This window comes from Phaseolus vulgaris, chromosome 2 (genome assembly GCF_000499845.2).
Source record: "Phaseolus vulgaris cultivar G19833 chromosome 2, P. vulgaris v2.0, whole genome shotgun sequence".
NCBI classification, from domain to species: Eukaryota; Viridiplantae; Streptophyta; class Magnoliopsida; order Fabales; family Fabaceae; genus Phaseolus; species Phaseolus vulgaris.
The window spans coordinates 11,157,104-11,229,192 of NC_023758.2; the positions used below are offsets into that span (position 1 = coordinate 11,157,104).

The 72,089-nt window shown below is 35.6% G+C and overlaps 6 protein-coding genes and 1 long non-coding RNA gene across 7 annotated transcripts; 4 read left to right on the forward strand and 3 right to left on the reverse strand.

Annotated features, from left to right (window-relative positions):
- Positions 1-1,201: 1,201 nt before the first annotated feature.
- LOC137810659 (uncharacterized) lies at positions 1,202-3,064 on the forward strand. The gene is made up of 3 exons (XM_068612046.1): positions 1,202-1,804; positions 1,945-2,087; positions 2,604-3,064. The coding sequence occupies exons 1-3, from the start codon at positions 1,540-1,542 to the stop codon at positions 2,712-2,714; spliced, it is 519 nt and encodes a 172-aa protein (XP_068468147.1). The 5' UTR covers positions 1,202-1,539; the 3' UTR covers positions 2,715-3,064.
- Positions 3,065-8,555: 5,491 nt separating this feature from the next.
- LOC137810660 (disease resistance RPP13-like protein 4) lies at positions 8,556-10,686 on the reverse strand. Its single transcript, XM_068612048.1, has one exon. The coding sequence runs from the start codon at positions 10,338-10,340 to the stop codon at positions 8,616-8,618; it is 1,725 nt and encodes a 574-aa protein (XP_068468149.1). The 5' UTR covers positions 10,341-10,686; the 3' UTR covers positions 8,556-8,615.
- A 3,438-nt stretch (positions 10,687-14,124) lies between these two features.
- Positions 14,125-16,429, reverse strand: LOC137810663 (large ribosomal subunit protein uL10-like). Its single transcript, XM_068612050.1, has 5 exons — positions 16,010-16,429; positions 15,810-15,878; positions 15,254-15,352; positions 14,598-14,990; positions 14,125-14,518 (listed from the first exon to the last, which is right to left on the reverse strand). The coding sequence occupies exons 1-5, from the start codon at positions 16,265-16,267 to the stop codon at positions 14,372-14,374; spliced, it is 966 nt and encodes a 321-aa protein (XP_068468151.1). The 5' UTR covers positions 16,268-16,429; the 3' UTR covers positions 14,125-14,371.
- Positions 16,430-17,426: 997 nt separating this feature from the next.
- LOC137809039 (uncharacterized) lies at positions 17,427-19,835 on the forward strand. The gene is made up of 6 exons (XM_068610181.1): positions 17,427-17,499; positions 17,609-17,995; positions 18,210-18,402; positions 18,750-19,299; positions 19,525-19,713; positions 19,794-19,835. Exons 1-6 carry the CDS (start codon positions 17,427-17,429, stop codon positions 19,833-19,835), a joined length of 1,434 nt encoding a protein of 477 aa, XP_068466282.1.
- Positions 19,836-28,949: 9,114 nt separating this feature from the next.
- Positions 28,950-32,447, forward strand: LOC137809041 (uncharacterized). Its single transcript, XM_068610182.1, has 6 exons — positions 28,950-29,299; positions 30,121-30,338; positions 30,488-30,903; positions 30,996-31,844; positions 31,955-32,193; positions 32,366-32,447. The coding sequence occupies exons 1-6, from the start codon at positions 28,950-28,952 to the stop codon at positions 32,445-32,447; spliced, it is 2,154 nt and encodes a 717-aa protein (XP_068466283.1).
- Positions 32,448-60,809: 28,362 nt separating this feature from the next.
- On the forward strand, positions 60,810-64,374 carry LOC137809614 (uncharacterized). The gene is made up of 3 exons (XR_011080788.1): positions 60,810-61,166; positions 63,969-64,018; positions 64,191-64,374. It is a non-coding gene; the product is annotated as an uncharacterized lncRNA (long non-coding RNA).
- Positions 64,375-64,652: 278 nt separating this feature from the next.
- On the reverse strand, positions 64,653-65,111 carry LOC137809042 (uncharacterized). Its single transcript, XM_068610183.1, has one exon. It carries the CDS (start codon positions 65,109-65,111, stop codon positions 64,653-64,655), a length of 459 nt encoding a protein of 152 aa, XP_068466284.1.
- Positions 65,112-72,089: the final 6,978 nt, after the last annotated feature.

Sequence of the window (72,089 nt, forward strand, 5' to 3'; positions counted from 1 at the left end):
TCCCCGTATATGATATGGAGATATATAGAAGCAGACAACCTATGGAGGCCCTTCCTAGGCGTGGTCCCATAGGTCATACTTACTTGCTTGCTTAAGTTGGCAAAGCAAGGTTAATGTGTCGTAAAAGTTCAAGAATATATTTAAATATTAAATCAGTATGAAGCAAATATGACTTCTAGTAATTTCAAAATTAATGAGTTTTGTTTATTAGCTAAAAATCAATGAGTATTATTCATCGCCATGTAGCTACTGGGATCATGCGGAGAAATTATGATTGTAAAGCATCTTTGGTGTCTTGTTGTAAAAGCACTCAAAGATCCGCACAAATTTTGCTCCATGAATCAAAGAGGATTCTCAAATCTATCATTTATGGTTCATAAAATAGTTTGGGCGAGTCGTGTTTCAAATCTTGAATTAAAGTTTCTCCACATTGAAGATGGAAGACTCTTGCAGCCGTCTGAAAAGAAATATTATATCTCAATCTAAAACTTTCAAAATTACAAAATGGTTTACAATGATTTGGTCCAACCCACTTTCAACAGCACTCAAGGATAAAGCTGCAAGTTCGCTTGAACACAAATATTTTTTATGCAATCATGAATCAACTAATATCAATTATTTGCCACGGAATAGGTCACTTTGAAGCTACACTTTGCATTGGACTCCGAAGCATTCGAGAAAAGTTGTGCAATGTGACAATATCCATCTAATATGAAGGTGCCATGTTATGTTTGCAATGACAGTAGCAAGTGAGTGAAAATTTGGCAACATGTTAATTCCTAGAAGTTTCTACCTTCACTTCTTTGTCTCACATTTTCAAGGAAACCAAACAAACAAGGTATGCGAGTTTGTGTAACCCGGATAAGATGGTGGTGTGTCCTTTATCCAACGTCCACTCAAAAGAATCTTGTTCAAAGGCACGCTTTGAGTCCGAATTCTTATTTTATTGTCCTTATTGTTATAATTATTGGTATTTTCTGATTTTTGGTTATATAGTAGTAGCATAGATAATACGTATGAAGCATTTGTCTTACCTTAAATCTAAATGCTTGACCGCGTCGACATCGCCGAACATATCCGTCCAAATTTCTTCATCTTTCTCATCTCTCCACGTGGCATTTGCACCATTTCTAGAGGCTAGTGCCGGTGCCAATCACTTGTTGCCCAATACTAAAATAATTAACCACTATGTCGAAACATTATCTTACTAGATTCACAATTATTAACGAAAACGTTCACAATATTTTTGTCATGCCCCCCTATGCAATTTAAGGCCAAATATCTTGGGCTTAAATTGACCACCCTATCATAATAATAATAATAATAATAAAACATGTTAGTTGGGAAGAGGCTGGTTAAAGAGCTAAGAGTCTTAGAACCTGTTTTTACTATATTTGTGGGGTGCTAGAAGGAGCTGTATAGATAGAGACCTTTGCTTACTTCACTTCCTTCTCTTCATTCATTCATTCATTCATTCATCCATTCTTCCTTATCTCTACCATTTTCTTCAATCTCTCTTGCCACAAGCTAATCTGAGACATGGGGAATTGCCAAGCTGTGGATGCTGCTGTGCTTGTGATCCAACACCCTTGTGGGAAGATAGAGAGGTTGTATTGGCCAGTCACAGCAAGTGAGGTTATGAGAACCAACCCAGGTCACTATGTGTCTTTGATAATACCATTGCCTGTGCCACCACAGGACCAGAATCAAGACCAGAAAACGGTGCGTTTCACCCGCGTTAAGCTCCTCCGGCCTAATGAGACTCTCAACCTTGGCCATGCCTACAGGCTCATCACCACTCAAGGTATGGTGCTATCAGATCTCTGTCATGAATAAATTCTACTTTTTGTGTTCAAGGGTCAATTGCTGTTTTCGAAGGGTCTGTGTTTGTTTGGTTTCATCATTTCATGTGATTCTAAGAACTTCTTCTGTTTCTGGTTTTAGAGGTTATGAAGGTTTTGAAAGCAAAGAAGCATGCAAAGACAAGGAAGCCACAGGCTGAGACAGTTGAGAAGGCACACACAATACAACCGGAGAAGCAGAGTTCAGCCAGTGAGCCACACACAGGAGGGGAGTCTACACACCAGGTATGTCTCATGTCAACACTCCTTTTCCACTTTTCCCTTTAAATTTAACTATTATTCTATGAATAATATTCTAGTAGGTTGTGTTTTTAGTACACCCCAATAGTGAATCCACTCAAGACTTTGATCTATATACCATGGCACATGTTCTATAGATGCTGAATCTCTCTACTGTATATCTATAGTATATATATATATATATATATATATATATATATATATATATATATATATATATATATTAAACAAGATATACATATATTTATACCATTATTTCATGCAATCCTTAACAAAACATGCCCTGGATGTTATAACTATGAAAGTGTGAAACTCTAGCCGTTATGTTTCTTTTGAAACAATGCAAATGAGTGATCAAAGCCAAATGAAATATAATCCAATAATTTGACAGCCATAATTTTGCTAGAAATTAAGTTTCAGACAACTTTTATCTTTCAATTTTTGAAGTTTTTATCCTCATCATTGATTAGTATCGATGCTAAAAAGTCTAATGAATTCCAGGGAACGAGGGCAGAGAGACACAGGCCAAGGGCGAATTCAGCAAATCCTGCTGTTGTGAGGTCAAAATCCTGGCGCCCTTCATTGCAGAGTATTTCAGAATCCGCAAGTTGATTGGTGCAAACTGCAAAGTTGTGACATGTACAGTGGCTCATAGAGTATTATATGATAGCCACTAGAATGTTCAGATGTTCCTACTGGAGGATTCATTACATGGGCATGGAAATTCATCAGACGTTTCAACCAAGATTTCTCTTTCATCGCCAATCATACCCTTAACTGCAGAACCATGCTCCAGTGGTAGCATGTTTGTATAGCCCCCCCACCAACAAGAAGAAAAAGAATAGAAGAGTAATGAATGTAAAAAAATTTTAGAAGTGAGTTTTCTGATTGATATAGTTACAGCATCCACATCTTCCTTTTAGTAATTATATATTTAGCAAATAAGCAATTCTTACGTACAACTTGAAGGGATCTTATTTATAACAAGAAAAAAAAACCATGAGGTGGAAATTATATCAGTGGAGTTCCCAACTTCCAACATTCAAGTCTTTATGACGCTCTTGGTAACCAGCATATCCGTGAAATGTTTCACCAGTAATGTGCCAGGATCTCTCCATAATCCTCAAATATCTGTTTTCCAATTAAGACCGGTTAAAATTTATCTTGGAATTTAGCTATTCCATCATTTGTTTCTAGGCACAAGCATAAAGGACAAGTAGCACGTCAAAACATTGTCAGCTTTGGACTAAACATGACAGAAAATTTGAAATACTTTAATAGAGGTTTTCCAAAATTTTATGCTGTCTTTCAAGTATTTTTTTTGTTGGGGTTCAATAATTGTAACATTCATATCAGCTCCCGCTTTCTAATTGAAATGTAAATGAAAATTCTTTATTGCAAAAGAAAATAAATACAGTAACATATTATTACAGACATCTGAATTTAAGGAAAGGTTTGCTCTAACTCTGAAGTGTTATGAACCACGGAATCCTGACCATGGCTTGGCTCAGATTCTCCGTTTTGTTAAAAGAAATCAATCACATATACAAGAGAATTTAACTTTTCACTATGTGTGCAAAATATAACAGCAGAAGTCACAAAACCACCAGCCTTTTATTGTTTGTGCAATAGGAATTTGAAACAAGCAATGTTTTAATCAACAACTCAGTCTCTAATATACTGTAACTACATCAAGAAAGTCTCTAATATAATATCAATTCAAATTAATTATAAGAAATTCTTGACCCTTAAGCTATTAGTACATTAGCATGTAGGGAAGAAGCCAAAAATCTATCCATCAAGTTAGGATGGGTCCATAATCATAACTGCATATATGTAGCAACTAATTACTAGTATGGACCTGCTATATCAAGAACCAACAAAGAAGCACTTCTTATTATGAACCAACATGCAAGATGAACTCCTATGAGATTCATGATAACAGTAATAGTTATTACCATTGTAATATTCTTTTATAATGTACCTACTGTATTTGTGATGTTTTTGTCTTTAAATAAGGCCATATAACTCATTTACTAGATTTCCATAGATCAGAAAGTCTAATATTCGGCTACTATTTCCATCATTTCAACCATCCAAAGAATTGCATATAACTTCATGTGTCATGATTAGACCCAAATCAGACAGTCTATCTCTACTGATTGAGACCAGAAATAGACAACCAGGTAAACCTACCTTGGGATTTTTTTGGCCATCATTAAGGAAAATTAAGTAATTATAACATACTGTCCACCAAGGACCACAAATCAAATCTGCAATAAATTTTCAATTACTCTGAAAGGCAAAAGAAATGGGTCATATAAAATAAAGGCACATGCAAATGGGGCCTGTGTTGTGACTCATCAGTAAACAATTGCGATATTCTTATTAATGTTACACTGTTTCTTCTAGGAAAAGAATGTTGGCCACAAACATTAATGAACAAATTCCTTTAGTTGTACCAATATTGGCCACAGAATCATGAAATGAGAATGTCCTTAATGTGGGCATGGTAATCAATAAGCTTATTATCAGTGAATTAAACACTGGTCTTTCAAATTCAATTTAGGATTGCTCATGATAATTATAGTGATTGAATTCTCTGTCCCCATTTCCAGCCTTCTTTGACGGTTCCAAACTGAAACTCAAGTTTATGAATAGAATATTATGATTTAGAAGAAACAAGAAGAGATGAACAAAACCCTTTATGATCAGCATTCTTTTTCTAAACACATTGCTTGAAAAGATTAACACAGAGTAGCATATGATAATTGACCTTTGTTCTTTCAAGAAAGATGTTGGAGATCAGATCATAATTCACAGGGAAACTAGTCAAAAGCAGATTTTCCTCTTTATATGCAATCAATGAAGTTCACTAACTGCATAAACACCTCTTACCAGCATAGCCCTTGTTCTAGTACTTAAACTATGAGAAGTAGAATTTTTAAACACCAGTATCAAAACTAAAGTAGCATAAAGATGTATAAGAACAAAGAACTGTTTAACAACAGAAACAGTCACGTTCTCCTTCTCTGCTGTTGATGGATGAAAGGATGAGTTATTATCGTGCAAGCAAAAGCTGTTTTCATCTCTAAACTACAAGTTCTGGGATAGGATAACATTAACATTAAAGATAATCAAAGAAAGAATTAAAAGATTGAAATATCGATTAATAAGCTGCTTGATTCAGTTTTTTCACATGGAAAATACTTTCACTTTTTTTATGACTTCTTTACAGAACAATATTCTATTATTATAATAGATTATTTTGAGTAGTTTCTGGAAAGAAAAAGCTGTAATTATAATTATCTTTTATCAAATAAAATGTTTTTATGATTAAAACCAGATAAAAAAATCCTTATATATATATATATATATATATATATTCTGTAATTTTTGAAATTACCTTGCTTGAGAGCTTATATATGCATCCCATGGTGGAAGTCATTCTGAGAAATTTTGGTCTGTTATATGTTCCTTCACAGCAAGGTAAACTATAACAGAACATTGAAAACAATAAGATAATGACAAAGAGTTTGTTTGTTTGGATTATAGTTAGGAAATTAAGCAATGTTAGGTTAGACTTACTTAGATTGAAAAAAATTACATTTTACATTATTATAGCTTTTCAAGTAACTGAAAATTTTGGTGTACTTTGTTTTTGAATAAATTAAAAAAAATAAAGTTTTCAAATATATCAGCATAATGTTTAATGAAAACTAATTAAAGTTTCAAATAAAACCCAGCAAACACAAACACGATTATACCAACAACACGAACACACATGTTACCAAAAACATAAAATAGAATGTGAATTCAGTTACCAAATAAAATGTAGTTAACAAAACCTTAATATCCTTGTTCAATTTACATCGAACTGTTTTTTATTCAGTCAATTTTTTTGGTAAAATTTAGCGTCTCCAAGTTATCATTTAATATATGTATTCTCTTTGTTCACAAGAAACTTGGAGAATTTTGTTTAGTTCAAATTGTTTTTTGTATTTATTATTAAATCTTACAGTTAAAACATAAAAAATAATGACAAAAGTGTGTAATTTAGTAGGATAATAGGTTGTTAGTTTATATTTAATCATTTATTTTAGATAAAATATGTAATAAACCTTTAAAAATCAATTTAACAGATTTTCTCTTATTTTTGGCTCAGAGTACAATTAGTAATTTTAGGGTAACAAAGTTTGGGATAGGGTAAAAATGTTAACATGGATTATCATGGCCGAAAGAGTCCTTAGTCAAATTCTCCCTACACCTGGCCAATTATGAGCTATACCTAGACTTCTTATAAAATTTTCAAAATTACCTTTCATTCTCGAATTAAAAATATACATTTTGGAAAAATAAATTTAGAATAGATTATTGTATTTTGGAAATAAAATTTTATAATAGAATTTGAAAATCAAAATCTCATCTGAAATTTATGGAAAAACAATTCCAAAATAAAAAAATACGTTATGGAACAAAAATCACAAAAAAGAAAAGCTGATAGGTAGTTCAAAAAAGGATTTTCATAATTTAGAAAAATATTCTAAAAATCTAAATCCAAAACCGTGTGTTCTGAAAAAGGATTTCTAGAAGTATATTTTTATTCACACCCTTTTATTTAAGGGCTCTTTTATAATTCACATAAAAAAAATGGGTGAAGATTCAAATTGAGGGAGTGTAGAAAGTAATTGTTTAGTCCTTATTTATTTGGGCACAAATTTCAATTCATGGACAACTTTAGTGAAAAGATTTATTGGACCAAAAGCATGGGAAGTTGGCAACAAATGCGTCAGCATCCAAATAGATAAGTGATATAATATAGGCAAATTTTTCCAACACCTCCATATCTTGCATCTTTATATATATATTTTTAATTTTAACAATATCATTTTGAGTAAGGTGGAGAATATGGTGTCTTCTTCTTCATTTTCAAGTGGAGGTAATTTTTTGTGGTGATTGGTGATAAACATTGATGGTTGAGATAAGTTTTGTAGTGTTTTTACTGATGGTGGTTGTGTTTTCGTTTGCTTTTTCTTTTCATTCTTTTGGAACCCACAAAACCCAGAATAAAAAACTCAACAAAGTGCAAAAAATGAAGTAGAAAACTAAAACAAAAAATATTCTCGTCAATTCTTTAAAACATACTCAAATGATAAAACTGTTCTCTCAAATGTTGTGGTTGGAGAAGAATGGAAGGTTGCAATAGGAATGGAGGTGCAGTGTACAACTGAGATTATTTGAAAATGTGAGGTTATGTTTTCATTTAGGATTATTTAAATTTTTTTAAAAGGTTAAAACTGACTTTTCACAATTAATACAAAGGTGTAGAGGGAAGGTATGAAGGTGGATGGAGAATTTGATATATATATATATATATATATATATATATCACTACAATTTTAGAAACCAAAATAATTAGTTACTATATTAACTAAATTAGAGACTATTTTATAAATTATAAAAAATGTTGGTATATAAAGCAGATTCTATTATTAATAAAAATTTATAAATTAGTTTATAAATTGGTATCTAACTATTAATAAAGTTTTAGTTACTAACTACTTTATATTCTAAATTAGTCACTATTAGTCTTTTAAAGACTAATTTACAATATAAAATATTAGTAATTAAAACCTTGTTAGCTAATTTAGATATGAATTTAGAAATTCTCTTATAAATTTTTATTAATAATAAAAACTACTTTAGATATCAATTCAATGCCTATACTTGTACCAAGCCAATGCGGAGATTCTCCATCAACATCGAGACTAGTTTGGACAATACTCCTAGGACGAGTTCATTTGTTATCCATATAGTTCAGTGGGTGAGCAATTCTTGTTAGGCAAACTTTTTAATTAAGACTTCTAACGGTTTAACTAAGACTCCCAACCGATCTATTTGTTGGGCAATAAAGCATGTTTATTAAAGTTTTAAAATAATGTTTTAAATGATTTTGTGTCACAAATGTTGTTATCTTTTGTTTTTCGTTGTATGATTTGATTGTATTCGATGATGAAATGTATGGTTGATTATTATTATTATTAAATTTTAAATTAGTCTCTAATTAAGTAACTAATTTTATCATTTTTAGAGAAAAAAAATTAGTTTTCAAAATCAATTTTTCTTGTGATGACGAAAAGACTTATGTAAGAGCGTCATTTGTAAGTGGAGAGACATTTATGACATTTATGTGATGTTTAACTCAATTCTCATTACGAGATCATTATTCCAACTCAAACTCAAACAAATAGTAGAACATTTTCTATAGAAGAGTTTGCCCCCATCGGCTAAGAACAGAATTAATGATTAAGGTCATTTAATAATAACAGTTGATACATATACGTTGATTATATGTACTATAAGAATTTACATGAAACAAAAGTGTAGTTAGTATCATACATTGAAAACATAGGTTGAATTTGTTTTCACTCTAAAACCTAGACACACTCTAAATTTTGATACAAACAATTATATACAATTGATCAGCAAATAGCATTATCACATGAGGTATTTTCAGCTCCTTTCAGAATCTCCCCATTCAATGCCCCATTCAAAGTGTGCATAGTTTAGAACATGTTTTATTTCTACAAACCATAATGAAGGAAACAACATGTGCAAAGTTTTTAGGTTAACATTCAAATGGTTTAAGTACTTGAGACGTAAGATGTTCAACCAGGGGAGCTTGTCATAAATTTCTCCATGTTCCATATTGTTTAGTTTCCCTCCCGATATATTTAGCTCTTTCAATGAGAAGGGTAGACTCCCAGGCTTCAACCACTTTGGAAAATTTTGTCCAGGAAAACCTTCAAGATGCAACTTTTCCAAATTTGAAGGCAAAATTACCTTGACATCAGTGTGCGTTGCAGTAGACACACCCCATGATATTTTGAGATAATGAAGAGTTGATAAATCTTTTAACCTCTCAAAATCTCCATCTTGGATAACAGCCTCACTTCCAATATGTATGCTGAGTTTCTCTAGTTTTTTCAAATTTTCAAGATCTGATATTTTGTAAGGAGTCTTGCTAGAACTATCTATTACAAATCCCTTCAACACTCGAAGCTCAGTCAACTTCTCAATACCCTTTGGCATTCGCCCTAACAAGTAACACTCAGACAGATCCAAATGTTTTAGCTTTTTCAATGATGCAATATCGTTAGGTAAGGTTTCTAGATTGTGACAGGCTTTGAGATCTAGAGTTTCTAGGCCCTCAAGTTGAAAAATGCAGGTTGGAATCTCAGATATTCTTGATATCCCCCGAAGGCTAAGATACTTCAAGTACTTGTGATCCGTCAACTCCTTTAAGAATTCTTCACTCTCCACTTCAATATGATGTGAAGCAGAATGTTGCAGCCAACGACCGAGATGAAGCACCTCCAAATCCTTCAATTTGGCCATCCATTGGAATCCAAATTTAACATAACTTGTATTGACATTAAAAATGGATGTCCAATGATTAGATTCAAAACCAAGTTCATCATCACTTAGTTTAGCTTCTCGTTGGTCAAGAATTAAACTATGATACGAAGGATCATTACCATGAGATGAGATTATTCGTGAATAAAATCCAGAAGGTTGGTTCTTATGATTTTGTGACAGTATGTTATTATGAACCCAAGGATTAACTTTAAATTTATTCACATGGGGACATTTTCCTTGACGATGTGGTACAATTAGATTGCAATGCAAAAGCTCAACAAACACATCCTCACCATCTTCCTCTCCATGGATGTCACCCATCCCCATCCACCATGCTATAATATTCCTTTTACTTGTAATGGCATTTTTAGGGAAAGATAATAGAGACAAGAAGCCACGTTTATGACAAAGATGACCAAGGTTCAGATAATTTACCTCATACTTTTCAAAGTCCTGAAGTTGGCTTGAAGGGAGTGCTATATTCAGATCTCGTAATGATTTGCTTGATGACTTTGTAGCTTCTGTATTACTGCTTTGAATAGCATCACCTGGGAGTAACTTTTGAGCAGAATCCATTATTCTCGTGCAAATGTCTTTCTTCTCTTTCATCAACGTATCTATGTTGGACTTGCGAATATAGCCATCCACTACTGATAATGTGTCAAGGAGTTCTTCTTCATTTTTCTTCACCAAGGAAAAGATATCCTTAATGTTAATCAACACAGACTTCAAATCCTCCAAATTTTCCTGTGGTTCAACTGTCCTCAGACGCTTCAACAATAAAGGGACTGCTTTCTTGGGATTTGTTCGAATGGACATTCTTTTTCTGCAAACAAGATTAAGGGGCAACGTGGTGGGAGATTTTGTGACTATGAAAAACTAATGAAGGAAATAGTATTTTTTTTGCAATTGCAATAAGATTGAAGGACACAGTGGTAGGAGATTTTAGGACTTCAAGAGAAAAAATGGGTGATTTTGTGACTTTATGCAAAGAGAATAAGGAATTGAGTTGTGTAGATTTTGTGACTTTATGAAAAATTGATGGAACAAAAATATACTTCTACAAAAAGATGATGGGAAAGTGGTGAAAGGTTTTTCAAGTTCATCAAAATTATGAAAGAAACCGTGTTTGAGTTTATGAAAAATTGATGAAAGAGCCACAATATATATAGATTTAGTAAAGTATAAATTATGACATCAATATCATAACATGGAATGAGAATGACAAAAGTCATCCTTTTCTCAATATGGAGTTTAACTTGTATTCGCTCTAAATGTTTATATTTGGAGTTGAAGTTATTTTAATATATGTTGCTTGTATGGTATGGTTTCAATATTAAAACTCTTAATGAACTATTATATTTTATAACTACATGATTTGTTATCTTTCCTTGGTTTACTTTGGTAAGAAATTATCCCAATAGACAATTAAGAGAACCGAATAAGAAGTTTGACATCATTCTTTTCTTCCCAAGACGAATTACGCAGTAGTGTTTCTATCCTTTATTTCACAAAGGTATTCATTTCTTGAGGGTGAAGTATAGAAGAATAGCGGTTTTAAAACATTCTTAATATTGTGATTATAATATCAATTTGGTAAAATGAATATTCTTACAACATTTCCTTTACCTAGTGCAGTATTTCAGCATCATTTCCTTTACATTGATATATTAAGGCTTTGGTAATGTGAGTGATATCTGACGTGCAAAGTAAAATGTTCATATTCTTCTTCGCTTTCTCTGTTTCTTTTCTCGTCCCTTATGCTTCTTCTAACTTGTGGTACACCTCTGAATAGTCAACAGGTGTGTGCTTTAGTGTATGGTGCAATTTCCAGGTGGAAAAAAAGTGCAGTGTATGATCGAATTTCCGGGTGAAAACAAAGGCGTAGTTAGGCCCTCCTTGGGCAGTGCTTGAAAGTGATGCTTCTAAGATCCCCACTATAAAGCAGAGTAGAAAACACACGAGAATATGAATTAAAATGAAAGGCCAACCCCTCACATATTATTGTGCCCGAAGTAGGAAAAAAGTTGGCATAATTCATAGAGATTGCAATACAGAGGAAGCATGCATGGACTAGAAGTGTGAAACGGTTGATTGTGGTGGGATTTTAAGTGGCAATTCACACTCAACTTTGCTGTATTATGACTTTACTATTCCATGGAATTTTCCTACTTTGTATTTCAAATGCATGTCAAATTTGAGGTAATTGTACCTTGATTTTGCTACTACCATACAATAATAACAATACTAATTGTTTTTGCCGGTTGACATCGGTGGACTAGATGGTGGACTTCATTTCTGATTTTTCTTCTCTGCTAAGTTTGGCACTCGGCTCCGTTGGACAGAGGGGTTCTACCTGTTGATTACACTCTGACGATCAATAGAGTGAGAGCACTAGAGATATCAAATCAGTTTCAATCTTAGTATTCAGAAACATCGTACCTTCACCGGGGTCTCAAGCCCCTTTTATAGATATCCCGCCAACAACTTTTTCTATCAATAATGTAATCTCAATAAAAGAGCATTTAATCATAACAAAAAAACTAGCTAACGGGCACCACTTATCTTCAGATGCTAACTTCTTTTCAATACAATCATATTGAACGTTTTTGCTTTCATGCTCAGTTCATTGGGACCAAGGCTTTTCAGAAAACACTTTATCTTTTTCAAGCATAGGAACAAAAGGATCATATTCAATTACATCCCAAATTCCTTTATCAATTGATTCTACAAAGATCGTCATTCTTACCTTCCAAAACTGATAATTCAAGTGACATATAGGAGGTAGTTTGTTAATTGAAGCACCCTCCTCAAATGGTAACTTTCCTGTTATTTAAAAAAAAATAGGATCGAAAAATTGAATGACTTTCAAGAACTCAGCTCATGATGCCAATTGTTAGAATTAGAGGCCTTAAACAAGGGTTTAGGGTTTAGGGTTAAGAGGGGGGTGAATTGTTTATGAAAGATTTCGCAAATATTGAAGGTGAATGAAAGAAAATGAGAATCAATCAATTAAAAATTTGTTCAGCTGATTTAAAAAATAGTTTTTCACTTAACAGCAGAAAATCAACCAGTTGTTTTTGCGAAACAATCGGTTGTTTATATCAGCAGTTATAAAATTCAAGCCAAAACATATTTAAAGAGATAAGGGATAGAAAGATTCACACGGGAAATTTATACTAGTTCACTCTTATCCATGGGCTACATCCAGTCCCCAAAAAACCTCTAAGTATTCCACTAAGCAATCAAACACCTTGATTACATAACACACCAAAGTAGTGATCTTGAATCCTTCAAAAACACACACCACCTTTGGCAAACATACCCCAGATCTTAGAACAATATCTGGATTTGGACACCACCAATTCTTATAGAAATACAATAGTCAAGCGCAAAAATGAGTGATAACACCCACCTGGTACAATCACAAATTGAATAAAAAAAGTACAATGCAATCTTATTCCATGAATCAATAAGAATTAGGAATGTAAAACAGATTATATATACTCCAATCAGTTGGTAAAAAGTATTTAATGCAAAAGCCAAATCAATTTTAAAACAAAGATAACATAATAGATTAAATCAGTCCAACTGAATTTTGTTAAGGATTTTAAAAAATCAACGTGTTTTCGGTTGAAATAACAAGTGCATGAGGAATACTTGTTTATGAATTGAATTAATATGCAAAGGATTTTCACAATGTTATTGTATTTTAATTCAATTTATGAATTGAATTAATATGTAAAGGATTTTCACAATGTTATTGTATTTTAATTCAATCCTTAAAATTGATACAATCAAGGAATTTGTTCGCTAACACGATGCAATCGATCAATTTAGTCGAAAAAATCCTGATGGTAAGCATTAAACTGCCTAATTAAACCAAAGTAATTTAAACCGACTTTTAATTATCAAAGCCAAATATTAATTCACCTTATTGTTGACAAAGTGGCGTTTGCAAATTCATCGATTTGAACTTGAATGCAGATTCATCGATTACCCATGGCATTGGTAGCAAAATCTGCTGTCGGAATTATAATTCCTTATGCAATTCATCTACACTTGAGATGAAGGTTCTAGTTTAATAGGAAAAAAATTAACCGGAATCTCAATATCTATCAAATTATGTGATACTAGTTAATTGTAGAATTTTGATTCACAAATCTGCAGTGAACTGTATGGTTGCAAATTGAATTCCGCTAACCCTACCTAGAAAATCCTATTTTATTCTCAAAGTTAGCCACATACATATAACTACATAGATGCACACCCAAAAAGTGTTTAACGGAACAGGAGAATAGGTAAAACAGACAATGGTGAAGGGTTTCTTTATCTTAATTCTTTATGCGTTCATATACTATTTTAGCATAAGTAGAATTTGTAGAGTGCAGTGTAATTGCGTAAATAATATACAATTCACATTCACCATTTTCACTTTTCCTTGATATATCAAATAAATATGAAATGGTTGTTACTATTTTGGATTGGTAATTCTCCTTTCAAATATATTGAAAATATTTATCTCAAACCAACCATGGCAACCAAACCCCATAATATTTGGAATCCCACATCGAAGAACCCACTCGACCTTCTAACAAAACGATTTAATTACAAAAAATTCTGCATACATTGATTTGAAATCTTTAAAATACATTTCAAAGTTCAATCGACGACATATTAAATGTTAGATTAGAATATGGCCATCGACCACTGCGCTTGAACTAAAGAACCAAAATTCCACTTAGGAAAAACAGCAAAACAATAACACCTAAAACAAGAGGGATGAGTTCATCAATTCTAACATCAAAAAAGAAAAAACCTGAAAAGCAACCTCAATACGCATTCACAGTTTAGTCAAACAGACTGAAACCCATGTCATCATCAGATTCTTCAGCTGGCTCTTCCTTCTTTTCCTCTTCCTTGGCTGCTGCAGCAGCTGGAGCACCAGAGGCAGCAGCAGGAGCCACAGTAGCAGCAACGGCAAACTTGCTTGGGTCCTGCATTTAAAATAAAATTTTGTGAATAAGAAAGATTTGGATAAAAGAACTATACAAAATCAAAATATCAAAATATTACCTTGAGATACTCCTTGACCTTGTCAGCCTCAGGGTAAGAATAATCTGTCTCAACTGCAACAGATAGAACATTCTTGTAGGCATTCACAAACATATGTGGTGCAGCTGCAAGGGTTGGGAATGAGATAGCCAATGATAGAGAAGTAACAATTGAAACACCAGAAACAAACTTCTCAATGAGGTCATCCTCAGTAAGATCAAGGACCTCAGGGCTAAATACAGAGCCATTATCATAAACAGAAAGGACCACAAGCCCATATGAGAAGGGCCTTATGCCAAGCTTGGCAAGCAATGCAGCTTCGGAAGATCCAACCTTTTCTCCCTTCCTAATGAGTTCCACGGGGGTAATGATTTCCACAGTACCCTTGTTAATCTTGGTCGGAATGTTAAGGACCTAGAATAAAGAAAATAAACATAAACGTATAATCCAAATCAATAATCAAAATAATAATATGTTAAGAACTACTTATTCTGTTGCAGAAAATGGGAATTATAATTGATTAGAGCAGTTTGTGAAAATTGATTAAAAGTAATATTATTTCTTAGTTTCTGAATAAAGATCATCCTAAAAGTTTTGGTTTACCACTTCTGATGATTTCTTACAATTTGGTCCCAAATATTCGCATCTAGACATTAGTTTTAAAAAAAAACACTAACCTGGAAGAAAGAAGTCTGAGATGGATCGAGACCAGTGTTGCCAGGAGGAACAACGACATCAATTGGAGCAACCAAACCTACACGAGCAGGCGCTCCAACCTGTTGAGATAGATCAAATGCAACAATGTTTGAACAACGAACATTCAAATAAAGGAAAATACAAACACTAGACCCCAGTTGCAAAAAAGAAAAATTAAACTAATTACTTGTAAAACAACAAACCCAGGAAAACGTAATGAATATAGCTCCCCCAGTTTAACAGCTCGGACAAACATTTTAAAACAAAACTTCGCAAGTCATAACATGCAACGAATTGGTCAAAAATCAAAAGACACTATTGGCACTTCCAATGACGAAGTAATCCAGAGCATGATAATATAACAATAAAATATAGAATAACTAATATACTTAAGAGATACATTTACTAACATCAGTTCACGAATTTGTTGAGTAGCACAAATACAAGCAGAAAGGGTAAAGAAGTATCATTATCCAATATCAAGAATGAATAAATAAATAAAAATAAAGTAAAAAAGGATGAAAAATATCCCTTTACCTTGTACTTAGCAACCTCCTCACTGACCTCCTTCAAGTCACCCTTAGTGAAAATCAAACCCACATTGCCCTAATTAAACGCAAAACAAGCTATGTCAACCAAGCAATTAAAACACCAAAACTCTTTACGATTAATTGAACAGAACAAGCATATACAAAGCAGTGAAAGCTTAAATAAAGTTAGGAGAAGAGGAAACTCACGACAAGGAGAGGGATGAGGCTGAGATACACATTGTTGCCGGTTTTCTCAGCATGTATCCTGACGGAGCGCTTCATCATGGTGTTCTTCCCCATAAGGACGACGGAGTCTCCACGGAGACCCTTGCGAATGTTCTGGAGCTGTTTGGATCCAACGTTGTCGGCGTTGACCACGAGGATTTGACCGTAATCATCGAGAAGCTGGCACAGCTTCCCATCATAACTGATCTTCTTCTCCGCCTTGGTTTGCTTCGGTGCCATTGATTATGATGATGGTGTTGTCTGTGACCGTAAGGTTTGCGCGGCAAAATCGAGGGCCAAGACAAAGCTCTGGCTCGGTCAAGGCGGACAGCAAAACGGTGCCGTCTCTTTAACCTCTTCTTCCTTGGGGTGTGCTGCAGAAGACTTACGAGAAGAGAAGCGGACTGGAGTATTTATATGTAGTTAGGGTTTTAGAAACATTTGTCCGACGGCTCGTGTTTGGATAGGCCCAATGGGCTTCAAGTATAACATTTTTTTTAATTTGTAACCTGCCTATAGCATGACAGCTTCTTCATGCACCTCCATGATTTCTTCGGGCACCTCCATAAAGTTTTAAAATACCAAAATTATCCTTCAGTAAAAAGATAAAAATGAAAATATTGTTTCTCTGCTAGTTAAAAAAAAAGAAGTTACTTCGTGTGGTGGGGTGCATCGCTCGAGCTTGAGTGGTGGTGGTCCTTAAAGTGGTGCTGGAGGTGGTGCTTGAGAAGGTGGTTGAAGTGGTGCACGGTGGTAGGTAGCAACGGTGGTAGGTAGCAGCGGTGGTAGGTGGTGTTGGCATTGTCACCGTTGGTGAGGTACATTTTCATTCTCATTCTCATTCTTCTGCCTTAAATAAATATTTTCGCATTAGTTAATCCGGTGGATCTACGGATCACACAATCCGGTGCTTAAGTAAAGCGTTTCGGATTAGATAACTCCTATGCATACCGGATCTGGAACCTGCCAAAGTCATACTTCCAGATTGTGTAATCCGGTACCAAATGAACTATAGATTACGCAATCTGGAAGTGATTTTAGAACTTTCAATATGTCTTACATATTACGTAATTCAGTACTCATTTTGCTATATGAATTTCAATTACGCATTACACAATTTGGAAGACATTTGGAACATCAAACATGACTTACGGATTACATAATCCGAGAGTCATTTTGCTGTGAAAATTTTGACTTATGGATTACACAATCTGGAAGTTACTTAAAATGACTTATGGATTACGTAATCCAAAATTCATTATGTTGTTAAAATTTGACTTATGGATTATACAATCCGGAAGTCATGTTTAAGTTGTCAATTACAAAATATTATGCTATTTTTGTTTTGCATACTTATGTGAATTTATGGAAATTATAATAAAATGAAAATTTATGTTTTATGGATGAAGGTGTAAGTAGGGAAGAATTAATGAATTATGTGCATCAACATGGATTGTTTGAAGGAGACTATGGTATCCATTTTACAATAGATGAGGTGAATAAAATTTCATTTCATTTATGTTTATTGCATTATAATTTGAAGAAGTGATTTTGTATTATTGTTAGAATAACTTTGTGTAGGTGTTCCTTCGCGAGAAGACTTACTTGAATGGGTCTGTAGGGTTGGTTATGGACTTGGTTTTGTTATTGTCATTATTAGGTCTGACATAGCAAATGGTAAGCAAGGGAGAAAGACATATGTCTTGTTAGGCTATGAAAGAGAGGGTAGTTACAGAAAGTACAAGGATGGTTTGGAGGTTAGTGTAACTGGTACTCGAAAATGTGAATGTCCCTTTAAATGGCGAGGTAAACCTGTTGGAAAGGGTCAAGGTTGGGTACTTAAGGTAATATGTGGTACTCATAATCATGATTTGTATGATACCTTAGTTGGTCATCCATATGCAGGCATATTAAAAACGAATGAACATTCAATGCTTGTTGATATGACTAAAAGCATGGTTAAGCCAGGTAACATTCTACGTACTTTGACTATTCTGTGAGGTAAACCTTCACTGGAGTACGTGTCACGAGTCTTCAAATATTGTTAGTGATATTTTTTGGACTCATCCTGATGTTGTGAAACTCTTGAATGCATTTAACATTGTATTCTTAATGGATACAACTTACAAAACAAACAAATATTGGCTGCCTTTGCTTGAGATTGTTGGTGTAACTTGTACAGGTTTGTCCTTTTCTGCTGGTTTTGCATTCTTATCTAGCGAGAAAGAAAAGAACTTCATATGGGCACTACAAAAATTTAGAGGGTCACTTTTGACATCGCATGTGGGACCTGAAGTCATTGTTTGTGATAAAGATCTTGCTTTGATGAATGTCATCAATATTGTGTTTCCTAAAACAAGAAATCTTCTTTGTCGGTTTCACATCAATAAGAATGTTAAAGCAAAGTGTAAAATTTTGGTAGATTCTGTCGAGGCTTGGGAAGTTGTGATGGATTCATGAAAGACTATCATTGACTGTATAGAGATAGCTAAATTTGATGAGTTTGTGAAAATTTTTTAAACTATTTGTTCACCGTGGTCATTACTTTTTGAATATGTGAAGAACACCTGGATTATTCCGCACAAAGAAAAGTTTGTCAAGTGTTGGACAAATTTGATAATGCATTTGGGAAATACAACATCAAACATGTATATGAATGCCTTTACTTTATTTAGAAAGTGTATAACGTGTAATTGTTTTATTATATTTTATACTTATACAGGGTTGAATTAGCTCATTGGTCTTTGAAACGAATATTACAAAATAGCATGGGAGACCTATGCTCGTGTTGGGATGCTATCAAACATGTTATTATACTTCAACATAACGAGATCAAGGCATCATTTCAAATGAGTCTACATGTGATAGGACACACATTCAATGTGCAATTGTATAAAATGTTGGTTGGCTCTATATCTAAACATGCTTTGATTCTCATTGCTGAAGAGTTTGATCGGGTCAATGATGTGAGGTTTGATAGTGAACGATGTGGATGTGTACTTAGACAGACTCACAGATTACCATGTGCTTGTCAGTTAGCCAGGTATGCTATGGGTGTCATTCCTCTTAATGAAGTTCATGTTATGTGGACGAGACTGAGTTTTTCAGGTTTATCTGAATGTGATTCATCATCTCGGTTGTCAATTCAACAAGAATGGGCTGTGATTCTATCCCGGTTCGACGAGGTTGATATTTGTGGCAAAGTGACAATTAAAAACAAGTTGCGTGAAATTGCCTATCCGGACATGACAACATTATGTGCATCACTTAATGTAGTTAAGACAAAAGGATCTCAAAAGAGTCATGCAAATAAATTTCAGAGATCTACAAAATGCACCCCTTCATATTTTGAGCATGTAGATCGCATCCATTTTATGATAGTTCATCATCTTTGAAGACTCGTAAGGGAAAGGTTAAGGTGATGACCAACACCAATGCAATTCCCATGCTTGATCAATTTCATCCGAAATGTCACCCTTATATTTTGGATGTAATAGATGTTAAAGATGATGGACATTTGTGCTATTGCCTCATTGTTGGGGATGAGTGAAGAGTCATGGCCACTCATCAGAATGTATTTATTCAAAGAAATATCTCATTGGCGTGAAGAATACGCAACATTGTTAGGTGGTCATCAACGAGTAGAAGATATCAAGAGGTCCTTACTAGTGGATGAGTTGTCAATGGTAAGTGCATATTCATAAGACTCATGTGCATTGATTAATTGAACTTGTATGCAATCTAATTTCATTATTGCATTTTGCAGGCTAGTGTTGAAAAATGGATGACAATACCAGATATGTGTTGAACCAAGTGGTGTTCAAGCTTTGAAGAATCCAAACCCTTTGAAGGATGTTGAAGCCTTGGTTGTGCTTGTTGTTGCTGTGCTGTTTTAGTTTAGTTCTGGGGTAGTTTGAGGGTTGTAATCCACCTCTTGATTAAATCTAAAGCATAGGCATTCTCAATCTTTTTGAAAGAAAAATGTTTTTCAACTAAGTTAAAACAACCGATTGTTTTGTCGAAACAACCGATTGTTTATACTTAGATGTTTTGAGAAAAGATTGAAAATTGTTTTTTTAAATGGTTGAACTATTAGAACCAAAACAACCGATTGTTTGTTTTAGAACTATAACAGAAAAACTGTTTTATCTTTGACTGAGGTTTAAATGATTTAACTGCTTACACTCCAGTCATTAAATGCTTTGACCAATCTTTAAATGCAATTTAAGAGTTTGTTAAGATTTGATAACAAACAACATCTTTGAATATATTCAGAAAAAACATATTTGTGAAAATAAGTTTTTGAATAAGGGTTTTTCAAAGAGTTGAGATTGCTAAGAGTTTGTGATTGATCAAAGTGTGTGGAATAAGATTATGCTTGTATTGATTTCAGATTATCTTCTGTAACAAGTGTAATCCTTGTACTCTGCTGAACAAGTTTCATTTTTGTGTTTGTTGAGATTGACTGTTCTTGAGGGGATCAAGATCAACAATCTTAGTGTTGGTGTGTTGGCCAAGAACAGTGTGTGTCTTGAGGTGTTCAAGGTCACTTTCTTGGTTGTGGTGTAAGTGATCAAGGTGTGATTGCTTAGTGAATTTCCTCAGAGGTTTTCTGAGAAGACTAGATGTAGCTCTGGATTTGGAGTGAACCAGTATAAACATCTGTGTGCAATCTCTCTATCCCTAACTCTTTAAATTCAGTTTTGTTTGTTGTTTGCTGGTATAAACAACCGATTGTTTCTGTGAAACAACCGATTGTTTTTCTGGTACTGCTGTTTTTGATTGCTGTTTTGGCAAACTGAATTTCTTATCAATTGCTTCTTGAGATAATTTCATTCTTGTTTTAAAAGTTTGCGAAAACCCTCTTTAAACAATTCACCCCCCCTCTAGTTTAAAGTTATCCATTCTAACAATATGGAATACTTAATAGCAAGCAGATACAATATTATCTTAGTTTGTTTGTCATTGAAACAAAATATTACTATTTTTCCATTGCGTACTGCACCCCCTACCGATGCTAGTCTACACCGATTACTATGTATTGGTCATGTGTATGATTCACACTTTGTGCAGGTAAGGTTATTACTCAACACATTATTTATATTCCTTTGTTTGGTAATTTCCATTTGTAGTGCAGGTAAAATTGCTTGATGATTGTCCCATACCTACCGCTGAAATTTTATGGTGTACACATTGTTACCCAGAGACAAGGTTATGGTCATCATATTACATTGCTCGGATGCAATCTTTTACCCAATTAATCAGTATTAGCCCGACATATGTGAACCTTGGAGACGATTGATGTAAACATAATTTATTATGTCGGTTTCTGATGCATAATTTATTACTTAAGTTCTGATTCATAATTTATTACTTCAATTCCAATTCATAATTTATTCGCATTTATGTCAGATAAAAATAAAATAACAAACACTATAACATAAATTAATTAAACCATATTGTACACATACAAAGTTACTATCATTACAATCATGTAATAAAAAAAATATCAACGATGTCCACGAACATTACGTGATCGTCTCGTGTAGACTGCCCCATCATCTGTCACACTCCGGGCTAACTGCAACTTTGCCTCCGTACTCTCATATGCGTCAGTGCCTTAAGTGATCTGACGACAATCTATCATGCGCTGAAGGATACTGACAATGCACCTAAATATACCTTGCACCAATTTCAAAATAATTTAAACTTGTCAAATATATTGTTTAATCACATAATAAAAAAACTTACCGCTTGTGCACGCTCATCTTGAGACGAATGACCTGTCTGCTCAGCATTTGGACTATGAAGGAGATGACGTGGTACAACACTGGGTCGATTTCCAAGTTCATCCCTGCGAATGTATGGGTGTGATACCGTCCTAAACTAAGACATGTACTCAGGAACACATGCAGATGGACTAGAAGCAACTCTTAAACCTGTCACCACGTGGTGATCAAATTGCAACCACCTTTGATCAATGACATGTGCACCATGAGCCTCAGCCGCCATCGGTGATGGTGGAATGCTCTGCTCGTACCCAAATTGGCGCAATACACGCTCAGGCATATGTCTTTGTGATAAGCTGCCCAATCGCAAGTGACCCGAGAATAAATAAATGGTCTCAAATGGTTTGCTCAATCTATGGTCCTCATACGGAGTTCAGATGATGTCATCGTGTGTGACCCCATCCAACTGCACCCGCACATCACCAACTGCGCAAATTTGATGGGCAACAATATACCATGTTGCTCGTGGGTGTACCTCGTCATATGAGGGATTAATATCCTTTCTTCCCATGCTCGAGAAGTGCTCATAAATCCATGCCTACGTAATTCAGCATACTAATTATAAAATATTTAATACAAAACATTATGGAATGTAACATGTGATTGCTAATTATTTGTATGGTTTCATACTTGAACCAATGTCACATAACTGGCCAACTGCTTCGTGTTAAAATAAGATGCATCCCCCAACTTCTCATATAGATATGTAAGTGTTGCTGCTCCCCATGCATATCCATGACACATATGTAGATTGTTGAATAATAATAAGTACGATGTAAATACAAAGGTGACACTTTTATCTGCAAAAATAGTGTATCCAAGAAGATGCAACAAGTAAGCATTGGCAACACACTCCCAAGCCTCCTGAGCGCAACATTCCTCATATATATCTCGAAGCCAACTCAATCGTACGTGGACACCTCGACACTGCCTCATCTTTGCCTTCCCCCAAGTCTCATCCACCCCTAGTAACTCAACTAAAATTGTTACAACTTCGTTGTACTCTAAGGGCACATATGTTGGGAATTAACCCAAAATGGGGTGGTGTAAAAGAGATGACACATCATCAAGTGTGATGGTCATCTCACCTACGGGAAGGTGGAAAGAGTTTGTCTCCTGATGCCACCTTTCGACAAAGGCTGAAATCAATCCATTGTCACCCACTTCATAACTTATATTGCACAAACTAAACAATCCAGAATTTTGTACAAGTAGCTCAATATTAGCATGAGGCATCCCAAATTTACGTAATTTCCTACCATGAGATACCAATTTAAGTTCTCCCCGATCCTAATATAATTTTTTTATATATTAAATATAATTAAATAAATTTAAATAATAATTAATAAAGATAATTTAATTGAAGGTTTTTTCGTTCTTACCTCACCCTCCCAAAGCTTAACAACAACATGCTCAACAAAATTTACCAGTAAAGACATATCAGAAGGTCCTCCAGGAAACCCTTCTCCCTGGTCTACTTGGTCATCATTTTGTAATCCTTGTTCATTGACATTATCAATATGAACATCATCATCAATCCTTTCCTCGACACCACCTCGGTCTCTTCTACGGATGGATGTCGTCGGTCTTCTGCGATCATGATCCTAAGATTCACCACCTTTAGTTTTAGCCATATCTATCAACAACACAATTTGAATTTCAATTATTTACAAATAATGAATAATATAATCATGAATTTGTGTACATAATATAAAATTTAAAAAAGTTTTTAACAAGTGGGTTGGAAACTAAATACATAACAAAAACGCAAAATCACAAAAATGCAAACTTTGTAAGAACACTACCGGATTACATAATCCGAAACACACACACAATGTAAACCTTAACCGGATTACGTAATCCGGAATTACTAAAATACCTAAACCGGATTACCTAATTCAGAATTACTTAAATAACCTAAACTAGATTAAGTAATCCGGTATTACTTTACATTCTCAACTGTACCGGATTACATAATCGGGTGCCTATTACGAAAAAATGCAGGTTTCAAACGGATTACACAGTGAGTACCGAATTATATAGTGAGTATCATATTACACAACAAACGGATTACAATACCGGATTACACAACAACAGGTTTCAAAAGCAATGCAAAATCAGGAAAATTCAACTTACTAACCTGTGAAGAGGGCACTTTGGATGTGTGAGTGATAGAGAATGTGGGGTTTAGAGAAATTTGAGAGATGAAGAGAAAGAAACCTTGGAATGGGGGTGTGGTGCGGCGCCGCTGGAAGGGAACAAAAAGAAGAGGCACGAAGGTGAAAGTGAAGGTTAGGTTAAAGGTTAAAAGTATATTAAAATATTATTTAAATTTTTTAATATTTTTACTAAAGGGTATATTAGTAAATGTGCTTTTAGTATGGGGTGGGAGAAGAAATCATGGAGGTGCAGGAAGAAGTTGTCCTATAGCATTTGCAGTTGGTTTGAACTATTTTGAGATTACCATTATCTAGTTGTCTCTAAAAAAAATCTTTTGTTTAGTAACTAAATGATATCACAATTATTTTTTTGTTGTAGTTAACTTTATTGTTATTTTTATTTAATATTTATTTTTAAAATAATTTACTTAAATTACAATTATTTAAATTTTTATTTCCTAAAATGTAGAGAAATTAAAAAATTCGACATCACCAAAATAAGATATTACGACAATCGAAGTCTTAACTATAGTATATACCAAGGGCATCACCATACACGACAGCCAATTTCTTGAGGCACTCAGTTTTTCTTTCACTCATTACAAGAATAATGTGGTTTAGGTGTGAAGCATATGTTTAATAATATAATTTGCTTTAGTTTAGCACGTTTAACATGTCTTAGACAATCTAACCTTGCTTAAATAGTCTAAACTGTCTATTATAGTTCTGAATTAACCAGGTTAGAATGTCAAATTAGGGTTATGGACTAACACAAATTAAATAATCTAACTTGGGTGTTAAGTTGTCCAATCAAATCACTATATTCATTTCTTTCAAAATTGCATGTTCTCTGTAATTTGATTTAGTTTACACTGTCTAAACTGCCTTAGACATGCGAAGACGAATTGATCGATATTTGCCACAATATCATCAAAAGTGGATAACATTATGGAATGATTGACATAACCATTTAATTGAATACAATTAATTTCACAAAAATGGTCATTTGTGTGATATCACCTCATACAGACAACGATACATTGCATGCACTATTCGATACATATCACATCAATAATCAAGATCCAATGGGGATGTAAGCTCAAACTCAAATACATTTTATTTATTTCTTTGTGCATCAACTCACTTACCATTTAATTTTTCCAACAATATAATACGCCATAAGAGACACATACACCTCAACCATAGACATCTTATCAGGATGTTGGATCTTTCGCCAACATTCACGAGCGTCCACAATCACATATTGGTCAAACTATTTTTCAGCCATCTTTAGTGCTTCCATATGTTGATCATCATCATCACACACCACCACAATCTTTATATCAATATGTTGCATACACATATAATATTTCTCCATCGCAACCACATCTTTTTCCAAGCACATAAAATATGATTGTCACACATATAATGTCTTCCCATTATGGAGCTCAAGTGACAATGCCAAACAACAAGATAATAATAATGATGATAACAATGATCGAGTTGAAATCGATATACTAGTATACAACCTATAAGACAAACTTGAAGACCAACTTGTAACACCAATTTCTATTTATTTTTTACAACCCAAACTAAATTAAATAAACATTTTAATTTCAAAATTAAAGTCTAAATATTTATTTAAAAATTTGTCACACAAATTCTTAACTTGAAAATCTACATGAAATAAATACAATGCAATTTACTGAATAAAAATACATAAAACATTAAATACAAAAAAGAAATCACAAAAATAACCCTAGTTACTTCTAAAAATAAAAAAGAAAAAAAAATTATTTCTGAAGTCGTGGCCAATTTAATTTAAAAATAGATAAAATTTATACACTGACCAAAAATTATATGTACTTACAACATGTGTGGATTAGGTTCTTCCGTTGTGATTGTGTTAATTCAACTAGTTAATTTTAAAGAACCGTTCTTACCAACAATAATTCTCCTTCATAACGAAGTACTTCCTCTTCGGAAACTACAACTTTTTCTTCACCAGGTGAAGAAGACTAAATGTCCTAGCTTCTTATGTCTTTATCTTTTAAGAACACTTAGAAGAGTAGTGTCCTCTTTCAAGACACTTGAAGCATTGAATATTTCATGTTCTAGTTTTTGTAGAAGGTTCCTTATAATTATATTTTTCTTTTTCCTTTTCCCTTTCCCTACCCCTCTCTTTATTATGCAACCTTTCATCTTTATACGTGGAGGCGTAACCTTCCCTCTTAAGCTCTTTCTTGGAATAGGTTCTATAAAGGATAGTCCTTTCGATTGTTAGACTAGCCGGACATCTCAAAGATCCCAACTAAAAGTGTTTGATAAAAGCCATGAATTGAAGTCTTGAGTGAAGACTTGTTGCCTTATGTGTTTAAGTAGCATAGACTTTGTTTTGGTTGTCTTGAGTTATCTTTTTCCTTTAGTAATGATGAAGGGTCCAAGAACAAAATCATTTTCAATTGGTTTAAATTGGTTTTTAATTGGTTAAAAAGATTTTCAACTGATTAAAAATGTTTTCAATTAGTTAAAATTTTGTTTTCTGGAAAGTTGTAGTTTTTCAATTGATTAAAATTGTTTTCAACTAGTTATAACCCTTTGCCATCAAGCACAAATTTGCCTCTTCATCTCTATTTGATGATTAGTTAGAGGAAGATACATCATTATCTTGCCAAGCAATGTAGGCTCTTTTAGCTTTGCCCTTCTTCTCAAATTTCTTACTTGCTTATCTCTCTTTGGTTTCATTGTTGGGACAATCAACTTTGAGATGATCCTGTTTACCACATCCAAAATAGGTATAATTGTTAGAATTAAAATCATTTGAAGATTGGTTTTTTTTGTTGTTTTTATTCAAGAACTTGCTAAATTTTCTGGTAAGCAAGTTAAGAGTTTCTTCATCACTGTCCTCACTTGATTCTTGACCATCTCTATGACCAACAACTTTCAAAGCAATGCTCCTCACATGCTTCTTTTCATGATCATGATCATTCAGCCTGTTCATCTCAAGTTCGTGTTCCCTAAGCTTACCAACAAGGAGGTTGTAGTCAAGGTAGTCAAATCCTTGAATTCAGAGATAATAGTGACTTTAGGCTGCCAAGATCTGTCCAAGCATTTGAGGATCATGATGTTAAGTTCCTCCCTTTCAAAGATCTTGCCAAGGCTGATGAGATGATTTACAATGTGGGTGAATCTCTTTTATACATCAACAATGGTCTCCCCTTTGAGCATTCTGAACATCTAATACTCCTGAATTAAAGCATGCTTTCTTGCTCTCTTCACATCACTGGTTCCTTCATGTGTAACTTCAAGAATATCCCACATCTATTTTTCTGAAGCATATTGTGAGACCCTGAAAAACTCATCAGAATTTAGAACAAATGTGATGATATTTTTATCAATATAATCAAATTGAGTTCTTTTGCTTTCAGACTCAGTCCATTGGGACCAAGGTTTTTTTTTTCTGAAAACATAATCTTTTTTCAAATTTTGGAACAAAAGGGAAATTTACAATGGCATCCCAGATTCCTCTATCAATTGATTCCACAAAGATTTTCATTTTGACCTTCCAAAACTGATAATTCAGTCCACAAAATAGAGCTAGCCTGTTTATTGAAGCACTCTCCCCAAAGGATAGTTTTTCAGCCATGAAAAAGGTTTTAAGGATCGAAAACTTGAATGACTTTCAAGAACTCAACTCCTGATGCCAATTGTTAGAAATATAGGCCTTAAACAAGAGGGGGTGAATTGTTTATGAAAGATTTTCTCAAATATTGAAGGTAGATTGAAAGACCATGAAGAATCAATTAATTAGAAATCAGTTCAGCCAATTAGAAAACAGATTTTAGTTTGATTGTAGAAAATCAACCTGTTGTTTTTGCGAAACAACTAAGCAATTTTAAAAAGAGTAAGGATAGAGAGATTAACACGAAATGTTTATAATAGTTCACTATTTACCAAGAGTTACATCCAGCCCTCAGAAACAACTGAGATTTCACTAAGTAATCAAACCTTGAATACAAACAACATACCAAAGTGGTGATCTTGAACCCTTCAAGAACACACACCACCTTTAGCAAACAACACACAGTTTTCATAACATCCTCTAAAAATGCACAACACCAAGTCACACAAAATTATATGGAATGTGGAGGAGAATTCATGGAGCATGCCTATTTAAGGAGAGTCATGGAAACACACACAAGACACCAATATCTCTGAGTGCAATGTTGCTTCCTTTGTTTATTTTTCTACATTTTTTATCTTTGTATTTTGCATTCGTATGGAAGGATAAACCTCTTTTGTTGATTCCTTTGTAACTTCCCATTGACTTCTAAGGTTTTGATCAATCAAAGTTTCATCTTTCAATTTTTTATAACAATTGTTTTAATATTTTATTCTCTTAGAAAATTGGGTTTTGGGAGAGATTATACTTGAATGCATGATTGAGAGTCTTTCTTATCTTAAACTTTGGTTTCTTAGTTAGTTCACATTGTTTTAATTAATTTCTTGGGTGCATGATTTAAGAGAGAGGAGATAAACATTCACATGGAGTATACGCATGGAACAAAGTGGGTACTGATTAAACCAGTAGACGCATGATTTATTGTTGGGCTTTATTGAATCAGATTGATGCATGGTCAATTTGGTTTAGCTATGTTTGATGATTGATAAATGACTAATATTTAGAGAACCTATGAAGAGTTTAATTGTGGAAGAACATGAGGATCAACCAATTTTTATCTACTATTTTAATCTCTTTTATATTTTAAGTTAAACAATCTTAACCCTTTTTATCTTTATTGTTATTGCTAACTTTTCTTGCTTCTAGATAGATTTTGAACACTGATTTTAGTATTGGATTTGTTGGGAGACAACTTGGGGTCATCTAACCACAATTATACTATCATCTCTTTAACGTTAGACAAGTTTACGCTGAAATCATTTTAATTTGACAGCAAAACGATAGCTATCAGTATGTATGGGGAGAGAAGAGGTCAAAATTATAATGCAAATTATGGAAGTGAAATACAAAGCTTTAATAAGTTTATTGAGGAGTCTAGTCTGGTTGATATTCCTTTGGTGGGTAGAAAGTTTACTTGGTACAAACCTAATGGGACAGTGAAGAGCAGAATAGATAGAGTTCTAGTCTCCCTTGAATGGTTAGAGAAGTGGCCGGGAAGTAAATTGTATGCGGAAGGGAGATCGGTTTTAGACCATTGTGCTTTAGTGTTAAAAGAGATAAATATCGACTGGGGTCCAAAACCGTTTAGATGTCTTAATGTGTGGCAAAAAGACGGTCGGTTTAAGGAATTTGTAAGGAATAAGTGAGCAAGCTATGATATAAGGGGAAACAGTTTGTACGTTTTAAAAGAGAAATTGAAAAGGTTAAAGTTTGATATAAGGAACTGGAACAAACACGTCTTTGGAGATGTTAATAAACAAAGAGTGGAATTGGAAAAGAGAATCCAAGATCTGGATGGAAAAGATGACGAGGGGGAGTTGAGTGTGGAAGATAGAGAAGAGAGGAGACAACTGTTAGCTGACCTGGGGCAAGTCCGAGCGAAACAAGAGGCGATTTTACAGCAAAAAGCAAGATTCAGTTGGTTAAGTCAGGGGGATTTGAATACAAAATTTTATCATTCAAGCATTAAGTGGAGGAGGATGTTTAACGGGATTAATGGCCTCAAGGTCAGAGATCAATGGTGCGAAGACCCAACCAAAGTAAAGGATAGAGTGAAGGCATTTTTTTAGGGCAGATTTAGTGGGGGGGGGGGGGGGGGAATCCTCTGGTTAGATTGGATAATGTTCGGTTTAAGGGTATATCTAGGGAGGACAATGTAATGTTGGTTGGAAGTATTTCTGAAGAGGAAGTTAAGGAGGCAGTGTAGAATTGTGACAGTTCCAAAAGTCCTGGACCGGATGGATTTAATTTTGGCTTTATAAAATTCGGTTGGGATTTTTTAAAAGGAGATGTTGTAAGTGCGGTACAAAGATTTGCAGAGGGTGGAAGTTGGCCGAAAGGTTCTAATGCCTCATTTATTACCCTTGTTCCAAAGGTTGCAAATCCATAACAACTGAATGAGTTTAAACCGATCTCTTTGGTGGGTTGTGTGTATAAAATTATCTCTAAAATCCTTTCTTCAAGGTTAAAAAGGGTACTAAACAAAGTTATTGATCCCAGACAGTCTGCTTTCTTGGAAGGAAGAGGTTTGTTGGACAGTGTGTTAGTGGCTAACGAGATACTGGAGGAGGTAAAAAGGAAAAAGAAAGAATGTGTGGTGTTTAAGATGGACTATGAAAAGGCATACGACTCAGTTAGCTGGGAGTTTATTTACTACATGATGGGAAGATTGGATTTTTGTGGTAAGTGGATTGATTGGATAAAAAATTGTTTAGAATCATCCTCAATATATGTGTTAGTAAATGGAAGCCCTACAACTGAGTTTAAACCTCTGAGGGCCTAAGACAAGGGGATCCTTTAGCACCGTTCCTTTTTCTAATTGCGGTTGAAGGTCTTGCAGGGGTAGTTAGGCAAGCGGAAGAAAAGAAGCTAGTAGAAAGTATTGAAGTCGGGGAAAAGCGAGTAAAGGTGTGCATGTTGCAATATGCAGACGACACTCTTTTCTTCTGTAAAGCCTCAACCCAAAGTGTTTTGACTCTAAAGGCTATTCTGAAATGCTTTGAACTTGCTTTTGGTCTTAAGGTTAACTACTCCAAGAGTAAGGTTGGTGGAGTGGGTGTGAATATAAATCAGACGATGACTTTCGCCTCAATCCTTAACTGTGACATTATGAAGACACCTTTCAGTTACTTGGGGGTGTTGGTAGGTGGGAATCATAAGAGGTGTGTCTTTTGGGAAGGTGTGATCACTAAGTTACGGAATAGGCTGAGCACATGGAAAGGGAAAACCCTCTCTTTGGCAGGCAGAGTATGTCTTATCAAATCGGTGCTTACGTCCCTACCACTTTTCTATGTCTCCATTTTTTGTATGCTGATAATTGTGTTGAGGGAAGTGAAAAGGTTACAAAAATCTTTTTGTGGGAGTGGGGGTCAGAGAACCGGAAAATTGCTTGGGTGGCGTGGGATAAGATTTGTCAATCGAAAGATAATGGCGGATTAGGGGTCATTGACATAGAAAAGTTTAACTTGGCTCTTCTAGGGAAATGGATTTGGAGACTTAAGTCTGAAGAGAGCGGTTTATGGAAGGATATTATAGAGTCTAAGTATGGTGGGTGGAGGGGTTTAAGATCTCAAGATCAGTCTTGTAAGGAGTCGATGTGGTGGAGGGACCTCAGGAAAGTTTGGCAGTTAGAGGGGTGGGGAATTGATTTTGAAGATAGAGGTCAATGGGAAGTAGGAGATGGGAAAGAAATCAGATTATGGGAGGATAAGTGGTTGGAAAACATCCCTCTAATGCATAAATTCCCTAGATTATATTCAATCTCCTTGGATACTGGCTGTACTCTTTCACAAGTTGGGAGTTGGAGTAATAATGATTGGTCGTGGAAACTACGGTGGAGAAGAAATCTTTTTGTGTGGGAATCCAGTCTGCTTGATCTTCTAATGCAGAAGTTGGATACCAAAAGGTTAACAAGAGAGGGTGGAGTTAAACCTGATAAATGGCTCTGGAGGGATGTGGATTATACAGATTTCTCTGTGAAGGTAGCATATAAATGCCTCATGGGGGAGGAGTCTGTAGTGGGGGAGGATTTGTTCGCGAATTTTTGGACTTTAAAGACCTTACCTTCGGCACATTTTTTGGCTTGGAGGGTGTTACGTAATGCTATTCCTACTAAGGACAATCTTTCGAGATGCGGTATACCTTTGATATGCGATCGGTGCCCTCTGTGTGGTGTGGAAGAAGAGTCGGTAAGATATTTATTTTTTGAATGTAAGATTTCTTGGAGAATTTGGGGTATGTGTCTCACGTGGCTGGGTTTCCCTTTGGTGCTACATTGTGATGCACAAATGCACTTTAGGATGTTCAAACCTCTTGGTCTGAACCACGCATTTACCAGGTGTTGGGGGGTATTTGGGTAGGTTTTGTTAGTGAAATTTGGAATCACAGGAATAGGGTTGTGTTTGAGAATGGGCGGGTGGATCTGGTGGAGGAATTTACCGTGGCACAAAGGAAGACTTGGTCTTGGGTCACAGTAAAAGAAAAATCGGCTGCTTTCTCTTACTTAGACTGGTGTTTGGATCCTATTTGTTGTATGAGGTATTTGAAAGTCTGATTAATTGTGTTTTTTAACTAACGTTCTTTCCTAGTTTTGGTAGTTGTGGCGTGGTTTGCGCAGGTTCCTTCGGTAATTCCTATATGCAAGGCTAGACTGAGGCTTGGAAAGTGTTGAGTGGTTGTGCAGGTTGTCTTGGTAATTCCTATCTGGCAGGTTTAGACTGATGATTCTGTTCTGTACTGCGGTAAAGGAAGTGTTTATGTTGTATGCTTATCGGTTTGGTGTTGTATCTTAATGGTGTTTGAACTGTGGCAAAAGGATTTGAGGTGTTTTCTGGTTACTTTTGTGGCTAGTTTGGGAGGTTGTTTTGTGTACACTGTAGGGTAAAATTGGCTTACGTTCTCTTCTAATAAGGGTCGGTTTGTCGTTGTTAGTACTTGGGTCTTTGGTATAACTCAGTCTATTACAAAGTTATGGCTTAATTGTTGGATGATGTGTCTTGTATTTTTGAGTTTGTCTCTTGGGTAAGGTCCTTCAGCTTGATGACAATGATCTTGTTTTGTTGTTGGATGCATGCCTTTATTTGAGGGTGTGACCGCTTTGGCGGGGTGAGACAACTGTATCTGGTTAGTTTCTATATCTTGGTTTGGTTTTTTACCTTGATATGTAGTACAATGTTTATCGGATCCTTAGTTGGTAGGGTTCTAGGATCATGTAATTTGGGATTTTGTATAAGGGTTGAGACACCCCTTAAATGTCTCTTTTTATTTTATTTATTCTTTACTGATAAAAAAAAATGTATGTGGTGGTATGTTTGTGTGCGATGGGTCTATGTATGTGGGAATGGGAGGAGGGGGTGTGCATATGTGTGTCCGTGTATGAGTATGTGCATGATTGCGTGTGTGGGTGGATGCATTCATGCGTGTGTGGGTGTGAATGTGTTTGTGTGTATATATGCATGTGTGTATGTACGTGAGTGTGTATATCTACACCTACATATGTGTGTATTATTGTATATAAAGTAACAATTGTATTAAAAATTTAAAATTATATCACATATTCTAGTTGAGTTACCCAAATAAAATCATAGCATTAATTTAAAACTCATTACTGTCTTTATTTTCTTAATTAATATTTTTTTAAAACTTAAAATAACTCTGATGTATGGTAAGACTAAAAAGGAAATTAAGAAAATGTCAATAATCTAAGACTAAAATCTAAGACTAAAAAAGAAATTTATAACAACTAAAATCAAACAATATCATATCTCAAGGAATTAAAAATATATTTAAAGATAAAAAAAATAAGAGCCATGAAATAAAATTTGTCTTTTCTTCTAAAAAATTATCTTTAGAAAATAAACACTAAAAAAAAAAAAACGATTTACATACGGACAAAATCCGTATGTAACAGCAGAAATTCGTAGGTAAATCAGCATTACCTACGGATTTTCCACGGAAAAAAATTCATATGTAATGTTGGTGTCGGTAATTTACCTACGAAATATGAACCCGTGGGTAACAGCAGTCTGTGGGTAATACCCACGCACATCTGTCCGTAGGTAATACCCACGAACAGCAGTCCGTAGGTAATACCCACGAACAACAGTCCGTAGGTAATTCCCACGAACAGCAGTTCGTAGGTAATTCCGTATGTAATCATACATCCATCAAAATATCAATTCATACATTTAAATGAATGCCTTTTTTAAAACCTGCATAATTTAACATATCCAACACACATTTAATTTCAAATTCAAATATAACATAATTAAAATCTAATCATATAAAAGATAACATAATATAAAGTCAAGTCCACCTTAAACATCTAAAAATCAAAACAAACTTGAAACATAACTAAAGATCCTAATTCAAAAATAAAGTGAACTTGTAATGTATTTTGTTGTTAAAAAAAACTACAAACATAATCCTAATAGTCTGCATAATGATTATCGTCATCTTGTTGTTCCATGGGTGGTTCCTTTTGCCTTGGTGGTTCTTGTGGTGACAATACTTGTTGAGATTGTTGTGCAACAGAACTTCGTGCTTCGGGAGGAAGGAAAGGAAGAATGATACTAACCAATGATTTCACATGCTCGGTGAGTTTATCATTGTGTTCCTTATAATTTCAAACTTCTTCCTTTAGCAACAAAACCCTTGGTGAATCCTCAGAGGAACTCGAAGGTTGATTATAGGTGAGAGTATTACCACGTTTAAAGTTATGAGCCAAGTCTCCAACCCCGTAGATTCGACCTTTCTTCTTGCCACCTGCTGCAAGAAGCCAACTTTCAAGTCTAATTCTGTCTTCCTCTGCAGAATCTATAGGGGATGATCCAGATGCAACCTTTGATCTGACTTGGGAAAGTCTACTATGAAATTCTTCCTATTATTGATACACAAAAATAATGTCATATGTACAATATATAACTAAAATAAAGACAAATAACAACAAAATGTAACTCACGTGTGTACGTCTCGATCTTTCATCAACAAATTCACCACTACTTTTTCGTATATGAGTCTACATAAATACCTCATCAATATATGCAGGACGACCCAACTCTTTTGCCTATAAACAACAAACAAAAATAATATTATTTTTATGCAAAACAATATCATCCAACTTCTTAAACTTGATATAATCCAATGTAGTATTATCAAATATCTAACCTTCAAACATTGTATAATAGAATAATATCTAATCATAAAACATAATTCAAAACCAATTACAAACAAAGTCCAATGCAACTTATATGTTTCGTGAATACATACCATGCGAATGGCATGCTCATGTGTACTAATGGAGCCACCTGTGTGTAAAGAACCACCTGTATCAGATGTTCGGTTTTTTTGGTTTTGAATACACTTGGAACGAAAGTCAGGTGAATTCCACTGAGATAGCAAAGAAGTCCAGACATCATCAAACATCCAAATAGGCTTTTTCCCTTTTTTTCTAGCTTCCATGAACATTTCAGATAACCTATGTGCAGCTTTTGAGTGGAAGTTTTTTTTAATCCTTTCCTCATGTTCAGGTTTCCAACAAACTTTTTCTATGTAAACACAAAATTTATAGTTAAAAAAGTGAAGAATTTTTTAATACAACACTTTAAAGAAATAATAACTGAGAATTCAATTATGGAAGATGCCAAATACCAAAACAAATGGACATTTTAATTAAATGCAACAAGTATAATATAACAAGTATTGTTAATATTAAATATAAGAAGAAATACTTTAAAACGTATAAGAAGAAATACTTTAAAACGTATAAGAAGAAATACTTTAAAACGTTTGAAGAAGATTTCTCTGTCTTCATCAGTCATTGAACCCCATGTAAGCCATGGCTGACTATATTGTTGTTTAATAATGAATGTGATTGCCTGTGATGCAACCCTACATGGATGAAACCTTAAAAAAACAAGTAATAAAGAAATTATTAGATAATAAATTGATAAAAGAAATAATGTGAAAGATTTTATTTATGGTCTTTACTTACCCATTACCATAAGGTGAAATCATAGGAAAAGCATGACCAACTAAGAGAGTGTCATCCTCATTGTTTGATTCTGCATCACCCCTATCAGGATAAATCTGTGCACCTTCCCCAATAGCACAATCATTGATTCTAGAAGGCACTGATAGCGGTGAGGGTGTTGATAATGGTGTAACCCTTGGCAATGGTGATGGTACTGATGATGTTGAGGGTCCTGTACCTGATGGAGAAGGCGCTGATGCCACAACTGGGGTTGGGGAAGATGTGGTGGGAGATTGATGGAAAACTTTCAATTCCACGAGGTATTTAATTTCTACGATTTCGTGGTGACAACATGAAGTTCTTGAAATAGTGGGAACAAAAGTGAATTGTTTCTCGGTGCAAGTAAGATGCAGAAATTGATCCTTCAACTTGAGCCTTATTTTTCACTGAGCGTTTAGAATCACCCATAAACCTATAATTAAGTAAATTAGATATGGATTTAGACAAATAAATGAACTATTTTGACATAATAACAATAATATTTTTCATACCTTTCAAATGTATACATCCATCTATATTGAACTGGTCCACCAATTCTTGCTTCATTTGCAAGATGAATTGGAAAGTGTTCCATTGAATCAAAGAATGCAGGGGGGAATACTCTCTCCAAGTTGCAAATAATGATTGAAATATTTTCTTCCATTCTAACCAAGTCATGATCCTTTATTGTTGCTGAGCACAAATCTTTGAAGAAATGGCTGACTTCGATAAGTGGATTCAAAACATGCACTGGTAATGAATGAAATGCAATAGGAAGTAAACACTCTATGAATATATGGCAATCATGACTTTTCATCCCAAGCATCTTCCCCTTGTCTACATCCACACATCTTGCCAAATTTGAAGAATAACCATCAGGCATACGAAGTTCTTTTATCCATTGATAAACTAATTTTGATTCCCCTGTAGTTAAAGTGTAATTTGCTTTTGGTTTTAGAATCTTCCCATTAGCTTGCAACTTTAACTCCAAATCAGGTCTCCTACAATGCAATGTTAGGTCTTTTCTTGCCTTATCATTGTCCTTTGTTTTACCTTTTACATCCATGACGGTGTTAAATATATTGTCAAAGAAAATTTTCTCTATATGCATAACATCAAGATTGTGCCTCAATAAATTATCTTTCCAATATGGAAGATCCCAAAAGATACTTCTTTTTGTCCAATTATGCCACTCTCCATAACCTGGTAATTTGGACATGTGAGGCTCATCTATGACTGTTGGTAGATTCCTAACTATATTCCAAACCTCTTCAGATGTCAACATAGGTGGTGGTCCACCCATTTCAACTTTGTCCTTTTTGAAAGCCTTTTTATTCCTCCTAAATGTATGATCATTAGGCAGGAACCTACGGTGTGAGTCAAACCAACTATTTTTTTTTCCATATTCTAATCTAAAGGCCTTTGTGTGTTCCAAGCAATACGGGCAAGCCAATTTACTCTGAGTCCCCCAACCAGACAACATGCCATATGTAGGGAAGTCATTAATTGTCCACATTAGACTTGCTCGCATCATAAAGTTTTGCTTCCTTGAAATATCGTATGTTTGAACACCACTCCACAACTTTTTAAGATCATCGATAAGTGGTTGCAAATAAACATCGATACGAGCCTTCAGATTATGTGGACCGGGAATGAGACAACTCAAAAACATATAGTGATGGAGGAGGGCCAAGCACATCCCACCATGAAAGCCAAGACCCAAAGCTAGACCATGATGAGCGTCTAGACTCAAGGAAGGAGCGTCTAGGACGTGAAGAGGGGAGGCTACACATGGAGCGTCTAGGGGGAGGCCTAGACCGTCTAGGCCCAATTACAAGATCAATGGCTAAGCACATTCACGCCCAATTGAATGAAGCCACGGATGGAAGAGAGAAAGCCTTGTACATGTTACATGGAGGCCCATTAGGGGTGCTTAGTAATTAGAGTAGTGTAGAAAGCATAATTGAGTGAACATTTTAGAATCTCTTATTTTGGCCGGTCATGGCACATGGCACATGTGCTTGGTGATTTGCATTTCATTTGGCTTTCATTTCATTAGATATTAGCTTATTTTATACAGCCATTTAGCTTATAAATAAGAAGGCCTACACCTTGTATTTGCAGGTTTATTGTGAGTAAAGTTATGCTGCCATTTTGTGCCAAGCTTTGCTTCTCCCTAGAACTTTAGGCTCTAAACTTCACATCCTTCACCTTTCCTTGGGCTGGCCGAACCTCCCTATGTTCATACCTATCATGCACCTTCAAGATCAACATCACTCTTAGGAGGATCTTGCACACACACCTCCATAGCTTCCGCACCATTTTCTTACATGATTCAAGAAGACCTTCATGAAATTTGCCATCATTTGGTATCATGAGCTTGGGTTCTTCAAGATGAGTTGCTTTTGGTCTTTTCATTTCTAGTTCTTCTTTATTTCATGTTGTTTATCTTATTTCCATAATTGTCTTGCTGTTTTTTGCATTTTAATTTGTTTTGGTGTGCTTTTTGGAAGATCCAACCGAAGTACTTTTGTTCAATTGATCTTGAACAATTTCTTGTGCAATTTGTGATAGGATTCCATACACCTTTGAGTTGTTGTTTTCTTTTAGGCTTTTGAGTCTTTATTGCTTTCTTATTTGGTTCATATTATGCTTTTGAGTCTTTAATTTCTGAATCCATATATGTTTTGTCAAGTCATGTTCATCTACAATGTCAACAATTCTTAGTAGTCCTTTATTTGGCTTGATTGTTTCTTGATTTTGGGTATCTTTAATTGTTTTGAATCTGCTGTTCTTTGATCTTTTGGTGCCTTTTTAATTTTAGTTTGAGTTCCATTTGTGTTTAGATCCTACACAAATTCTATTTCACAAATTCTATTGTGTTTAAATTTTGGTATCTTGCTGTTTTTGTTTCCAGTTTCCAGAATCCCCTGTTTCAAATTTTCTGTGCTGGCTGTTTTGTTCCAGAAAAATATTTTCACTCATAGGAAAATTTTGATTCTCTGGAATATGCAAGTTTGAAGTGTTATAGAAAGTACAAAAAAAGAATTAGTCCAAAAGAATCAACAGAAAAAAATGATAAATCTTTTAAAATCAGTGTGCAAATCTGAGGCGCTACAGCTGGCGTAACTGAACACCAAAATTGAAAAATTTATTAAAAACAATTGGTGCATGCGTTTTGAGTGATTCCAAAGCCATATTTTAGCTAAGATCTTGAATATCTTGAATATCAAATTTCAGAATCATATCTTAAAAACACAGCTCAGCATAAATTGGGGAAAAACACGTTTCTGGCCCACAACATTTTCCAGTGGTGCTGTTTTTTTATTTGGTCATCTAATTCTAGTGCCATTCTTAGGATTCTTTTGTGTGCCTACCTTTATTTTGGTACCTTTTATTTGCTTGCTTAATATTTCTTGGACCTCTTTCTAGTTGTCATAATCTAACTCCTTTTGGTGGCACTGTTTTATTCAATTAAATTGTTTCTTGCTTTTGTTCTTTGACCTCTAATTTGGTGCTGGAATTTATTTCTCCTTTGGTGCTTAATTGAATGGAAACTTGACTTGGGTAAGGTCTAGTCTTTTGATAGGTGCTGGAATTGGAGAATTAAAACCTTCATTCTAAGGGGAAACAAAGCCAAGGCCGAATCAAGCTTTCTTGAAAAACACTACAAACACTTGGAGGACCAACAAGCAAAGACAACAAGGAAGTGCATTCAGCAAAAAGAGGATCAACAAAGGGAGTTTTTTTTCTTAATTTCCTTGCAACTTAATTGTGTTAATTACCTCTTAATTACGATTTAGACGGTGAGTGTGTCTTCAAGGGCTCAAAGTGTCCAAGAAGCCTCACCTAGGGCCGACTAGTATAGAATTCTTAATTAGCAATTGTTAATTGTTTTTAATTGCCTTTTCTTTTGCATAGTTAGTGACGCTTTGCATGATTATTTTGTTAAGTTTGTGATAAACCGTCTAGCTTTGTTGATTAATTAGCATACATTGTTTTCTTGCATTGAAAAAAAAAGTTTTGATTTCTCAACTTAATTGTGTTCTAAGTAGTTTACTAAGAGGAATTTTTGTGTGAAGACATTGAGGGATAGTTTTTGGCTAAGGCAAAGGCTTGGTACTTAAGTAGTCCTTTGTGACTCACCTCCCTTACCTGGAAAACTACCTTCTTTGACTTTCCTAAATTTCCTTAAGGTAAAACACTTATATACACAAAAACTTTAGCCATGTCTTGATGGAGATCAAGCCCAAGAGGACATGGAGGCCAATCAACAAGATCAAGAGGAGGTGGAGGCACAAATAGAAGACGCCCATGGAGGTCAAAGTCCACCTCAAAGGATAGAAGCATGTTCAAAGCTTTGGGAGCTAGAGGACATTTATTTTCTCTTTTTGTAATTTCTTTAGTTGAAGGTGCTTAGAGGGAAACATTAGAAACCTCTTTTGTTTTAGCATCTTTTAGTCTTTAGTTAGGAGTCTTAGAGGGGGTGTGTTAGTAGATAGGTGTAGGAGTAGAAAAGGAGGTGCCAAAGTGAAGGAACAGGTCACACCTTCCTCATGCTTTGTTTTAGGCACAAATTCTAGAAGCTTTTTGGGAGGGAGTTTTTGAATTTGTGTAGCTTATATTTCAGCACCTTAGGCTATAAATAGAGGTGCTCTCTTTGTATTTTTCAGATTGGAATTAATCTAAGAAAACTCTACTCAAATTTTGAGTGAACTTTGGAGAGCTTTTGGAGCCTTCTTCGCTAGTCTTATTATCTTGATGGATCATTGGAGTCCTCAAGTGGCGGCATCACTCTCATCTAGGAGCATTCCACACTTCTAGTGGCGAGATCATCCAACATTCTTCCATCTTCATGAGCACTCTCTTCTCCTTCCTTCCTTCTCTTTCAATTGTTCATGTTGTCTTGTGTTCTTGAGTTGTTTGGTTCGGCTTTTCTATTTTTTTTCCAGCACCTATGTTCTGTTCTTGTCTTTTAATTACACTTTTGTTCGGTTCATATGTTTGCTAATTCAATTCTGTTTGGTCCTTTCAATTTTACCTCTCTTTGTTGATTCAATTTGACAATATGTGGAGCATCCAAATGAGTTTGAGATTTGGTACTAGTTTTTGGTGAGTTCTTGTTTTAGAACAATGATCCAACTCTAAGAAAAGTGCCTCTATAATGTCCAGCTCAAGGTGATTCCTAAGAATGTCAAGAATCATTCTCTATATGGCTAGTGGAATCACATCATGTGGTATCTTGAGTCTTAGGTTCTTCTTGTTTAATTGTTGAGTTGTGTGCACTTTAATTTCAAGAGCTCTTTAATTTCTTGCAATTTAAGTTTCTGTTTTAGAATTTTAATTGAGTATTCTTGCTGTTTTTCTTTTACACCAAGTGCTTGTGAAAAGGTTTATGGCACTCATAATTCTTATGAGTATGGTTGCTCTTTTGGAATGGCATTATCCTTCCTAGAGTTTACCTTAAGCTTCCTTTCACTTGTTAAAATTTGTGATGTGTCTTTTAATTTTGTAATCATGTCAAGTTTTGTCTTAGTCATGTTATTCCATAATTGTCATTACTTCTAGTAGTACTTTTATTGCTTTGATTGTTTCTTGCTTTGGTGTCATATAATTTTCTGAATTGATGTTGATCCTTTGTGCATTTTCTTTTTAGAATTGAGTTCATACTTGTATTCTAGACCTATACAAGTTCCAATACATCATTTTCTATTATGTCTTTGCTAGTTCATAATCCTGTTTTTTATTCCTGTTAGGATTTCTCTGTTTCTGAAAAAAAGTGCTTACTGTTTTTCCTTATTGCAATTGATTTACTCACTGGAAAATTCTGAAATTCTGGATTTGCGATATTCAAAGTGTTAGAAAAGAATAGAAAAAAGAATCATTCAAAAATTCAAAGTACACAAAAAATGATAAATAAAATAAAAAAAGTGTACAATTCTGCCGAAAAGAATACGGTAATCTGGCAGCGATTTTGAAAAATTTATTTCTCTCAATTGGCTTACTGTTTTTAATTGATTCCAGTGCCATTATTGAGTCAATATCTTGAAGTTTCTGTGGTTTAAATTTCATAATCCAGTTCGCTCTACATCATTCCAGTTAAATCAGTGAATATCAAGCACAGTTTGCTTTTAAAAAAAAAAAATTTCCAGTAGCTAATTTTTTGTTGTCTTCATCTACTCTAGAGCTTTTCCTTAAGTATTCTTTTGTGTGCCTACTTTTCTCATCGAGTTCTTTATTTTCTTGATTGTCTTTCATTCTTACTCTTTGAGTTTGTCTTACATATAGTATTTCTTTTGCAATTACCTTTCCTTGCTTATACCTTTTCTTGTTTGTCTTTATTGTTTCATTGGTTTTGTGGTGGTTGCTTTTGAGATTGGTGTGCTTGCTTTGACATCTTTCATTTGAGGATTCCAAGGCCTCAAGATCAGATTGGTGCAAGAACATTATTTCTTTGAGAGTGATCTCTTTTTCTACCTCATTTCACTTCGGCAGTTTCAATTGCCAAGCTCACTGTTTTTGCTAATTTTTTAACTTGTTTGCTGTTTTGTGTGTTTGCTGTTTTTAATTCCAAATGGCTGGATTTTCAAGTGATGCATCCTACAAGCAGAATTCTCCTTCCAAAGCTTCAATTCTTGGTGAATTACATGAAGCTCAAAGAACAATTAGACGGTTGGAGGAGAAAATGCAAAAAATGGAGGTCCAACAAGCTAGATCATCTCCTTCTATCCATGATGGACATCATTCTCATAGACCATCTTCAAGAGCTTCTTCAAATGATGTTGGCCGTGAAGATGAGCATAGGAGAAGGAGACCTCCACCCCAAGTCCATGGACAAAGACATCATCACCAAGGGGAAAGAATTCACTACGGCAATGGCTTCTATCATGATGCAAAGTCCAAGCTTCCTTCGGTCAAGCTACCTTGTTTTAATGGTTCTAGTGATCCAAATGTATATTTAGATTGGGAGGCTAAGTGTGAACAAATTTTTGAGATCCATGAGATCCAAGATGAGCATAAGCTCAAGCTAGCCACCCTAGAGTTTAGTGATTATGCCATGAAATGGTGGCATGGAATTGTAAAGGACATTATCTATCACAAGGGTCCTCCCGTGGACTCTTGGAACTCTTTAAAGGATCATATGCGCGCTAGGTTTGTGCCCCCACATTTTAGGAAAGACCTCATGTTGAGACTCCAACGGTTTCAACAAGGCACGCTAAATGTGGATGAATATTATAAGGAGCTTGAGACGCTTGTGCTTAAAATTGAATTAGAAGAAAGTGAAGAAGCCATGGTTGCTAGGTTTGTAAGTGGTCTTAGGAAGGATATTCAAGACATTGTTCAGTTACAAGAGTATACATCATTGGGCTCTTTAGTTCATCTTGCAATGAAGGTGGAAGCCCAACTTGCTAAGAAAAACTCTTTTAAAAATGCTTCCAATGATGGATACTACTCCAAGTCTTGGAGAAACAAAACTTCTTTTTCTATACATCCTTCCAAAGATTCTTCTTTCAAACCCAAGGAATCTAAGCCATCTACTTCTAGGCCTAAATCTCCCACTAGAACGTCTAATACTAAATGCTTTAAATGTATGGGTTATGGTCATATTGCTGCAAATTGTCCTTCCAAACGAAGTATGTACATGCATGAGGGCATTGTAGTTAGTGAGCATGATTCGGATTCTCCTAAGCATTCATTGCATTCTCATGCATCTAGTGAGGAAGAGAGCGAATGTCCACTTGAAGGGGACTTGTTAGTTGTGAGAAGACTTCTTGGACAAGTTTCACAACCTTTTGATGAAAGTCAAAGGGAAAATATTTTCCATACAAGATGTCTTATTCAAAACAACATTTGTTCCTTGATAGTGGATGGGGGTAGTTGTGCAAATGTGGCTAGTACAAGAGTAGTAGATAAGCTTGGATTGCCTACTATCTCTCATACAAAGCCCTACAAATTACAATGGCTTAGCGAAGTAGGAGAAATAATTGTTAATAAACAAGTCCTCATCCATTTCTCCATTGGAAAATACAAAGATGAGGTATTATGTGATGTTGTGCCCATGGAAGCCACTCATGTTCTTTTGGGAAGGCCTTGGCAATTTGATAGAAAAGTTTTACATGATGGCTTTACCAACAAACTATCTTTTGAATTCCATGGTCACAAGGTTACTTTAAAATCTCTCTCTCCAAGAGAAGTTCATGAGGACCAAGTTATTATGAAGAAAAAGAGGGAGAGTGAAAAAGATAAAAAAGATAAGAGTTCTAAGCCTACACTCCTTGTGTCTAGGCGTGACATTGAAAGGGAAATAGTGGCTCATCATCCTCTTTTCTTAGCCATCCCTAGAACTCTTAGAGTAGAATCACTTGTTGATAGTCCTCATTGCTTGGAAAATTTGGTAGAAGAGTTCCAAGATGTGTTTCAAGATCCTCCAAATGGACTTCCACCTTTGAGAGGGATTGAGCACCAAATTGATTTGATATCGGGCTCTTCTTTACCAAACCGTCCAGCATATAGGACCAATCCAAGTGAAACCAAGGAAATTCGCCAACAAGTTGAGGCTTTGATTGAGAAAGGGTGGGTGCAAGATAGCATGAGTCCTTGTGCTATGCCTATCATCTTAGTGCCAAAAAAGGATGGCACATGGCGAATGTGTTCGGATTGTAGGGCCATAAATAACATAACCATTAAGTATAGGCATCCCATACCTAGACTAGATGATTTGTTGGATGAATTACATGGTTCTAAATTTTTTTCAAAGATTGATCTTAAAAGCGGCTACAATCAAATCCGTATCAAACCGGGTGATGAATGGAAGACGGCTTTTAAGACCAACTTTGGTTTATAGGAGTGGTTAGTTATGCCTTTTGGTTTAACTAATGCACCAAGTACCTTCATGCGCCTCATGCATCATGTTCTTAGACCTTTCATTGGTAAGTTTGTTGTGGTTTACTTTGATGACATTCTCATTTATAGCTTATCTTTGAATGACCATAGGTTGCATGTTAGGCAAGTTTTAGAAACCCTTAGGAAGGAACATTTGTATGCTAACCTTGCTAAATGTATGTTTGCTCTTGATCATATAGAATTCCTAGGGTTTGTGGTGAGTTGTAAAGGGGTCCATGTGGACAAAACAAAGGTAGTGGCCATTCAAAATTGGCCTACACCGAAATCTTTGAATGAGGTCCGAAGTTTTCATGGACTTGCTTCTTTCTATAGAAGATTTGTCCCAAACTTTGGTACCATTGCCGCACCACTCAATGACATAGTGAAAAAGGATGTGGTCTTTCATTGGGGAGAAGCACAACAAAATGCTTTTGACACTTTGAAAGAAAAATTGACTAATGCTCCCATCTTGGCCCTTCCTAATTTCACTAAGACATTTGAGATTGAGTGTGATGCTTCAAGCATAGGTATTGGGGCTGTTCTCCTTCAAGAGGGCCACCCCATAGCCTATTTTAGTGAGAAATTGAAGGGAAGTAATCTCAACTATTCCACCTATGATAAGGAATTATATGCACTTGTTAGGGCTTTGTTTACTTGGCAACACTATCTTTTTCCCAAAGAGTTTGTGATACATAGTGATCATGAATCTCTTAAATATTTGAAAAGTCAAAACAAACTTAACAAGAGGCATGCTAAGTGGGTGGAATTCATTGAGCAATTTCCTTATGTGATCAAACACAAGCAAGGCAAAATAAATATTGTGGCGGATGCTCTTTCTAGAAGATACACCTTGCTAAATCTTTTAACCTCTCAATATCTTGGTTTTGATCACATTAAGGAACTTTATCATGATGACCTTGATTTTTCTCTCCTCTATCAAGAGTGTCTTAAGGGAGGACACAAAGACTTTTTTATTCAAGATGGCTTTCTTTTTAAGGGAAAACGTCTTTGTATTCCCCAATGCTCTATTAGATTATCTCTTGTTAGAGAAGCTCATGAGGGGGGTTTAATGGGACATTTTGGGGTTGCTAAAACTTTGGATGTGTTGCATGAACATTTCTTTTGGCCTCATGTTCATAGTTTGTGTGATAAATGCATAGCTTGCCGCAAAGCTAAGTCTAAGATGCATCCTCATGGTCTATATACTCCTCTTCCTATCCCTTCAATGCCTTGGGTAGATATATCTATGGATTTCATCTTAGGCTTACCCAAGACATCAAAGGGAAAGGACTCCATTTTTGTGGTAGTGGATCGTTTTTCAAAGATGGCTCACTTTTTCCTTGCCACAAAGTGGATGATGCATGCCACATTGCAAACCTCTTCTTCCAAGAAGTGGTTCGCTTACATGGGATTCCTAGGTCTATAGTGTCCGATAGAGATCCTAAATTCTTGAGTCACTTTTGGAAGACCTTGTGGGGCAAGCTTGGGACTAAGCTTTTATTTTCTACCACTTGCCACCCACAAACTGATGGTCAAACCGAGGTGGTGAATAGAACTTTAGGACAACTATTGAGATGTTTTATTTCGGGGAATCCTAGAGTGTGGGAGAATTTACTACCCCATGTTGAGTTTGCATATAATCGTGTAGTAAATTCTACCACCTCCCATTCTCCTTTTGAGGTGGTCTATGGGTTTAATCCCCTAACACCTCTTGATCTTCTTCCTATTCCCCTTCTTGGAGATGTCTTGTGCAAAGATGGAGATGAAAAAGCTTCTTTTGTGAAAACTTTGCATAAAGACATCAAGAAGAGAATTGAGAAGAAGGTTGGCAAGTATGCTGAACTTGCCAATAAAAGGAGAAAAGCATTGTTGTTTGATGAGGGCGATTGGGTTTGGCTTCACTTGAGGAATGATCGTTTTCCTACTCAAGGAAGTCCAAACTAATGCCTCGAGGGGATGGACCTTTCCAAGTCCTCAAGAGGATTAATGACAATGCTTATGAGTTAGATATGCCTGATACATTCTTAGGTAGTCATACTTTTAATGTCAGCGATCTAACTCCTTTTTCTGTAGGTCTCCAGAATTCGTGGTCGAATTCTCTCCAACTCGGGGAGTATGATGGAGATCAAGCCCAAGAGGACATGGAGGCCAATCAACAAGATCAAGAGGAGGTGGAGGCACAAATAGAAGACGCCCATGGAGGTCAAAGTCCACCTCAAAGGATTACAAGAAGCATGTTCAAAGCTTTGGGAGCTAGAGGACATTTATTTTCTCTTTTTGTATTTTCTTTAGTAGAAGGTGCTTAGAGGGAAACATTAGAAACCTCTTTTGTTTTAGCATCTTTTAGTCTTTAGTTAGGAGTCTTAGGGGGGGGTGTGTTAGTAGATAGGTGTAGGAGTAGAAAAGGAGGTGCCAAAGTGAAGGAAGAGGTCACACCTTCCTCATGCTTTGTTTTAGGCGCAAATTCTAGAAGCTTTTTGGGAGGGAGTTTTTGAATTTGTGTAGCTTATATTTCAGCACCTTAGGCTATAAATAGAGGTGCTCTCTTTGTATTTTTCAGATTGGAATTAATCTAAGAAAACTCTACTCAAATTTTGAGTGAACTTTGGAGAGCTTTTGGAGCCTTCTTCTCTAGTCTTATCTTGATGGATCATTGGAGTCCTCAAGTGGTGGCATCACTCTCATCTAGGAGCATTCCACACTTCTAGTGGCGAGATCATCCAACATTCTTCCATCTTCATGAGCACTCTCTTCTCCTTCCTTCCTTCTCTTTCAATTGTTCATGTTGTCTTGTGTTCTTGAGTTGTTTGGTTCGACTTTTCTATTTTTTTTTCCAACACCTATGTTCTGTTCTTGTCTTTTAATTACACTTTTGTTCGGTTCATATGTTTGCTAATTCAATTCTGTTTGGTCCTTTCAATTTTACCTCTCTTTGTTGATTCAATTTGACAATATGTGGAGCATCCAAATGAGTTTGGGATTTGGTACTAGTTTTTGGTGAGTTCTTGTCTTAGAACAATGATCCAACTCTAAGAAAAGTGCCTCTATAATGTCCAGCTCAAGGTGATTCCTAAGAATGTCAAGAATCATTCTCTATATGGCTAGTGGAATCACATCATGTCTTCTCCTCCTCACTCTCCAAAGTCTATTGAAAGTGAAGTCAAATCTATAAAATCTCTTTTAAAAGAAGTTTCACAAGCTGTACAAATGATTTCCTTTAGACAATTGGAGAATGAGAATAAAATCAATGAATTGGCTAAAGCCCAAGAGGAGAAATCCCAAAAATCACAAAAATCAAAGAAAACTCATACTCATGCATCTAGGAGTAATGAGTCTCTAGGGGAGGGAAGCCTTAGAATTAATGACTATTACCAACCACCCCCTAGAAGGAATAGGCAAAGGGAGCAAGAGGTGCTAAGGGAAACTAGAGTAGACCTACCTCATTTTCATGGTAAGGAAAATGTAGAAATCTATCTAGATTGGGAGATGAAGGTAGAACAACTCTTTGCTTGCCATAGGGTAAGTGAGGAACGTAAGGTACCCTTAGCCGCCCTTAGCTTCCAAGGGAACGCCATGTATTGGTGGACCTCTCTCGAAAGAGAAAGGCGTCTTCATAGGGAACCTCCCATTACATATTGGAATGACCTTAGGGGAGCCCTAAGACGCCGACACATACCTCTCTACTACCATAGGGAGTTGATGGACAAGCTCCAAAGACTCCAACAAAAAAACATGAGTGTGGAAGAGTATAGACAAAATATGGAGCTCTACATGATGAGAGCATCCATTAGAGAAGAGGAGGATACCACAATAGCTAGGTTCCTTAGTGGCCTATCACTTGAGATAAGAGATAAAGTGGAGCTCTTACCTTACCAAGACTTGAATGACTTGGTTCAACTTTGCATTAAAGTTGAGCAACAAATCTTACGCAAAACGTCAAGTCAAAAGGTGAGTCCTTACTCTAACTTTTATCCCAAGAAAGAGTTTAGAAGGGAGGGTAGTACATCAAAAGAAAAACCAAAAGAACCTACCAAACTTTTCACCAAAGAAACCTCCACCCCACCCATCCGAGCTAGAGATGTCAAGTGTTTCAAGTGCTACGGAAGAGGGCATGTGCAATCACAATGTCCAAACCAAAGGACTTTGTTTCTTAAGGGTGTAGATGAATACACTAGTGGCGAGGATGAGCCTAGTGAGAGAGAGGAGGGGGGAGAGGATGAGAGGATAGCTCCACTAGAGGGAGAATTGCTTATGATTAGGAGAACCCTCAACAATCACCCTAGCACATCCATTGAAACACAAAGAGAGAACATATTTCATACAAGATGCAATGTTTTAGAAAACATATGCTCTCTCATTGTGGATAGTGGATCTAGTTGCAATTGTTGTAGTGCTAGGATGGTGGAGAAGCTTAAGCTACAAGTAGTTCCTCACCCAAAACCTTATAAACTTCAATGGCTTAATGAAAATGGGGAACTACATGTAGACAAGCAAGTGGAAATCAAGTTTTCCATAGGGAACTACAAAGATAAGGTTTTATGTGATGTAGTACCTATGGAAGCTTGTCATATCTTATTAGGGAGACCATGGCAATTTGATAAGAAAACCTTGCATGATGGTCTCACTAACGAGATTTCCTTCACCCACAAGTATAAAAAGTTTGTACTTAGTCCTTTACCACATTCTCAAGTGGTAAAAGACCAAATACAAATAAAGCAAAAGAGGGATGAGGAAAACAAAAAAAAAAAGAGCGCTAGAAAAAGAGAAAATCCTTAGGGATAGGAAGGCGTGGGAGAAGAGTGTTCCTTCCCACAAGGTTGGTCAACAAGAAAAGCCTCTTGAAAACGTTTTTGAAAATTTGCTTCTTGTTGAACAACCAAGCCTTATCTTTTGTAAAGGAGCACTTACATGCACTGCCACAAGTAGTGAACTTATGAATTTACCTCCTCAAATAGAAAACCTTTTAAGTGAATTTGAAGATCTATTCTCTAATGAGGGTCCCATTGGGCTTCCTCCCCTTAGAGGTATAGAACATCAAATTGACTTCATTCCGGGGGCAAGCCTACCAAATAGGCCTGCTTATAGAACCAACCCCGAGGAAACAAAGGAGATAGAATCACAAGTTCAAGACTTGTTGGAGAAGGGTTGGGTTCAAAAGACCTAAGCCCTTGTGCTGTACCTGTCTAGTTGGTGCCCAAAAAGGATGGAAAATGGCGCATGTGTTGTGATTGTCGAGTAATCAACAACATCACCATCAAGTATAGGCATCCAATCCCAAGGCTTGACAATATGCTTGATGAATTATATGGGTCAACTCTATTCTCCAAAATTGACCTTAAAAGTGGATATCACCAAATTCGAATCAAGGAGGGTGATGAGTGGAAAACCGCTTTTAAGACCAAATTTGGATTATATGAGTGGTTGGTGATGCCCTTTGGGCTTACTAATGCCCCAAGTACATTCATGAGGCTTATGAATCACACCTTGAGACATTGTATAGGTAAATATGTAGTAGTTTATTTTGATGATATCTTAGTGTATAGTAAATCCCTAGAAGACCATCTAAGTCACCTTAGGGAAGTTCTTCTAGTGCTTAGGAAAAATAGTCTTTTTGCAAATAGGGATAAGTGTACCTTTTGTGTAGATAGTGTAGTTTTCTTAGGCTTCATAGTAAACAAAAAGGGGGTGCATGTAGATCCCGAGAAAATCAAAGCCATCCGCGAGTGGCCCCCTCCACAAAATGTAAGTGATGTAAGAAGTTTTCATGGGTTAGCTAGCTTCTATAGAAGGTTTGTGCCTAATTTTTCTAGTCTAGCTTCTCCTTTGAATGAACTTGTTAAAAAAGATGTTGCATTTTGTTGGAATGAAAAGCATGAGCAAGCCTTCCAAAGGCTAAAAGCTCAATTCACCAATGCACCAATTCTATCTCTCCCAAATTTTTCCAAAACTTTTGAGATAGACTGTGATGCATCGGGGCTAGGCATAGGTGCGGTTTTGTTGCAAGGTGGACACCCCATTGCTTATTTTAGTGAAAAACTCCATGGTGCCACCCTCAACTACCCCACCTATGACAAAGAGCTCTATGCTCTTGTGCGAGCCCTAAAGACTTAGGAACACTACCTTGTGTCCAAAGAATTTGTCATCCATAGTGATCACGAGTCTTTAAAATATTTGAAGGGCCAACACAAGCTCAACAAGAGACATGCTAAATGGATGGAATTTCTTGAACAATTTCCTTATGTAATCAAATACAAGAAAGGAAGCACCAATATAGTGGCCGATGCTCTTTCAAGACGGCATACACTCTTTTCAAAATTGGGTGCCCAAATTCTTGGATTTGACCACATAAGAGAGCTTTACCAAGAAGATCAAGAACTCTCATCCATCTATGCCCAATGTCTACATAGAGCGCAAGGAGGTTACTATGTGTCCGAGGGTTATCTTTTTAAAGAGGGAACACTTTGCATTCCCCAAGGAACACATAGGAAACTCCTTGTCAAAGAATCACATGAGGGGGGACTCATGGGCCATTTTGGAGTTGATAAGACTCTAGACCTTTTAAAAGCAAAATTTTGTTGGCCACACATGAGGAAAGATGTCCAAAGACATTGTTCTAGATCCATCTCATGTTTAAATGCAAAGTCTAGAACAATGCCTCATGGACTCTACACCCCTTTGCCGATTGCAAATGCTCCTTGGGAAGACATTAGCATGGATTTCATTTTAGGACTTCCTAGGACTGCAAGAGGCCATGACTCTATCTTTGTGGTAGTGGACCGTTTTAGCAAAATGTCCCATTTTATTCCATACCACAAGGTAGATGATGCTCAAAATATTTCTAGACTCTTCTTTAGAGAAGTGGTGAGACTTCATGGTCTCCCTAGGAGTATAATATTCGATAGAGATCCCAAGTTTATCAGCCACTTTTGGAAAACTCTTTGGGGCAAACTTGGAACAAGACTACAATTTTCAACTTCTTGTCATCCTCAAACGGATGGTCAAACCGAAGTAGTCAATAGATCTCTTGGACTATGCTTAGGGCTATCATGAAGGGCAACCATAAATCTTGGGATGAGTATCTTCCCCACATTGAATTTGCTTACAATAGAGTAGTTCACAAGACTACTAATGCTTCTCCTTTTGAAGTAGTATATGGTTTTAATCCTCTCACACCCATGGATTTGATACCTCTTCCTAATCCACAAGATATTGTGCATAAGGAAGGAGTAATCAAAGCCGACTTTGTAAAGAAAATGCATGAGAAGATTAAACTCCAAATACAACAACAAAATGAGAAGTACACAAAATACAACAATAAAGGGAAGAAAGAAATAATTTTTGAGGAAGGAGACTTAGTTTGGCTTCACCTTCGCAAAGATAGATTTCCAACTCAAAGGAAGTCCAAACTAAGTCCCCGAGGTGATGGACCCTTTCAAGTCCTCAAGCGAGTCAATAACAATGCATATAAATTGGACCTACCTCTTGAATATGGAGTTCATGACACTTTTAATGTAATTGATCTTTCTCCATTTGTAGGTACCAATGACGATGACGAGCTGGATTTGAGGACAAATCCTTTCCAAGGGGGAGGGGATGATGGAGGAGGGCCAAGCACATCCCACCATGAAAGCCAAGATCCAAAGCTAGACCATGATGAGCGTCTAGACTCAAGGAAGGAGCGTCTAGGACGTGAAGAGGGGAGGCTACACATGGAGCGTCTAGGGGGAGGCCTAGACCGTTTAGGCCCAATTACAAGATCAATGGATAAGCACATTCACGCCCAATTGAATGAAGCCACGGATGGAAGAGAGAAAGCCTTGTACATGTTACATGGAGGCCCATTAGGGGTGCTTAGTAATTAGAGTAGTGTAGAAAGCATAATTGAGTGAACATTCTAGAATCTCTTTTATTTTGGCCGGTCATGAGCACATGGCACATGTGCTTGGTGATTTGCATTTCATTTGGCTTTCATTTCATTAGATATTAGCTTAGTTTATACGGCCATTTAGCTTATAAGTAGGAAGGCCTACACCTTGTATTTGCAAGTTTATTGTGAGTAAAGTTATGCTGCCATTTTGTGCCAAGCTTTGCTTCTCCCTAGAACTCTAGGCTCTAAACTTCACATCCTTCACCTTTCCTTAGGCTGGCCGAACCTCCCTATGTTCATACCTATCATGCACCTTCAAGATCAACATCACTCTTAGGAGGATCTTGCACACACACCTCCATAGCTTCCGCACCATTTTCTTACATGATTCAAGAAGACCTTCATGAAATTTGCCATCATATAGGGTCTAGACATGCACATTTCAGGAGGAAGATTATATGGGGTGACAATTACTGGCCAACAAGAGTAAGGTTTTGCTGATGCTTGAATATATGGATTAAATCCATCAGAGCATAAACCAAGTCGTATATTACGTGGCTCAGCGGCAAATTCAGGATGTAATTGATCAAAATGTTTCCAAGTTTCACCATCTGAGGGATGTCGTAGCACACTCGAAGGTCTTCTATTATCATAGTGCCATGTCATTTGTCCTGAAGTTTGCATAGATGCAAACAATCTTTGTAATCTTGGAATTATAGGAAAATAGAACATTCTTTTCAGAGGAATTGGTTTTCTTTTACTTGTTCCAACTTTTGGGTCATGATATCGTGCATGATGACAAAATTTACACTGTAGTAGTCATCCATCATTTTTCCCATATTCATTGTCATAAAAAAGCATACAACCTTTTACACAACAATCTATCCTCTTAGCCTTCAACCCCAACATTGACACTAACCTCTTAGCATCATAATAACTTTTTGGCAAACCCTCTTTTATTGGTGTAGCATCCGACAACATTGTTGTGATAAAATCTAAGCATTGGTTAGGAACATTCCAATTAGACTTGCAAGCTAACAATTTCATACACATTGATAATTTAGAATCTATAGCCCCTTCAAACAATGGCTCATTAGCCTCTAACAACAGATCATAAAATCTCTGAGCTTCTTCATTGGGAGGCTCCTCTCTGTTATTAAAATTAGATGGTTCAAATGTCTCATGTTGCCCAAAAGCATCGTACACAATGTCTTGCATTGCTACAAATTGTTCACTTTCATCCACATGTACATCACTACTTGAAACACGAACGTGATCGTCATTGTCATTAACATGTGGCACTTGTTCACCATGATGAATCCAAACATGATAATCATACATGAAATCGTTTTTATAGAGGTGGAGCTTGACCATTTCAATTAGAAAATCTTTGTACATTGAGATTTATCGCATGGACATCTAAGCTTCCTTTCATTCAAATAAGACTGTTGTTGACAAGCTTTAATGACAAAATCTTCAACCCCATTCACAAAACTTTCGTTTAAACCCCCTCTGCCAATATAGCATCTATCGTACATCCAACTACGATTTACATGAAACCATTCCATGTTCTGAACCAACGACAACTAAAGATTGAAGTTGCCACAAAGATGCCTTTAGCCCTTTAATGTATTAAAAAAGAGTATTATAAGTTACTTCACCCTGAACTAGCAAGTAATGTAACAATCAATTGTGTTAAAAAATGATATCTATGAACAAAGCATCTCTTAAACCAATATAAAGATATCTCTTAATAAGAATGAGTTTCATAAATTATTGCATTATATGACAACATCAATTACTTATATAAGTTCTATGCAGGACATCAATCACTTCCTTATCTACTTTTCTCCATTATGATATAAACAAACAATTATCATAAACTACAGGTCTATATAGTATGTAACTTCAGTTAATACCATTCACAAAACAACAAAAAATAAAGCAAATTTTAGACCCACTTATTCTAGTAAAAGAGGTTCAATATGCCACCAATTAGTGAAAATAATGTAGATCCTAATAAATTGCAATGGGCATATGAGTATACTTAAATCTATTTCAGAAAGACTTACCTCTTACAAATCCTTTTAACTGATATGATAAAAATCCTAAACTGTTTAAAACCTTCAAAGCAACATCCTGCAATTTTAAAAGTACAGTCAAAATTATAATACAAAAATATTAGTTTGTTTTAAAAATATTTGCTCAAGATAATATCTACTAAGAGAAGTTGAGAAAGAAAAATAGATAAATGATATCCCAACAATCAACAACCTAAGAGATAATTAATTGAGACTAATATTTTCATTTCTACTCTAACAATTACAATATTTTAAGAAAGGAGAAGTGTGAATATAATGGGCAATGGTTTATTGGATTATGAAGGAAACAAGAATTATGCTAAGTTATACATTATTTGTGCAGTTTATGGTTGAGAAAGGTGGTTTGATGCAGGTACGTGCCTAGTAGTACAACACTAAGACGGGTTAAAGGAGGCAATAAAGATGGAGCTGGTAAGGCAAAGGACGAGTGATATTCAAGATTTGGAAGATGCAGAGAAAGCAAATCAGATTGGTGTCGAAGAAGATTCTGCTCGCCAAAGAGGGAGCTGAGAGGGAGTGGGAGTCTGTTGGAGATCTCTAAGTAGCAGGATTGGTGCTGGTGGATCAAGGGCTATCAACATGGTGGCGATTTGAGAAAAGAAAGGGCATCGAGGATCATATGTTTCAATGGTTTTTTCTGGTGAGGAACTTGTGCAACAGGATCAAATCTGGCTCACTATTTGGCACAAGTTGTTTTCGTTATTTGAAAAACTTTTGGTAGAAAGAATGGTTTATTAGATGTATCTGTTAATTATGTTCTGTTTGAGTCTTGTTGGTTTTCTGAATGACAAAAGTAACAACGACAAAGCAAATACAATAAACAGTTCAAGTAAAGCCAAGGAAGCACAATGTGAGGAGTGAGAAATAGGGTAAAATAAGTATGAATCTCGTAACTATCAGCTATACTAAAAGAAAAACAAGGAAAGGATCAGAAAAAATAAATTGCAATGAAGGACACAAGGATTAATTCCATAACTAAAAGTTCTCAAAGATAAATTACTTACTAGAACTCACATTAGAGTTTTCTTTATAAATTTAAGGAGAGATTTTTTCTTTGGCACATGCTCCTTTTCTAAGTTAATTTATTCACTACATATAAGATAGACAATTGTGTTCTTAACCACCAAATCATGACAAAAAATGAAGACCATATATAAAGAATAATCTTACTCAATTATCTGTCAATACATATTCTCCATCCACAAACCGCAGTTGCCTCTCCATCTCTGAAATGTCACGAATAATTTCTCTTCCCATTTCTTGTATCAAAGGATGCATTCCAATTTTGTTGTTCTTTTTCACTTTTATGAGGCTACACTCTATGAGGACTCTTATTCCACTATCAGCGTCTACCCCACAACCATTTAGGATCTTGGTAACATAGGCTCTGCCTTTCCCAACAAAGAAACAACATACATCAAGGAATAAATATTTTTCCATTGGACTATCTAAACCGTCGAAGCTTATTTTCAATATCTGTGTACATTCATACAAGGGATTATTGTCTAACCGGGGATTATTGTCTAATATTGACAATACTCTGTTCCATTCTTTTTTCGTCCTTCCATATAAATAAGTTCTAATGACTTCAAGAGCAAGAGGTAGTCCTCCACAATAAGCAACTACTCTTCTTGCAAGGAATAACAACAGTCTAATAACTACTATAAACAACAACAGAGATACCAGCACAAGCCTAAAGCTAAACGTTGTGGCAACAACCAGAAATCGAATTCCAGTGCCTCCAACTAAACGAGAGAAAACCACATAACATGAGAGCCAATCCTTTGATTGCAGCCAATATTGTAAGGAGCAGGACAACTCCCAGACTTCACCCAACCACGCCCAATGTTGCTGCACTCTGGTTAAGCATGAACTAGAAAAAGAGAACGGCTGAAGCAGCAACGTAGAGTAACTTTCTCCCCGTGACTAACTTTTTGGGCTTCGGATTCACCTCTTGCTCCATCCTTCTTACTCCAATACGACTGGAGGCACCAACACTTCAATGTACAAAGATATACCTGCAGAACTACACCCACTTTAGGTAGAACCAAGTCTGTCAGCTGTGATTTGTCGTCTCTATGCTTACGCCAGAATCTTTACAGCCCCTGCCTACAGATTATGTGATATGATTCCACTAGCAAGATGCAAATGATTCTTTGACATTTTATGGAATCAACTTGAGTTGGAGAATGAATAGGCACTTTTAATAGAATTGGATCAATGTTCTATGTTTCACGAACTCACCAAAACTTGCACCAAACACCAAACTCACATGGAAGACCCATTTCTTGCCAATTGAACCGATTAAAAGAGGTAAGAATACAAATGAACCGATTAAATCAAGCTAGAAAAGAGATGAACCGAACATAAAGTGAAAAGGAAGCAAAGCACCGAATAGAAAGAAGCTAAGACATGTTTAGTAGTTCGTATAAACATGGAAATGAAAGGAAAGATGGAGAAGAGAGGAACTTATGAGAATGGAGAGCTTGGTTGATGGTCACGCCACTTGAAGTGTGAAGGCTCTAAGATAAGTGAGCAAATGCCGCCACTTGAGAGAACCAAGACACTTAAGATAAGACAAGGTAGAGGAGAAGACAAAGTTCTCACACAATTCTCTCTCAATTTGAGTAGAGTTTCTCTATATCAAATTTCCAATATGCATTTTACAAGAGCCCACACCTCTATTTATAGTGTGAGAGTGCTGAGAAATAGGTGGGAAAATTCAAATGAAACTCATTTGAAATTCCCACAAAAAACAAGTCACATGGGAGGTGTGACCTTTTTCTACTATGACACCTCCTAAAAACTACACCTACACCTTTATTTAATATCCACACCTCCTACAACTATACAAGAGTAATTCAAAAGATGCTCTTTTATTTAATGCTTGGCCTTGCTCCTCATGGGATGGACTTGGGCTTGGGTTTTGGGCTTGGGCTTTGGGCTTGGGCCTCATCTTTTGAAAAGACTAATAAGAAGAACTTTAAATGATTTGGCCCTTGTCCATTCTTCCTATTAACAACATCTTTTTTATTCTCATCAGTATGTGCCTAGGCATCACCATAAGCTTTGAATGCATAGAAAGGCCCTAAGTTGCATCCTGATTTTCTTGGTGAGTATTGGAAGAGAGCTGGCTATACGTATTAAATCCTACATTCTTACATAAGCGTCCAACATCCCACTCCCAACCCAGCTTAGTCATCTTTACATAGTTGTACCAGCCAAGGCAGCATTCCACAGCTGGCGACAGACATCTGCCCAACTCTCCTTATTTAGCAGCCTAGAACTTCACCTACTGCAGTCACTAAATCCATCCGTCTTCCAGTAACACCAGTAGAGCACTTAGCAAGTCCACATCAGTTCAACCTCAAAGATTGCCCCATACCTGGACCATATACCCGTGCAATTCCCCATTATATCATAAAACACCAGGCTGAACAGAATAAATTCCTTGTTCCTAGCAAAAGACTCTCTAGACAACCATCTACTCGTGGAAAACAACAAGGCTTAATGCCATACAACGTTATCTACAGCCAGGTCATCAACCAAACATGATCTCAGAGAGGTTGGTTGTTTAAAAGAACTTGGAGCCCACTTAATTCCAGTGTTGATGATCCTCTACCAGGAGATTGCTATTACAGATAACAAGAAGTCCTACACTTCTTCAATTTACTTCCAACCCATATTGCTGGTGCAACTTGCTTTTATTCAAGCACTTATTACACCATCTGCTCGTTGTCCAGCAAAGCTTCTCCATCCAACCCCTCCTTTATCAGGCAGGCCGAGATCCTTATATACTACCTCAGAATCCACACAGCTCCTAGAGATTTCGAAGTTCAACTAACTCAGTTTCCTCCTCCATACCACCTCCTTCCAGTACAACCAGCTCAAGTTTGTGCTGACATCCTGGGAGTCCTCCAAGTCTCACAGTGAGTATGGAGCATAAACCCTCACGTGACCTTGTATAACAGGTTCTACAAAACTTGAGCACATATTCTTGGTTCATGTGACCCTGCTGGGTAAAAAAGCAACACAAACTAGGACCTGCTAAACTTCTTGCCTCAGCTCTAGAAACTCCGCCTATATACACAAGTCAGCATAGGCCAAACTGGAAGACTCTAGATCCCCTGCATCAACCTCTTAGAGAGCAAAATTCATACAGCAGTCCGTCACCCAGACCAACAACTACTCCAACTAGTGTACCTTAAGCTTAACTCATCTTATCACCTGGGGTCCTATTTGTAGCTATTTATGCACAACATCGGGTTAAGGACCCAATCAACAAAGGAATAGACAAGAGAGTGCACATTATGCTTCAACCATAGCCAGGATTTGAGTTGGGCCTTTTGGAACACCTCATCCGCGTCTACTACCCTTTGTTTGAACACAATCAAGTTCATTTGGTCCTAGATACATCTAATTATACATTAGGTATTATTTATAGGTGCTAAACGGTGGAAGCGGTGAGCCACAACACCGCACCGCTCACCTCTCTAAACTCACTTTAAATGTCAAGTAATCCAACTGAACATTATCGTACACTAAATCAAAGAAAAAAAAATCAATACCTTTCTCTGGATGAATAAGTTCGTAAATCGCCCTTGAATCGTCTGCGCTTCAGGCCACCACCACGACCACGACGACGCTTTCCATTGGGTTTTCACAACATTTTCGAAGTCACCATTCAGGATTTAGGTTTACAATCAGGAACACCAGATTAGGGTTTTGGTTTCACAAATTGAAACCAAAAATTGGGGATTTCAGTGTAGATTTGGGAAGACACGAATTTGGGTTGAAATCTTGGAACGAAACAGAGACTGGGAGGGAAAAAACGGGAACTTCAAAGTTTCATTCTTTGGATGTTTTAGAGCTTTGAAGGTGTTACAGTTTCTGTTTCTCACATTCTCACGGTTTGGTTTAGGATTTCAGAACCTCCATTGACGTTTTCAAACAAAAACTCCAGTGTTTCAGTTTAAGAAACCTGTTTCAGTCAAGGGAGCAAGAGTGTGAGAGTGTTTGAGAGGTGAGTGGAGAGGAATGTTCCTCAGAAGGAAACCAACATATTTTTTTTTTAAAAAAAATTACTTTAAAATACATTAAAACTTTCCACCACCTTAACTTTCGTACGTAAAGTCCTTTTTCCCCTTTTTATGTAGAATAACATTTTACCTACGAAATCTTTGGTAGGTAAAAACCTATTTACATACCAAAAAAAGTTCGTAGGTAATTATCCATGGGTAATACAGTTTTTTCTTGTAGTGAAAGTACATCTTGAATGAGTGATTTAAAATTATCTATTAAAAATATGATAAACTGAATCATATATTTAACAAAATACAAACTTAATCATAATTGTCACCATTAATTCCTTTAATCAATAATTTGAAGTGCACTTTATTAAGAATTTTTTCTTTCTTCTACAATTCTAACTTTGACTCATATAAAACAACACAACTAAAAGAAGGTGAATTGGGTAAAGAAAAAGGACTTTTTATTTTATTTTCTTAAAACTGTTATTGAAGAGAGTAAAACTAACACACTAACAATTGGTTATAATAAGACTGAGAAAATAATATGATTGCGATAAAAAAGAAGCAGACATACAATTTTTTACAGTAGTTAAATTTAACAGAATCTATATCCAATTAATCTTAACTGAATTTTTCCACATTCTTCTTGATTAAGCAGTTACAAGTTTTTATACTACATAGAGGAAAATATGACATTTTCAATTATTTATTGTTGGGACTTATTTAGTAAAACATCTGTTGGGTGTTGGGTTTTGTTTCAAGCAATCACTGTTACAATTTACAAAGGTAGGATAAATTGTAACCCTCTCCAACCTATTTTTAAAATAGATAATATGTACAATAGACCAAAAATTATATGTACTTACCAATTTGCAAAGCTTATTTTAAACCACTGATTTTTCTTGTAATTTATTTTACTTAAGGAAGAACACGAAAAACTTTGGTAGTTTATTTATTTTTGTTTCTGTAAATTGTTTATATAAAAATTAAATTGATCAATTTTTTTTATTGGGGCAACAGGTTAAACAAAACCATGATGAGCAACATGAAGATTAGACGGTCATATATAAGAACAGTACTCCAAATCATATGAAAAGTACATCAGTGCTTGAGGGAAACCTTGCTGCCTTCAGCATGCAACATTCAGCCTATGAACACTCCTGCCTTACTGCTTAAGAAACCTTTCCTTCATCACAAGTTATTCCTTGTCTTATATGACAGACAACTTTTAACATCTTAAGCCTACACAATATTTCTCCTTGTTAATCTTCTTCCTTGTTGCTTCATACAATCCCTCTTCCATTTCCATCTTGCAGAGATACAATATGACACAATTTGTGGTTGAATCTATGCTTCATAATTTGAACTCACTCATCCAAAAGGAGTTCACACCATTTCTGAGTTTTCACCAAGACCTGAGGAAGCTTGCCGGCTTGTTCACTACTATCAAGGCTTCGCTTGAATATGCTGAGGAGAAACAATTCTCAGACACGAATATTAACGATTGGCTGCTAAAGATAAATAATGTTGCTCACATGGTGGATGACATCATTGATGAGTGTGTCTAGGAAGCATTGGGGTTGGAGTACCAAGAGATCAAAGGTGATCTATCAAACAAGGTACAACACTCTTGCTTATCCTCTTTTCATCTCAATCATGTTGTTTTCGGTTACAAAGTGGCTAAAAAAATGAAAAGGATTAGTAAGAGATTAATAGAAATTGTCGAAGAAAATAAAAAGTTTCATTTGACTGACACTTGGACTGAGACTGTAATGATTGCTGGGAGAAGAAATGAAGTAATTGAGGAACGCCGAACTCCTTTATATGAAAGAATAGAGGACATAAATACACTTTTACACTATTTGACTAGCGGTCCTTATAATTTTGGGGATGATTTAGGGGTGTATCCAATTGAAGGTGCAGAAGGAATTGGAAAAACAACATTTGCCAAACTCATCTTCAATCATCGGAGAGTAGTCAACCACTGAGTTAAGAATTTGGGTATGTAGTTTTTTGGATTTCAGTTTAAAGGGAATGATAGAAGCTATCATCAAAGCAGCTATTGGGTGTGATTGTGAGGACTTGGATCTAGAACTTCTTCAAAAAAGACTTCAATATATTCTCCAAAGAAAAAGATATTTGATTGTGTTGGATTTCAAATTTGAGCATCAGAGTTGGCATACCTTTCCTGATGACTGGGAGAGTTTGAAATCAGTATTGGCTTGTGGAAAAGCCGGTGCTTCTATTTTGGTCACCGCTCCTAGTCGCTTGAGAGTTGCAGAAATCATGGAAACAAGGACTCGTTTTGTATTATCAAAGCTATTTGACAATGATTGTTGGGAATTATTTCTAGAGCAAGTCTTTGAACCATATGAGAAAATACCATTTGAGCTTGAGACAATAGGAATGGAGATAATACAAAAGTGTGGGGGAGAGCCTTTTGCGGCAAAAGTACTAGGTGGTCTTTTACACTTCAGCAGTAGAGAGAGAACACTGGCTTGATGTCATCAAAAGTAACATTTGGAGTTTACTATACAAGGAAGATTTGATTGAAAAACCACACCCTATGAGAAGTGCCCTCATATTAAGTTACTTGAACTTACCAATTAGACTCAAAAAAATGTTTTGCTTATTGTGCAATACTTCCCAAAGGTAAAACAATAAGAAAAGCATATTTAATTGAACTTTGGATGGCTAATGCTTTTATTTCATCTAATGGAAGGCTAGATGTTGAAGATGTGGGTGATGATGTGTGGAATGAATTATATAGGAGATCATTTTTTCAAGATATTGAGACAGATGAATTTGGCAACCTTACAAGTTTCAGGATGCATGATCTTGTTACTGATCTTGCAATCTTAGTTGCAAAAGATGTAAAATGCTTAATAGGTGACAATAGACTAATTTATTCATCTAATATAATCAACCATCTTTCAGATTATAGACGGAGAATTGAATTGGATTCAATTTATTTGCAGCTAGTAAAATCTTTAAGAACTTGCCTAATACCAAATCAATGTAGTGATCAACTTTTTTCTAAGGTATTGAAATGTCATTCTTTACGGGTACTTGAGTTTCGACTAAGGGGAGAATTGTCACCTTCAATTGGAGATTTAAAGCATCTAAGGTACATGAATCTTTCCAAGAGTGACTTTAAAACTCTTCCAGAATTCCTGTGTAAATTGTGGAATTTGCAAATCTTGAAACTAGACTACTGTAAACATCTACAAAAGTTGCCCAACAGTTTGATTGACTTAAAATCTCTTGAAAAACTGTCTTTTAAAGGTTCTCCCAAACTATCAAGCTTGCCTCCTCATATGGGGAAGTTGACTTCCCTAAAGAGTTTAACCTCGTACGTTGTTGGCAATGAAAGAGGATTCCTTTTGGAAGAATTGGGAGGAATGAAGCTAAAAGAATATCTTAACATGAAACATCTCGAAAGAGTGAAAAGTGTAGATGATGCCATGGAAGCGAATATGTCAAGTAAGAGATTGAAGGAGTTGAAGTTGTCATGGGACAGAAATGAAGAGACCAAACTAGGAGAAAATGCTGAGAAGATTCTTGAAGTGCTTGAACCTGATACCGAACAACTTGTGAGTTTGACACTAACAGGATACACAGGTAGTGGTCTTCCAAGATGGGTGTTTGGTCATTCTCTGAAGAAATTGCAAATAGAAAGATGCAGAGAATTGAAAGCTTTGCCTGAGGCTTTACATGCAATGATTGCCCTACACTCCTTGAGATTATATGATCTTCCAAATCTAGAATCCTTGCCTAATTGCTTTCAACGTCTTCGCTCTCTTCACCAATTAGCTATTGGTTTTTGTTGCAAGTTGACAGATTTTCCAAACAACCTAAGAGAAAGCATGCTAGAAAGATTGGATATTTACGGTTGTCCTACCTTAGAGAAACAACTATCTTATTGGTCAAAAAATCTTCTATTTTGCTAAATTAGAGTGGACGGTTGTCTTATTACAACAGGTAAACTTATCACTTTCTATTATCACATGTTATATGACGTTTATAGAGTTTTGTTGGTCTTTGAATTTCTTAAGCTTATAACTAGGATTTTACAAAATTTAACATCAAATAAATAATATTAAATACTCAACTGGAAAAAAGGACTTAATTTGATAAAGAATATTGTTTGTTTTTTTCTCTCAATTCTACTTTGCAACTCCTTTTAATAATAAAATATTATATTCCACTAATAAAACATAAATAAATAAAATTTTAAAATAAAATAATAATAATATTAATTGTCTAGTGGAAGTATGAAAAAAAATAGAGTTTCAAAGTATTATTCTCCTTTGATAAATCATAAATGTAACTATTTTGAGTAGAGAAGTAGTTTATTTCTATTAAGAAGTTTGAAATGTTATATTTTTAAAATATAATTAAATTTGAAAATTTTGGTGTAGGTTGGCATGTGGAGGCTAGGAGAAAGAATGTTTGAGGGGAATGAATGAAGGTAAGTGAAATTAAGACAAGACTTTCCCGCTCTTGAATGCAAATTTTGAATGCAATATGTATTAATAAAAATTGCCATATTAATTTCTTTTGATGTTAAATGTTAGTGTTTTCTTAATTGTTAGTGTTTTCTGATGTGATTATCTAATCTGATTATGTTTGCCTGCATGCAGAGTAAGAAGAAACACAAAATAATGGTGAAACTAAGAGTGAATGAAGAAGATGCAGACAAGCCACAATTAGCGTGCAAAAGAACTTCTTTATACCAACTTATTTTTTCATATCTATGATTTTTATTTTTGTGTTATGTGTTGAACATTTGGACTCTTCTAAGTGGTTATGTCTAAAACGTATCTGTTAAGGTGTATGATACAATTATTCTTTATATACATTATATATGTAATAATCTTCATGCATTCTTTATGAAATAAAGTTGATAATTATATGAGTATTATCTTCTATACATTGTGAGTGTATTTCTATGCAGTTTTTTTTATAAAGTAATAAAAAATCAATAAATGGGAACTACTTCAGGGGTGATCCAACCATTTTACAAGTTCCCATAAAATTTAACTCCTAACTCGACACCCAAAACTGCCGGACAAATGACCAACCAAACCAAGCGCTAACTAGCTTTACCGAATCAGCCGTATACAGGCCAAAGGATCCAGAACCCAACAGAGGTAGGAAAAATAAACTTTGCGGTACTTTGCAGCAATCCAAGACCACACCTTTACTTCCGCCGAGGCAAAAACTTCTAACACATCTACCACTCCTCCATTAAAAACGACCGAGTTCCTATGCTTCCAAATTTCACTCACAATTCCAACCCAAATTGCCCCCCAAACATCATTAACCGAAACAGATGCCTGACTCAACCTGAATTGGATAAAATTTTGCATAGGATCCAAATGGATTACGAACGACACTCCAAGCCACTCAAAGCAAAGACTCCAAACCCTCCAAGCAAAGTCACAAACGGCGAACAAGTGACTAGACGACTCGTCGACCTTCCCACACAAGCAGCACACAGGGTTTTCAACCACCACCCCACGCCTTACCAAATTAACCCTAGTTGCAATCCTATTTTCCATTACCCTCCAGGCCAGGAATACAGCAGAAGGCAAGGCTTTACACCTCCACAACCTACAATAAATCGGAGAGGACTCCCCATCACTAACCCTCCTTACCTTGCTATAAGCTGAGTTAATAGTAAAACTTTGAGACCCCTCAGCCTTCCAGACCCAGCTATCCACCCCTCCCACATCCATCTTCACCCCCTTGCAACAGCTGACTCAACTGCTCCTCCAACGACTTCTCCCAGTCAAAGAGGGATTTACGCTAGCACAGATGCCAAATCCAAACACCATTATACCAGTTCCCGAACTCGGCCATCTTAGCAGCTTTAGCCGTGCTAAGCGAATATAATCTCGGAAACATTCCCTTCAGAGCACCACAATTCAACCAGTTGTCCTCCCAGAATGAAATATTTCCTCCATCACCAACTTTCCACTCAACCCCATCTTCAAAACTTTTCTCCCAGCCTTCTGAAGCCCAAACCTCCTTCAAGTCTCTCCACCAAAGGGAACCCCTGTAGGGTTTACCTTCCGCTCTCAAATTCCTCCATCCACCTTATTTAGAGTCAAGAATCTCTTTCCACAAACCTCCATTGGCCAAACCCCACCTCCAAATCCACTTGCCTAGCAGGGCCAGGTTAAAAGTCCTTAAGTCAATGATTCCAAGACCCCCGTAGTCCCGAGGCTCGCAAACCTTATTCTAAGAGGCCCAAGCAATCTTCCTTCTGTCAGAACCCCACCCCCAAAGGAAATTCCTTTGGATCCGAACTAACTTGTCAGCCACCCCAGATGGCAGTTTGAACAGGGACATAAAGAATAACGGAACTGAGGAGAGGACTGACTTAATCAAACAGATCCTCCCAGCCATCGACAAACACCTACCATTCCACCTCGACAACTTGCCCTGAACTCTCTCTATCACCACATTCCAAAAAACACTACGCTTATGGCACCCTCCTACCGGTAACCCTAAATAGACAAAAGGAGTTACCATCACCTTACAGTTAAGAGTAGCTGTAAAACGCTGAAGCGAACATTGATCCAACCCCATCCCGCCAATACTGCTTTTTTAAAAATTCACCTTAAGTCCAGAAGCGAGCTCAAAGCAAAGCAAGATAGCCTTAATATTAAAAACACTTTTGGTATTCGCTTCGCAAAGGAATAAGGTATCTTCAGCATATTGTAACATACTAACCTTCACCTTATCTCTTCCAACCTCCAGACTGTCAATCAAATTTTTCTCTTCAGCCATCCTAGACACCCCAGCCAACCCTTTTGCAACTATAAGGAAGAGGAACGGAGCAAGCGAGTCACCTTGACGAAGTCCCATCCGAGGAGTAAATTCCTCAGTTGGGCTGCCATTCACTAATACAAAGACTGAAGCAGATTCTAAACAACACTTTATCCATCAAATCCATTGAGCACAAAAACCCAACCTTCCCAACATATAATATAGGAACTCCCAGCTAACCGAGTCATATGCTTTTTCATAATCAACTTTAAAGAACACACAACTCTTCTTTTTCCTTCTATATTCTTCCAACACCTCATTCGCTACCAGCACACTGTCCAACAAACCCCTACCTTCAAGAAATGCAGACTGTCTAACATCAATCACTTTGCTAATCACCTTTTTCAAGTGTAGAGACAATGCTTTTGAGATAATTTTATACAAACATCCTACCAAAGAAATAGGCCTAAACTCACCAAGCTGCAAAGGATTTTCAGCTTTTGGAACAAGACAAAGGAAAAAAGCGTTTGAACCTCTAGGCCAATGGCTCTTTGTCACAAAATCCTTCACCGCTGACATCACATCCATCCTTAAAATTTCCCAACAAAACTTTATGAAACCAAAATTAACACCATCAGGACCAGGGCTCTTAGAACTTTCACAATTCCAAACCGCAGTCCTAATCTCTTCTTCAAAGAACTCCCCTACCAACAACTCGTTGTCTGCTTCCGATATAGAATTGAACCTTACGTTATCTAACCTAACCTGACGAACATCGTTCCTGACGAATCTATCCTTGAAGAAGTCACGGACCTTGTCCATAATTACCCCCTTATCCTCACACCACCTACCCTCAACAAACAACCCGTGCAATTCATTCATCGACCTTCTTCATTTCACAGATGAGTGAAAAAACTTTGTGTTAAGATCCCCCTGTTTCAACCATTTCTATCTTGCTTTTTGAAATGCAACCGCCTCTTATTTAAACATAGCTTTGTTCAGATCAGCCAAGAGTGACCTTCTCTCCTCCCTTTCTGACTCTTCTAAATCATTATCATCATAATATTAAGCAATGCCAATCTGAATATGTTTTTCATAGAGTCAAGTGTATGATAATAGGTTGCATAACATTCTTTTATTCTTAGTATTCCATTTATTCTTGAAGACCCTGCCCTTCCTAATTTCACTCTTTATAATTTATTCTTTTTATTAAATAATTTTTATTATTAATAAATAGTTACTAAATTAATATATAACTAGTTATTAAATTAAATTTGTTTAATCTTTAAAATAATATTTAATTTAATTAATAAAATAATTAATTAATTTTATTTTTAAAATTAATTTCTATTTAATAATTATTTTAGTGATAGAATTAGTAATAATTTAAAAAAAACGTTGATTTGTGAAATAAACAATAAATTTTTTTGAGTAATTTGTTTAGAAATGGCTGTTCGGTTGTTTGTTAGAAAACATTATTAAAAAATAAAAGAATAAAATATTTAGAATATAAGAAATAAGAAAATAAAAGATTACGAGTCTAATCATGGAATATAATTTCTAAGTTTTATTATAATTGCATTTTCATTCATCTTTAATTATTGATTCCCTTATTAATAGATCATGATGTAGCACTCAATTTTTTTTCTAAATTTAATCCTTCTTTAGTCGAATAGGGTTCACATGTGAGAAAAATATGAACTCTTAAAATGTTTTGTCATTTTTTAAAATGCTTCATTTCTGTAATTTATAAGAATTTGTCTTATAAAATAGGGTGCAAATAGTAATGCGTATAATTTGACCAAATAAGGAGCAAAGGAAAGGCATGAAAAATATGGTATAGTAAAAGCAAGAAAATCATGTGCAAGAAAGCATGCATCTTTCCAAATTTAGTTTAAGAGAATAAGAGAAGATTTCATTTTTTTTTTAAGTTTCCGTTGTGAAAAACAAGTAAAACACAAGAAGGGGAGGGGGGAGTTAAATTGTATTTTCCAAAGTTTGATAAACATAAAATCACTTGAAAATCTATCTTTTAAGGGTTGACACAAACTATCAGGTTTGCCTCCTCATATGTGGAAGTTGACTTCCTTGAGGAATGATAAATGTCATATTTCAGTAATATTTCATATTAAAAAATAGACATTTATAAATATTTATTGATAAAATAACTATAATTTAACCCCTAATTTATGAATTTAAACACTTCTACATAATTTGTGGCTATAATATGAATGAAAACTATTTCCAAATTCGTGTAGAAGAAAATGAAGATGAAAGGGCTAAAGAAAAATAGACAAGATGAAAAAGGAAAGTTGGAACGCTAAGAAACTTGTCCAAGCAAAATGTCACTTAGTTCAAGCCCAACTATGTTAAATATGAGGCGTGAGACATAACCCTAGAAATCATCATTGGGAGAATAGAAGGTGATAGAAAATCCTAGAGGAGGCATTCGTCAGGGAGAAACATCCTACATCTTTTTTTCTTGTAATGGCCAACATGAGTGGCTAATTCTACTTTTTGGGATTGAGAGTAATTTTTTTAAACTCTTATGTATTGAGGTGATATTTCAACATAATATTTTGTTCTTTATTAATTATTGGTATTGTCATTTAATTCTTAACGATTGTTTTATCATGATTTGGATCTTTAGGTTTGACTGAAAAGTACTTTTAAGCATCTGACCTAACTGATAACACTTAACATATTTGAACGCTATGAATAGATTTGAAATGTTAATTGGTATTAATATATGTTTGTAATGATAAGAAGTTTAAATAAATATGCGAGGAATCAACATTTAGGAGACTATCTTAATAATTTTATATGCGAGAAATCGATATAAATGAATTTTATATGAGCATCAATATCAATCAAAGATAGAATATTATTATGCTTTTCAAAATACAAAAGAGTGAGAAAGATGAACCCCAATCCCAATTTTCCCAATTGAATCAAACAACTTTTTACTTTGCTTTACTTACATTCCTGCAATCTCATACACAACAAACATCCAACAAACTTTTACTTATTGTTTTCTATTTAGTGAATCTTATACTTAATAATTCAATTGTTCCTTGTGGGTCAGATGTCTGTCCTTATGGATAAATTTATTACTTCTGACATGGTACACTTGGCGTAAAATAATCATCAAGGAGTTTAACGTCGTACTTTGTTGTTATTGAAAGAAGGTTCCTTTTGGCAGAATTAGGAGGAATGAAGCTGAAAGAAGATCTTGACATGAAACATCTCAAAATAGTGAAAAGTGTAATGAATGTCGTGGAAGCAAATATGTCACGTAAGAGAATGAATGAGTTGAGGTTGTCATGAGACAGAAATGAAGAGACCAAATTAGGAAGAAATGATGAGAAAATTCTTGAAAAGCTACTACCTAATAGCCAACAGCTTGTGAGTTTGACAATAACAATACACATGTGGGTGTTTTCCAATTTGGGTGTTTGGTCTGTCTTTGAAGAAATTGGTCATTGAAAGATGCAAAGAATTGAAAGGTTTGAATGATGCATTAGATTCCATGATTGCTTTCCCCTGCTCGAGATTTTTTTTTTTAATCAGCAATGAATAAATAAAATTAAAGGGGATACTTCAGGGGTATCCCAACCCATATACAGTAACCACAAGTGGACTTCCTATATCATCCACAAAAGAAACTCTCCTTTATGGTTGGAGCAGAATAACCATAAAGTGAGAAAAACATACCCAAAAATATAACCAACAAGTTACCTCAAAGCAACATTCAACTTTACCGAAACGCCCAGAACCGAGGCCACCTACATTCACCTCGCCATGCGACAAGTTACCCATGCAGGGAATAACTCGCCATGTAGCTTACTCTGGTGAGCACTAAGTGCCACGAGGAGCACAATCTCTGCAAAATCGCCTGCCGCCAATGCTACTCGCCATGTATGCTCTGACCTAAGGAAACCCCGCTCTCGACGAGGATCCACTCGGGAAATCCCCTCGTCGACGGGCGAGCTGTTCCTTTCATCTCATTGCTCATGTTGAGGTTTAACAGACATCTTTATCGAACCAACACATCTGGACTTACACACCTAAATCTCCAACAGCTTCAAATAAGCTTTCTGGAGAACCCGGCGATGTGTCTACCTCAGCGATTTCCAGTTATCTGATCTTCTGTTCTTCGGATACGGCAATGATGCACAACTTCAGCGACCACCGACTATGCATGCATGGAGATCGCCGCTTCATCGACCGACAATCATGTTGACCTTTGCATAACTTCAACGACTACCGACGCGACCACCTTGAGATTATATGATCTTTCAATATATAATACTTGCTTGATTTCTTTGAATACATTTGCTCTCTTCGCCAATTAGCTATTGGTTTCTATTGCAAGCTAACGAGATTTTCGTACATGCTGGAAAAATTGGATGTTTACGCTTGTCCTACCTTAGAGAAACATCTATGTGGTTGGTCAATAATATTTTATTTTACCTTGCGAAATTAGAGTGGATGGTTTTCTTATTATAAAAGGTAAACTTATTACTTTCTCTTACCACATGTTACATGTTATATGAGGTTTACCAAATTTTGTTGATCCTTATAATTCTTTTTGATGTTAAATGTTAGTGCTTTATGATAAGGAAAGTAAAAAACAAAAGTTATATACTCTGATTGTGTTTATCTCCATGCACAATAAAAAGAAATAAAAACTATAATGATGAAACTAAGAGTGAACGAAGAAAATTCTGATAAACCACAGTTATCGTGGAAAAGAACTTCACACCAACGTATTAGTGATTTTATTTTTATGTTATGTGTTCAACATTTGGACTCTTCACATTAGCTATTAGTTATGTCGAAAACTTATTTGTTAATGTGTGTGATGCAATTCTTATTTATTGATAATATGTAAAATACTTTTTCATGATTTTTTATGGAATAAAGTTGATAATTAGATGAGAATTATATATATATATATATATATATATTTACTTTACGAGTGTATTTCTAATGACAACCGTCCAGTCTCGAAAGTTTTGGCCAAGAAGATAGACGAAAATCAAGCTTTAATAAAGAGTTTGTAGAGTTTTGTTCTTCTTCTTAGCCTTGTAAAAATTGTATAAAGTAGTTAAGAAGTATTGAGCCTTGTATTTTGGACCAAAGTAGAGTCTAAAATAGTAAAAGAGGAGTGCAAAAAGAAATGTAGGCAAGGAAGGCATGAGGGTCCACATGTCCTCTCCTCAATGGAGAGGGTTTGCACCAATAAGGAGGTGACACTTGTCACACTTTCGTTTGAGAGATTCTGAGAGACTTTCTCCTATAAATAGGAGTCTCTTATACATGTATTTTTAACTTGGAATTAGTAATGAAATGCTACCTATTTTTGGTCATTCTACTTGTTCTTAAGTTCTCTCTAGGTTAGTTTCTTTCAAGACTTAGCCTAAACTCTTTCCTAAAGAGTTGACTTCATCTCTCACTCTCACGAATTTCTAACTCCACTTCAATCCATAGAAACTCCTTTTAAGTTTCTTTAATGTTTTCGCTCCTCAGATCTCCTTCATCATTCATTCAAAGAAGAAATCATTCATTCAAAGAAGAAATTACAAAAATGAGAACGTTTTTCCATCAATTTCTATATAGTTAAATAAGTGAGTGTGTTCCATAAAATATTATATGTTGCACAACATACTCTTTTTTTTCTTAATATTCCATTTATTCTTGAAGACCTTCCCATCGTAGTTTTATTTTTTATAATTTTGCCAACTACTTTTTTTCATACTCAT

Excerpts from the sequence above, each read along its gene's own strand:
- LOC137810663 (XM_068612050.1), bottom strand. The coding sequence starts at position 16,267 with ATGGCACCGAAGCAAACCAAGGCGGAGAAGAAGATCAGTTATGATGGG. Across the intron at positions 15,879-16,009 it reads GCCTCATCCCTCTCCTTGTC|GGCAATGTGGGTTTGATTTT; the intron begins GTGAGTTTCCTC and ends GCGTTTAATTAG. Across the intron at positions 14,519-14,597 it reads AGGTCAAGGAGTATCTCAAG|GACCCAAGCAAGTTTGCCGT; the intron begins GTAATATTTTGA and ends TTTTAAATGCAG.
- LOC137809042 (XM_068610183.1), bottom strand. The coding sequence starts at position 65,111 with ATGGAAAATAGGATTGCAACTAGGGTTAATTTGGTAAGGCGTGGGGTG.
- LOC137810660 (XM_068612048.1), bottom strand. The coding sequence starts at position 10,340 with ATGTCCATTCGAACAAATCCCAAGAAAGCAGTCCCTTTATTGTTGAAG.
- LOC137810659 (XM_068612046.1), top strand. The coding sequence starts at position 1,540 with ATGGGGAATTGCCAAGCTGTGGATGCTGCTGTGCTTGTGATCCAACAC. Across the intron at positions 1,805-1,944 it reads CAGGCTCATCACCACTCAAG|AGGTTATGAAGGTTTTGAAA; the intron begins GTATGGTGCTAT and ends TTCTGGTTTTAG. Across the intron at positions 2,088-2,603 it reads GAGGGGAGTCTACACACCAG|GGAACGAGGGCAGAGAGACA; the intron begins GTATGTCTCATG and ends AATGAATTCCAG.
- LOC137809041 (XM_068610182.1), top strand. The coding sequence starts at position 28,950 with ATGTATGGGGAGAGAAGAGGTCAAAATTATAATGCAAATTATGGAAGT. Across the intron at positions 30,904-30,995 it reads CCCTCTCTTTGGCAGGCAGA|GTTACAAAAATCTTTTTGTG; the intron begins GTATGTCTTATC and ends GGAAGTGAAAAG. Across the intron at positions 31,845-31,954 it reads GTGGTGTGGAAGAAGAGTCG|GATGTTCAAACCTCTTGGTC; the intron begins GTAAGATATTTA and ends AATGCACTTTAG.
- LOC137809039 (XM_068610181.1), top strand. The coding sequence starts at position 17,427 with ATGGATGAAGGTGTAAGTAGGGAAGAATTAATGAATTATGTGCATCAA. Across the intron at positions 17,500-17,608 it reads ATTGTTTGAAGGAGACTATG|GTGTTCCTTCGCGAGAAGAC; the intron begins GTATCCATTTTA and ends AACTTTGTGTAG. Across the intron at positions 19,714-19,793 it reads TAGTGGATGAGTTGTCAATG|GCTAGTGTTGAAAAATGGAT; the intron begins GTAAGTGCATAT and ends TGCATTTTGCAG.